Source organism: Pseudochaenichthys georgianus, chromosome 6, assembly GCF_902827115.2.
Source record: "Pseudochaenichthys georgianus chromosome 6, fPseGeo1.2, whole genome shotgun sequence".
In the NCBI taxonomy this organism is placed as follows: domain Eukaryota; kingdom Metazoa; phylum Chordata; class Actinopteri; order Perciformes; family Channichthyidae; genus Pseudochaenichthys; species Pseudochaenichthys georgianus.
The window spans coordinates 2496253-2568341 of record NC_047508.1 but is presented as its reverse complement, the minus strand read 5'-3'; the positions used below and the strand labels follow the sequence as shown (position 1 = coordinate 2568341).

At 42.9% G+C, this 72089-nt stretch overlaps 1 protein-coding gene and 2 long non-coding RNA genes across 3 annotated transcripts; 2 read left to right on the top strand and 1 right to left on the bottom strand.

Annotated features, from left to right (window-relative positions):
* Positions 1–40302: 40302 nt before the first annotated feature.
* Positions 40303–57203, bottom strand: plpbp (pyridoxal phosphate binding protein). The gene is made up of 8 exons (XM_034085939.2): positions 57049–57203; positions 48588–48695; positions 48050–48085; positions 47896–47971; positions 47675–47815; positions 46393–46535; positions 45299–45397; positions 40303–40917 (listed from the first exon to the last, which is right to left on the bottom strand). Exons 1-8 carry the CDS (start codon positions 57157–57159, stop codon positions 40750–40752), a joined length of 882 nt encoding a protein of 293 aa, XP_033941830.1. The 5' UTR covers positions 57160–57203; the 3' UTR covers positions 40303–40749.
* A 694-nt stretch (positions 57204–57897) lies between these two features.
* On the top strand, positions 57898–60038 carry LOC117448663 (uncharacterized). Its single transcript, XR_004552360.2, has 5 exons — positions 57898–58090; positions 58798–58872; positions 58954–59065; positions 59253–59351; positions 59848–60038. It is a non-coding gene; the product is annotated as an uncharacterized lncRNA (long non-coding RNA).
* Positions 60039–60977: 939 nt separating this feature from the next.
* On the top strand, positions 60978–63682 carry LOC117448555 (uncharacterized). The gene is made up of 3 exons (XR_011643338.1): positions 60978–61282; positions 61420–61574; positions 63432–63682. It is a non-coding gene; the product is annotated as an uncharacterized lncRNA (long non-coding RNA).
* The last annotated feature ends 8407 nt before the right edge of the window (positions 63683–72089 follow it).

Genomic DNA, 72089 nt, shown 5'->3' with positions numbered 1-72089 from the left:
CGCCTCCCTACGCCTGCGGGTTATGGGGGGGAAAACTCTGACTGTTGTGTGTGCTTATGCACCCAACAGCAGTTCAGAGTATTCGGCCTTCTTGGAGACCCTGGAAAGAGTCCTGTATGGGGCTCCTGAAGGGGACTCCTTAGTCTTGCTGGGAGACTTCAACGCACATGTGGGCAATGATGGAGACACTTGGAGGGGCGTGATTGGGAGGAACGGCCCCCCTGATCTGAACCGGAGTGGTGGTTTGTTACTGGACTTCTGTGCTAGTCATGGATTGGCCATAACAAACACCATGTTCGAACATAAGGATGCTCATAAGTGTACGTGGTACCAGAGCACCCTAGGCAGAAGGTCCATGATCGATTTCGTTATCGTATCATCGGACCTGAGGCCGTATGTTTTGGACACTCGGGTAAAGAGAGGGGCGGAGTTGTCAACTGATCACCATCTGGTGGTGAGTTGGGTCGAGTGGCGGGGGAAGCCTCTGGATAGACCTGGTAAGCCCAAACGTGTAGTTCGGGTGAACTGGGAACGTCTGGAGGAGGCCCAAGTTCAGGAGGCCTTCAACTCACACCTCCGGCGGAGCTTTTCGGGCATTCCTGTGGAGGTTGGGGACATTGAACCAGAGTGGTCGGTGTTCAAAGCCTCTATTGCCGAAGCCGCGGTGGGGAGCTGTGGTCTCAAGGTCTTAGGTGCCTCAAGGGGCGGTAACCCTCGAACCTCCTGGTGGACACCGGTGGTCAGGGAAGCCGTCCGACTGAAGAAGGAGGCCTTCAGGGATTTGTTATCCCGGGGGACTCCCGAAGCAGTTGCAAGGTACCGACAGGCCCGAAGGGCAGCAGCCTCATCCGTGGCCGAGGCAAAGCAGCGGGTGTGGGAGAAGTTCGGAGAAGACATGGAGAAGGACTTTCGGGCGGCACCAAAGTTGTTCTGGAAAACTGTCCGACACCTCAGGAGGGGGAAGCAGGGAACCATCCAAGCTGTGTACAGTAAGGATGGGACGTTGTTGACCTCAACTGATGGAGTGTTGGGACGTTGGAAGGAACACTTTGAGGAACTCCTGAACCCGACAACTCCGCCCTCTATGTTAGAGGCAGAGCTGGAGTATGACGGGGGATCAACGCCAATCTCCCGGGGGGAGGTCACTGAGGTCGTCAAACAACTCCACAGTGGCAAAGCCCCGGGGGTGGATGAGATCCGCCCGGAAATGCTGAAGGCTCTGGGTGTTGAGGGACTGTCCTGGTTGACACGTCTCATCAACGTTGCGTGGAAGTCGGAAACGGTACCGAAGGAGTGGCAGACCGGGGTGGTGGTCCCCCTTTTCAAAAAGGGGGATCAGAGGGTGTGTGCCAATTACAGAGGCATCACACTACTCAGCCTCCCCGGGAAAGTTTACTCCAAGGTACTCGAAAGGAGGGTCAGGCCGATTGTCGAACCTCAGATTGAGGAGGAACAATGCGGATTCCGTCCTGGTCGTGGAACGACGGATCAGCTTTTTACTCTCGCAAGGATCCTGGAGGGGGCCTGGGAGTACGCTTATCCGGTCTACATGTGTTTTGTAGACTTGGAGAAGGCGTATGACCGGGTTCCCAGGGAGTTACTGTGGGAGGTGCTGCGGGAGTATGGGGTGAGGGGGTCTCTACTCAGGGCCATCCAATCTCTGTACTCCCAAAGCGAGAGCTGTGTCCGGGTCCTCGGCAGTAAGTCGGACCCATTTCCGGTGAGGGTTGGCCTCCGCCAGGGCTGCGCTTTGTCACCAATCCTGTTTGTAATATACATGGATCGGATTTCGAGGCGTAGTCGTGGGGGGGGGGGTCTGCAGTTCGGTGGACTAAGGATTGCACCACTGCTTTTTGCAGATGATGTGGTTCTGATGGCTTCATCGGTCTGCGACCTTCAGCACTCACTGGATCGGTTCGCAACCGAGTGTGAAGCGGCTGGGATGAGGATCAGCACCTCCAAATCTGAGGCCATGGTTCTCAGCAGGAAACCGATGGACTGTCCACTCCAAGTAGGGAATGAGTCCTTACCCCAAGTGAAGGAGTTCAAGTATCTCGGGGTCTTGTTCTCGAGTGAGGGATCAATGGAGCGTGAGATGGGCCGGAGAATCGGAGCAGCGGGAGCGGTATTGCAGTCGCTTTACCGCACCGTTGTGACGAAAAGGGAGCTGAGCCGGAAGGCAAAGCTCTCTGTCTACCGGGCCATTTTCGTTCCTACCCTCACCTATGGTCATGAAGGATGGGTCATGACCGAAAGAACGAGATCGCGGATACAAGCGGCCAAGATGGGTTTCCTCCGCCGGGTGGCTGGTGTCTCCCTTAGAGATAAGGTGAGAAGTTCGGTCATCAGGGAGGGACTCGGAGTTGAGCCGCTCCTCCTTCGCGTCGAAAGAAGCCAGTTGAGGTGGTTCGGGCACCTAGTTAGGATGCCACCTGGGCGCCTCCCTAGGGAGGTGTTCCAGGCACGTCCAGCTGGGAAGAGACCAAGGGGTAGACCTAGGACCAGGTGGAGGGATTATATCTCTTCGCTGGCCTGGGAGCGCCTTGGGATCCCCCAGTCAGAGCTGGTTGATGTCGCCAGGGAAAAGAAAGTTTGGGGCTCTCTGCTGGAACTGCTACCCCCGCGACCCGACCACGGATAAGCGGGAGAAGATGGATGGATGGATGGATGGCAACACTAACCAGGCTTCGTGTGATTCTGTTTATTTGTACCTTACTTTGACCATCCGCATTTTTGTGGACTGTGCATGGTGAATTCATTACATTTATTGCAATTGAACATAGAGACATTCTTCAGGTTGTCCTTGTTTGAAATACATTTGATTTTTAAACAAGGACACATGTTGCTTTTAATGTGATTGGTTAATATAAACGTCATCGAAGAAACCTGCCAATGAGAACTGTCCGTGCCTGTCGTTCAAATTTGAAACACCCACTTCAGTTTGAGCTGGTCGGTTTGCCAACCGCCAAAAAACACCAAAGAAGAAGAAGTTTGAGCGGGTCTCCAATCCATCAGGTCTCCATGCGCAGCTGCTCACTCTGTCTGCTCCAGGAGCTTTTGGATTGATATTTTATTTCTACCCGTTTAATATGATTAGCGGGACGTCAACAGAGAATGGAAGACTTAAGATCAGGTGAGTCCTGTATTTAGATAATCCTTAGTTTGTGAAAGTTTACTTTTTTATTTACGGTTACGTTTCTTCTTCTAGTTCAGTGAGTTTTCAGTGATAAGATATAATTTAAGGGAATCTGTGGAATCTCAGCGTTCATATGATACGTTTGTGCAGATAGCATGAAGTAGAAAAGATCGCTTTTGCCAGTTATGTGCTAAAGCTAAAGTTAGCCCCGTTAGCTGTTTTCACTAAGTGCTGATTTGCTTGGTGTTAGACTTGTGGTTCGTTTAGGTAAAAATGGTTAATATCGTCAGTTAGCTGAGTTTCCATAAGTTTCTTCCCGTGGGTAAGCATCATTGATAGGTTGTTAAATGTTAAGAAGCCCCAAGATGCTGTTTCTTGCAAGATGTTGCGACCGGTGGGACAATCGGGCTTTACAGGTGGCTGCTAACGTTAGCTGACAGCTTATTGCAGTGCTGCCCCCACCCTCTCGTCTCCAACACCGGAGAATTACACATAAACATGCAGCGGTGTGTCACAGTGTTGTCGCCAAGTTTAATGTAAAGTTTCACAGCTTTCTTACAGCGGAATCCAGTTTGTTAATGTTCAGTAGCCAACAGCTAGTACTGTATAAACTGCCAACTTGCTAGTTAGCTCTGCTTTATATATTACAAGCTAACATGACTAGCTAATGTAACAGTGTATGAACTCAAATCGTTGTTGTATTACTACATCATACATGCTTGGTCCAAATCTCTGCTAAAATAATTATTTTTAACACAATTATTATTAAAGTATCTTTATTCTTTTGCATTTGTATCACACTTGGCATAAACTATTTTAGTTCATCAATTAGAATGGGCGGGGAGTCTCCCTCCGCAGCCGGTTGGCGTAGTGTTGGCACAATTCCGTTGTACAGACCGACGTTAACAGCAGCCCTTTTTTTTCTCTCCCGCGGGCGGGGGGGTCGAATAATCGATTATTATTCGCCAGGGCTGTCCGATTTTCGATTTTGATCATGGTCAGTTTCTGGCATCCCTAATTCCACCAGGTCCATCTGCGCCGCGGTGACCCGGTGGAATACAGGGGAAGGGCGGACTGGCCACCTGTGTGTTCTGGAGAATCACAGAACGGCACGGTTCGCTGACGGCCGGTGTTATGCTTGTAATGCTGATGCCTTGCTGTGGATTGAAGCCCTGTTCGCAAAGGTGACGCAATCGCCTGTGTTGAGCGTTCGCCATATTTTCACCCTTTTCAAAGCTTTTTTCTCTCTTTTGAGTGATATATCAGATTAAACAGCAAACGGCTGAATAAATAATGTGCATACAATTGCGAGGAGGCTCGTTTTAAGGACACGTTTTTCAGATCTGTCACAATCTTCATATTGGAATAAACTTCCGTTTTTGAGTGTATAGTCCCACTCTGTTATATTCCTCCTTCCTTCAGAACAGACAATGACAGGATAATATGTGATTTGTCAATAGTCCTATTTCTTAAAACCTTCTCTGTTGTTTAAGTGTCTGATAACCATGAATAGTAAGCAATGATATAACAGTAATGATCACATATATGATCATGTCAGACACTGTTATTTTCAATCAAGCCTAAAAGATAATGTGTTCAAACTGGATTCACTCACTTGAATTGCTCCTTTGAATATCATTTTTATATATCCCTACTCAACACATGTTTGTATTGTAATGCCACTCCTATTTTTTTTCAATTGTATTTTAAGGTGACATTGAATGCTTTGAAAGGTGCCCTAAAATAAAGTGTATTATTGATCTTGTATCTGTGCCTCTATTACATTACATTTAATTTTCTATCACACTATTAATGTTCCTTATTTTAGACTAGGTTAATCCTGGTGTCAATAGGGAAGATCTGCATGTTCTCTACATAACATGTTCAGAGCAGGTATTTCTCCTGCCGGATTTGGAACCCCCCCTATATCTTTGTCCAGGGTAGTCACAGACTCACCAAAATCACACTGGTGCTGGTTGTTCCCCTCCAGTTTGTGCTCACAAAAGCATTTCACTCTGGGCCCTGCAGGTGAAAAACTAAAGAGGGGCTTCCATATCCAGCAGAGCAGACTTTCTATCCTGAGGAAGATTTTCTATTTGCTTGCAGTCCAAGTCATTGCTGCGTTTCTGTGTAATATCATAATAATAAAGTTATCCTTTTTCCTGGCAATGATAAATCCCTGTTTTTACAAGTTCAAGTGTTTTGAATTCTTTCAACAGCGCAATTACACAGAAACGCAGCAATGACTTGGACTGCAAGCAAATAGAAAATCTTCCTCAGGATATAAAGTCTGCTCTGCTGGATTTGGAAGCCCCTCTTTAGTTGTTCACCTGCAGGGCCCAGAGTGAAATGCTTGTGTGAGCATAAACTAGAGGGCAACAGCCAGCACCAGTGTGATTTTGGTGACATTGTGACTATCCTGGCCAAAATGACAGGGGGCGCTTCAAAATCCGGCAGCTCTAACAACTGCACTGCCGGATTTGGAAGCCCCTCTTTAGTTTTTCACCTGCAGGGCCCAGAGTGAAATGCTTTTGTGAGCACAAACTAGAGGGGAACAGCAAGCATCAGTGTGATTTTGGTGAGTCTGTGACTACCCTGGACAAAGATATAGGGGGGTTCCAAATCCGGCAGGAGAAATACCTGCTCTGAACATGTTATGTAGAGAACATGCAGATCTTCCCTATTGACACCAGGATTAACCTAGTCTAAAATAAGGAACATTAATAGTGTGATAGAAAATGTAATGTAATAGAGGCACAGATACAAGATCAATAATACACTTTATTTTAGGGCACCTTTCAAAGCATTCAATGTCACCTTAAAATACAATTGAAAAAAAATAGGAGTGGCATTACAATACAAACATGTGTTGAGTAGGGATATATACAAATGATATTCAAAGGAGCAATTCAAGTGAGTGAAGCCAGTTTGAACACATTATCTTTTAGGCTTGATTGAAAATAACACAGTGTCTGATATGATCATATATGTGATCATTACTGTTATATCATTGCTTACTATTCGTGGTTATCAGACACTTAAACAACAGAGAAGGTTTTAAGAAATAGGACTATTGACAAATCACATATTATCCTGTCATTGTCTGTTCTGAAGGAAGGAGGAATATAACAGAGTGGGACTATACACTCAAAAACGGAAGTTTATTCCAATACGAAGATTGTGACAGATCTGAAAAACGTGTACTTAAAACGAGCCTCCTCGCAATTGTATGCACATTATTTATTCAGCCGTTTGCTGTTTAATCTGATATATCACTCAAAAGAGAGAAAAAAGCTTTGAAAAGGGTGAAAATACGGCGAACGCTCAACACAGGCGATTACGTCACCTCTGCGCGTCCCCGCGAACAGGGCTTCAATCCACGGCAAGGCTTCAACCTTCGGCATAACACCGGCACCGCCCTTAATTTTTTAAAACGGCATCATGTAACTTGCGCTGACAGGCGACAGAGGTCCACAGTTGCCGCACAGCGAGGCTCCCCCCGCCCTCCCGTAGACAGTTCACGAGCTCAGTCACTTCATAACACCAAAGATGGGTCGCGGTAAACGCTCTGAAGTGAGGCTCCACTTCACTAAAAAAGAAAAAGACAAGGCACAGTGTATCAGTGGGGGCAGCACTGCAATAAGCTGTAAGCTAACGTTAGCAGCCACCTGTTAATATGTAAAGCCCGATTGTCAAATAAATTAGCGTTTGCCTGTTAATAGCTGGCCACAGGCATTGCTCAGTTAAAATAAAGCACAGTTATTCTGCAATACATTTGAATTGCAAGTATATTTTTTATTTGTAAAAATGTCAGTTAAAGCTTAAAAGAATAAAGATATTTTTGTTATCTCAACGTTTGACCTCTGTCTTTTACAATTTTGGAATCGATAAGAACCGGAATCGATAAGCAGAACCGGAATCAGAATCGATACATTTCAAACGATACCCATCCATACTTTTGACACATGTTGGTTGTATGTTGTGTAGCAAAGGGTTAACATGACGGCTGTGATGTTCACTCTTTTGACAGAGCACCAGTGGACAGCGAGGACTATGGAAGAGAAGATGTGATGGCTTTGTGTGGAAAGCTGCTGACGCCAGCCGGTGACTCCTCATCAGTCTCTCCAGGCAGCACCCAGCTATTCTTCCATCTTGCAGATGAAAAGACTTTGATATGTGAGTAATAACTAACTTGTGTCTAACATAGTATTGAATGTGTTTTAGTAAAGTATTTAAAAATACCCCACATTGTACATGTACAGGACAATCAGACCTTGTTCAACAAAGATCATAAGACAATTGTTTTGTCTTTGAGGTACAGCCGCAGCAGAGAGTCTGAGTTTGAAGAAAACACTAACATTTTATTTAGTGTTGTTTAATCAATCAATATTTACTGGTCTTGAATTTCCTCACTGGATTACAAAATGCTCAAATCTTATTGTACAGGGACATAATGAAGATTTTATCAACTGAAGATGAAAATATAGATTGAATGATATGTACCATTTTAAGGAAAAGAAGCTAATGTATAAGTTATACAGTTATTTCTGTTTAATCTTCACATCTTGTATTCATGTCCACCCACACTTTACCTCAGCCACAACGCAGACTTTGCATTACATAATGGAGATCACAGGATGGTAAATAATGCAATGTTTAAATATTGCTTACTGCACCTATTTTATATTCTATAATTTATTTCATTCTATTTCGATGTAAATTACTGCTTTATTTTATTGCTATCTTACTATATTTTTATTAGTGTTCTTAATATAGTTCGCTATCTGTGTACTTTTTTTATTTTAGTTTTTTATTTGTATGTATGCACCACGACACCTAGTCAAATTCCTCGTACGTGTGAACCTACCTGGCAATAAACCCGTTACTGATTCTGATCTGTTTGTCCTCTAGGTTGCACTGCCACGTCTACAGCAGCACAGAAAGGACAGAGGAAACATGATTGGGCCTCAAGTTTTTTGCAGCCAATATTCATTCTCCTACAAACTTGGGATAGGAGGGTGAGTGAACAAGCTATCCATTGGTTGGAACCTACCATTGTTAGACATACTAAATCCTGCACACTGCTCCTTCAAATGGACAATGTGAACATATGTCGTCATTTTGCAATTTCTTTTATTTTCAGTTGAGAATGTTTCAAAGTACTAAAAATTAAACTTACTTTTTGTTTATACTGTTTATAAGTATGGTGTTTAAATATTAAATGCTGTATTCATTATTTGTACTATAATTCTACAAATATTTTAAGTTTTCAGAGTTATTGTTTCCTACTGAACATTTTGTGCTGTCATTTTATTGAACGTCTTTGATTGGAAAATGTTAGAAAGCTGTAAAATAACAGTATTCTCCCTGTAGAACTTTAGGTTCTGTATTTATTTTAGAGTTTGATCATACAAATCTAATAAAAAAAAAATGTAAAAAACAGTTTTTCTCATCAGAACTTTATTTAAGGTATTTTAATGTAACATTTTAAGACAATGGATTTTGAAAAAAGAGGAAAGTTTCCACTAAAATCTTTAAGGACAATTTCTGTATATTAATTGCTTTTGCACTTTATTTCAGTTAAAGTATTTTTACTTTCATTTTATGGTTTTTGTTTGGCAGCCGCTGCTGCCAGTCATTTGACCGTTTTTTAACGATTTTTTTACCCGTAGAAGTTTTAGTGCTGTACTTTTATTAAAGGTTATTGACTGTAAAAAGAGGAGATAAATCTGTAAAATTAGAGTATTTGCACCTTAAAGTATTAGTGCTGTACTTTTATTAAAGGTTATTGACTGTAAAAAGAGGAGATAAATCTGTAAAATTAGAGTATTTGCACCTTAAAGTATTAGTGCTGTACTTTTATTAAAGGTTATTGATTGTAAAAAGAGGAGATAAATCTGTAAAATTAGAGTATTTGCACCTTAAAGTATTAGTGCTGTACTTTTATTAAAGGTTATTGACTGTAAAAAGAGGAGATACATCTGTAAAATTTGAGTATTTGCACCTTAAAGTATTAGTGCTGTACTTTTATTAAAGGTTATTGATTGTAAAAAGAGGAGATAAATCTGTAAAATTAGAGTATTTGCACCTTAAAGTATTAGTGCTGTACTTTTATTAAAGGTTATTGACTGTAAAAAGAGGAGATAAATCTGTAAAATTAGAGTATTTGCACCTTAAAGTATTAGTGCTGTACTTTTATTAAAGGTTATTGATTGTAAAAAGAGGAGATAAATCTGTAAAATTAGAGTATTTGCACCTTAAAGTATTAGTGCTGTACTTTTATTAAAGGTTATTGACTGTAAAAAGAGGAGATAAATCTGTAAAATTAGAGTATTTGCATCTTAAAGTATTAGTGCTGTACTTTTATTAAAGGTTATTGATTGTAAAAAGAGGAGATAAATCTGTAAAATTAGAGTATTTGCACCTTAAAGTATTAGTGCTGTACTTTTATTAAAGGTTATTGACTGTAAAAAGAGGAGATAAATCTGTAAAATTAGAGTATTTGCACCTTAAAGTATTAGTGCTGTACTTTTATTAAAGGTTATTGATTGTAAAAAGAGGAGATAAATCTGTAAAATTAGAGTATTTGCACCTTAAAGTATTAGTGCTGTACTTTTATTAAAGGTTATTGACTGTAAAAAGAGGAGATAAATCTGTAAAATTAGAGTATTTGCATCTTAAAGTATTAGTGCTGTACTTTTATTAAAGGTTATTGATTGTAAAAAGAGGAGATAAATCTGTAAAATTAGAGTATTTGCACCTTAAAGTATTAGTGCTGTACTTTTATTAAAGGTTATTGACTGTAAAAAGAGGAGATAAATCTGTAAAATTAGAGTATTTGCACCTTAAAGTATTAGTGCTGTACTTTTATTAAAGGTTATTGACTGTAAAAAGAGGAGATACATCTGTAAAATTAGAGTATTTGCACCTTAAAGTATTAGTGCTGTACTTTTATTAAAGGTTATTGATTGTAAAAAGAGGAGATAAATCTGTAAAATTAGAGTATTTGCACCTTAAAGTATTAGTGCTGTACTTTTATTAAAGGTTATTGACTGTAAAAAGAGGAGATAAATCTGTAAAATTAGAGTATTTGCATCTTAAAGTATTAGTGCTGTACTTTTATTAAAGGTTATTGATTGTAAAAAGAGGAGATAAATCTGTAAAATTTGAGTATTTGCACCTTAAAGTATTAGTGCTGTACTTTTATTAAAGGTTATTGACTGTAAAAAGGAGATACATCTGTAAAATTTGAGTATTTGCACCTTAAAGTATTAGTGCTGTACTTTTATTAAAGGTTATTGATTGTAAAAAGAGGAGATACATCTGTAAAATTAGAGTATTTGCACCTTAAAGTATTAGTGCTGTACTTTTATTAAAGGTTATTGACTGTAAAAAGAGGAGATAAATCTGTAAAATTAGAGTATTTGCACCTTAAAGTATTAGTGCTGTACTTTTATTAAAGGTTATTGACTGTAAAAAGAGAAGATACATCCGTAGGATTAGAGTATTTGCACGTTAAAGTATTAGTGCTGTACTTTTATTAAAGGTTATTGACTGTAAAAAGAGGAGATAAATCTGTAAAAGTACAGTATTTTCCTGTAAAATGTTAAAGGACAATTCCCGTAAATTAATGGCTTTTTCACTTTATTTCAGTTACAGTATTTAACTTTTATTTAAGGGTTTTTGTTTGGCAGCCGCTGCTGCCAGTACTTTGACCGTTTTTTTACGAGTTTTTTTTTTACAGTGCAGGTTTGTGTTAGCTTGCTGCTGGTGATGGCTGTGTCCCCGCACCCTCTCCCAACTAAGTTGTCCTGATTGCCGTCTGATTTTTTGTTTGGCTTAGACTTTCTGATGACGACAGTGTTCCCGCTTCCTCTCCCATAAAGTTTCCCTTATGCTCTTTTGAAAGTTCTGCTTGTGGCGTTGTGCCCAAGCTATTATTAGCATTTGAGTCCCAGCTTTGGCTGCATTCCTCATTCAATTTAGTATGGAAAGCCCAGAGTGTCATATTTTAAACCCGTTTTTTGTTTAGATGCAGAGAGTAAGGTAAGTACTTTCTATTTCATAGAAGCTAATTATCTGGTCTTAACATTTGTGTTCTGACTTGGTCGCTTGATTGTTAGCAGCAGCCGCTTGGCTAACACCTTGCTGTTAAGCTTAATTATTTAACTCAGCCGGTGAGGGCAGTGCTTCCGCTCCTGGTAACATAGGGTTTGATTGCAGTAGCGCTATATCGTTGTATTACTGCTCCTCGTACTAGACTCCTAGCACTAGGATGATATGCAGAGAACATCTTCACTGCGGGTGCTGTGTGCTCTGCATGTGTGGTTACTACTGTAACCATGGCCTACGGTTCTATGCGGGCTGTTCTCTTTCTTAGAAGCTAATTATCTGGTCTTAACATTGTGTTCTGACTTGGTTGCTTGATTGTTAGCAGCAGCCGCTTGGCTAACACCTTGCATGTACTGTTAAGCTTCATTATTTAACTCAGCCGGTGAGGGCAGTGCTCTCGCTCCCGCTCCTGGCAAACGCATGGTATGGTTGCAGTAGCGCTATATCGTTGTAGTTACTGCTCCTAATACTAGACTCCTAGCACTAGGACGATATGCAGAGAACACTCTTCACTGTGTGGGCTGTGTGTTCTGTGTGTGTGGCCATTAAAGAGGATTTCATCCTCCCAATATTATATTATCTAGTGTGCAGCCGTTTGGCTGACACTTTTAAGCACCGGCCACAGTTACTACTGTAACTACGGTTTCAAGCCGCGTAAGCAGAGTTGGGTGTAACGCGCTACAAAGTAACGCGTTACTGTAATAATATTACTTTTGTCGGTAACGGAGTAGTGTAACGCGCTACTTTTACAATTCGGTAATCACACTACAGTTACTAACATTGCCCCGACACGCGCTACTTTGTTACTTACTAAAATCATTCATAATCACACTGACAGACAAGAGGGGTTTCCGCCGCAGGTTTATATGTACATAATCTACGCGACTTGCGCGTCCACATCTCCACGTGCAGTGCTGCATAAACATGGCTGAGTCAGCGATAACTTTCGAGGGGTGGAGGTACGTATGCCCATTATTTTGAGTTTGTCCGAATAATAGACAGGAATGTGACGGCGAGGTGCAAACTGTGTCCAGGCCAGAAGCTGTTATCCACTGCTGTAAACACCATGTCAAACCTCAACAAACACCTGCAAAGAACACATGCTAAGGTGAAGCTAACGCACACACTATTTGTTGTTTGTTTATATCACGTAGTCTGTTCTTGTTCTCTGTCTTCCGGTTGTTTCCTGTTTTGAATGATGAATACACACTACCGCCGCCTGCTGGTAAGGAGAGTTATTGCCACTCACGAATGCGCAGTTCGTACGTGCTCAGCGAGTAAAGTAACGACTAAAGTAACGAGTAAAGTAACGAGTAAAGTAACGAAATAGTGTAATATATTACTTTTTTTAAAAGTAATATGTAATATATTAAAACATTTTAGTAACAACCCCATCTCTGCGCGTAAGTACTGGCCATAGTCAATACCGTAACTATGGTTATATGCCGTGTGAGCACTGGCCATGGTTACTGCTGTAACTACGGCTTTGTGCTGTTCTCTTCTTTAGAAGCTAGTTATCTGGTCTTAAACATGTGTGTTATTTGACTTGATCTCGCTTGATCGTTAGCAGCAGCTGCTCGCTAACGTCTTGCGTGTACTGTTAAGCTTCTTTATTTTACCCAGCGAGGTCAAGGCAGTGCTCTCGCTTCCGCTCCCTCTGCCGGTAATGCGGATGTAGCTACATCCCTTTTTCTGTTCGGCGAGTAGCAGCACCGCTCTACTCTTCCCGTTCAGCAGGTAGCTGGTGAAGGCTGTGTTCCCGCTCCCAGTTACGCTGCATCTGGCGTTCGTCTCTAACTCAACCAGTGAAGGCAGTTCTCGCCCCCGCTCCTGGTAGGGGCTGAACTGCCCTGTCTTTCTGTTAAGCAGGTAGCTGGTGAAGGCTGTGTTCCCGCACCCACTCCCGGTTATGCTGCATCTGGCATTCGTCTCTAACTCAACCACTGGCGGTAGTGTTCTCGCCCCCGCTCCTGGTAGACGCTGAACTGCCGTGTTTATTAATCCAGCCAGATGAAGGCAGTGCTCTTGCTCCCGCTCCCTCTGCCGGTAACGTGGGTGTAATTACATCCCTCTTTCTGTTCGGCGAGTAGCAGCAACGCTCTACTCTTTCCATTAAGCAGGTAGCTGGTGAAGGCTGTGTTCCCGCACCCGCTCCCGGCTACGCTGCATCTGGCTACCTACAGAATGGCTCATTCATGTAGCGCCTGTATGGCTTCTCTTGAGCCCGAGGACGGCCACGACCGCTGCCCCTCCTGCCTCTGGCGGTCAGTGGGGACGAAATTCGAGCATCTGAGGGAGGTTCTCACGGTAAATGCCTGCATGAGCTGTAGTTGCATGCCTCGGGCACTCAGAGTGGCTAGAATGACTGAGGTGGAACGTCTGGCAGCAGCCAACAGACACCTCTCCTTGTCACATCCTCCTCCAGATCAATTTGGCCGTTCCCGGCGACTTGAGGGAGCGATGGCTATAGGTGCTCCCCCCAATAGGACTAGAAACAGGCTGTCCTCTAAAGTGGATCGGCTAGCTGTATGAGGACGCCTTGTCGTTGGTACAGACTCGTCGTCAGGTTTGGCTGGCCCAGTCACCACTAACGGAGGCATGTAGGAGAGTCCTCCGTAGCGTACCAGTCGAGCCAGGGGAGCTGTTTGGGTCAGATGCCCTGGAGGCACTGGAGCGTGCTGCCCAGGCTAGGCAGACCTGTGCCCACTCACCGCAGGCCCAGGGGCCGCTCTAGCAGCCACACTCAGCCGCCGGATTACAGGGGTGGTCTGCAGAGGTCTTAGTGGCCCACTCAACCGCCTCCCAATGACTTTCGTGCCCCAGGTCGCCCGCCTTCCAGGCGGCCTCGTGCCCCAGAGCCTTACCGGCGCCCCCCAAGGGGCTCCAGGGGCCAGGGGGCTGGGCCCTAAAATCCCGGGGGCGGTCGTCGGCTGCTTTCCCAGCAGCAGCTCAGTTACTGGGCGGTCTGTACTTCCGGCCCTTGGGTGGTTTTCACCTTAACCCAGGGGTACGGACCGCAGCTCCGGCCCCTAGCCTTCGGCTGGGTCTAATTGACAGTCGTCAGCGATCCGGCAGGGGCCCTAGCTCTGGCCCAAGAGTTGCAATCGAGCCAGTAAGACCCTCTACTTAGCCCAGGGGGTTCTACTCGGCGTACTTTCGTGAGCAAGAAAGTCGGCGGATTTTGCCCGATCTTGGACCTCAGAGGAATCAACAGATTCCTGAAGGCGCTGCCATTCTATATGCTGACCACTGCACATGCACAGGTGGAGTGGTTCTCAACCGTGGACTTGAGGAATGCCTACTTCCACGTGGGCCGGGCAAGATGGTGCCTTGTATTCAGTTCCTCCGGCCCATGGGCAGACTGGCGGCTGCCTCGGCCGCTGGGTCCTTAGGCCCGCTGTCGTGGCACCCCATGCAGATGTGGCTGAACAGCCTTCACTTGGACGCCAAGTGGCACAGGCACAGGGAAGTCAGGGTGTCGCAGCATTGCCTCCACTAAGGAGGGTGCGCGCCAGGTCAATGTGCTAGAGCTTCGGACTGAGCAGCTTGCACTCACGCACTTTATACCTCAACTGGGGGGCAAGAATGTGCGTGTTCCTTGGGGACAGCATGTACGTTGTTGCTTAGACAACAGTCCCTTCTAGATAGTGGACATTCTCACTCCACTCTGAATTTATGTCCGACATGTTCGGGTCGACGGCGCCACAGTGGGGTGCCACAGGTCGGTGTCCCTCTTTATGAGAGGGGCTTTACGGCAGCGTCCCCTTAGCACCCCGAGGGCTCCGGCTGGAACCTGCCACTGCTGCCGGATGCCCTATCATCTCCTCCCTTCGAGCCCCTGGCCCAGGTGGGGCTTAGGTGGCTGCCCACGAAGGCAGCATTTCTGCTTGCCATAGCCTCAGGGAAGCGAGTCGGGGAGTTGCATGTCCTCTCCATAAACGATACATGCCCGAGGTGGGACTCTCAGGCGTTGCCCTTTGGGCAAATGTGGCATTCCTGCCCGGGGTCCTTCCACAAACCCACTTAAATCAGCCTGCCCAGCTGGCAGACTTTGACATTCAGGAGTACAGCACATCGAAGTTGCTGTGCCCTGGGGGTGCCCAAAGGGCGTATATCAAGGCTACTGCCTGTATACGGCAGTAGGAGCAACTCTTGATTTTGCCCTGGCGGCACTTAAGGAGGTTAAGCCCTCTAACCAGTGGCTGCCCCACTGGGTTGTCGATACCATCTCACAGGCTTACGGGGCCAGTGGCCGCCCCCTGCCATCAGGCTGAGATACCACTCTACAAGGAGCATCTCAACATCTTGGGCTGCCTTGAGGGTGGTGCCCCTGGAGACCATCTGCGCCGCGGCGTCGTGGGCGTCTTCTGGCACATTCTCCAGTTGTCATCGGGTCAATGTCGCCACTCCCCATTCTTGGGCGTGGTCCTTTTGCCGAGCTCCGCTGCTTCCAGTGGTGAGCAAGGGCTTGGATTCTTCATGACATTGTTGGTATAAGTCATCCAGTGCTTTAAGCACCGCCTCTGGCGGTCAGTAGGGATGAAATAGAACGATAGTTACGGCTGTAACTACGGTTCAATGAGTCCCGGATGACCGCCAGAGTTTCCTGTCACTCAGAATTCTTGTGTGCTCGTGAGAAGATTCTGGGAACAGATCCTCTTACGACACCGGCTGATATAGCCGGTGTCACGTGGGTCACAGGTGACTTCGTTGTTACTGGTACTCGAGCTGCGCATGCGTGCAATGGACATATCCAGTGCTTTAAGCACCACCTCTGGCGGTCATCCGGGACTCATAGACTCGGTTTTGAAACGGAATTTACCGACCCAGTTCGAACTGCAGGTAAGTGTTATAAATATATCTGTCAGCTTATTATTCGGGAGTAGCCTGGCCAGCCCGATGCATGAGTCAGTGATTGCTTCTCGGGTTGTGCAGTTACCTACAGGTGAAAATACAACCAATCTCGTCTTTGATTAATAGAATGTAACTTGTTCAAAATCTTTATTCAAGAAAGGGGACTACAAACGTATAGCTGTCATTTTACATTTTGTTTTATTTTACTAAAACTTCTCCGTAAAAAAGAAGGTAATTGTTTACATTGCCAACACAGTAACATTACTTGAAAATAAATAAACACAGGCCGATAGCACATTTGCATGAACACGGCAAATTTAAATGACAGACACGTCTTAAATATGTTACCAGTCGAACAGAACCTCAAAAATAAAGCGGCAAGTCTCCATTTAACAATGTCTTGGCTACACTAGTCTGAATAAAATAGACATACTATGGCTGAATAACTCACAACTGGTGGTTTAATGCGAGAAGTTACATTTCCCCTCTGATACCAACCTCTTAATGTCGGGCTTGACAGCTGTTAGGCTTATACGCAAGCAGTCCTCCAACGACAATCGGTTCCTTTCATTTGTTTTGATACTGTTCATTTTTGAGAACCCATATTCACATGTGTATGTTGACCCAAACATGGTGAGCACATACATAGCCAGCGTCTTCAGTGTCCCATAGTCTTGGGGACAAGACACCCAAAAAGTGCTCAAGCTTTCAGCACCCCGGAGAGCAGCTTGCATCTCCCTGGAGGCCTGCATGTCAATGAGTTGAATCTGAATCTCCGCTTCATCCAACTGCAGCAGCTTCTTCGCATTAGTGAAGAATTCTCCGACTAGGCTGATCGAGAATGGGTCATGCACAAATTCGAGGACATCTCTGGTTATGGCAAAGTCATCAAATCTTGTAGAGAAGTTTTCCCTCAGCTGTGTCAGGGATTGCTTCACATTACGAGTGGCGTTGCTCTCCCCCACTGTCTTCAGTGTGTTGAAGTGCAGCGGTTTCCCTGATATCAAATCTGTGTTGAACAGATCCAGTTTCCTCAAGTTTTTCCACCAAATTCACCACTGATTTTTCTTTACCTTGTAGTTGCAGATTGAGTGCATTCAAATGTGAAAATATGTCTGCTAAAAATGCGGCGTTGCTCATGTATTTTTTGTCTTGCATGATGCACAGGTAGTCAGCTGCTCCTTTGGATTTACTTTGTTTGACAAACTCCACAACTTGATCCCTGAGTTCAATGAAACGCTCCAAGGCTTTACCTTTGCTCAGCCAGCGCACGTCATTGTGGAGTAAGAGGTCATCGTGGGTAGCATCCGATTCCAGCACGAATTTGCGGAAGAGGCGATGTTGGGTGAAGGGCATTGGTCTTTGGAGCAATATTTTTAAATCTGCTCACCATACCCCTGTTTTTGCCGACCATGGCAGGAGCACCATCTGTCACAATTAAGTTGACTTTCTGTAATAACAGGCCATGTTTTTTAAATAGCTCCTCCACTTTCTCAAAGATGATTTCCCCAGTGGTATTACCTTCCAGTGGAATCAAAGCCAACAGCTCTTCTTTAAAATATTTTCCATCAAAGTATCTGACAAAGACGGATAGCTGTGATATATCAGTGGTCTCTGTGGATTCGTCTATAGCCACAGATATATGTTCAGCTTTGTTGACCTCATCAAGTACAAGTCGCTGAACATCCTCCACCAACACATGAACCCGGCGGGCGGTAGTCGAAGCAGAGAGCGGTACTTGCTTCACGGATGCCACAATCCTATCCATGGATTTGTCGGTGGCGAGTTCCTCCAAAACTGCCACCATGCACTCCTTAAAAACTTCTGACGTGGCAAATGCTTTATTATTTTTTGTCAGAACCCACACAGCCTGAAGAGACGCGCTTGTTGCCCTCTCTTGCTCTGTTGAAGTCCGGGTAATAATTCCGGTGGCACGGGCATATCCAGCTTTCAAGGTGGACATTTTAATGCGACGGGCCTCGGACTTCTCAGGATACGACTCAGAGAAAGTTGCATGCTTTGTTAAATGATGACGCCTGAGATTGTACTCTTTTGGAACAGCGACTGCATTTCATTGCAGATAAGGCAAACAGGTTTAGCCTTACTGAACGATGGCATGATGAATGCATATTTATCTGTCCATTCTTCATTAAAACTGCGGTTTTCCACTTCAACTTTACGCTTGAGGCTCTTTGACAGTGACATTTTTGCGTGCCTGCATGGCAAAGTACATCCTTATATCCTGCAACCGTTTCCCACCAATCAGGACACGGTATTAATACAAAAGTTAATTCCTTTCCCTGCCAATCAGGACTGCTTTCAGTTTTATTACCCCAGATACAGGCTTATTAAAAAAAAGATAATTTTTTCATTAAAGTGAACATATTAACCCTATGGAGTCGGTGGACGCGCCGGCGCGTCCAGGTGTGCATAACTTACGTAATTAATCATATATTTTCGATTATAAGGAGTAGAAATATGATTCAGATATCCGCGGTACCTCCTGTGAGACTGTAACCAGGGCACAGCAGCCAATATGGCCGCTCAAAGCAGCTTGACTTTACACTGTGTGGGATTGGTGGATTCGTGTGTCAGTCAAGGAAATCTCGGCCGGCAGCCATGATGGTCTGAAATGACCAATGGACATCAATCACTAAGGACCTACCCACCAAGTAAAAAAAAACATAAACCACGTGTCTCCCATCAGTTTACGTCTGTGAGGAGAGAGAGAGAGCCAGAGAAAATGGCTAAAAAAACGTTACAGTCGCCGATTTTTCCGCTAGCAGCAGTGAAGATAGAGCCTCAGAACGTGAAGTCTTCGACTCTTCTGAAGAAGAAGAATACAAAGACAACAACATGGATCCATTTGGACATGGGTAAGTGTAAATATTACAGTAATAGTGTACTGGCAATGTGTGGGGAATACCGCCAAAATCAACAATAGGTTTATTGATATATTTTTTTTATCGATAGTCATGAACTTTTTATTGGACAAAATATACTAACATATTAGCAAATGTTTACTCTGTGTTATCGTTATTTTGGTGTGTAAAAGTGAGATTACATTTGTAGATGATTAAATTAATCATGTATTCCTCCCACAACGGAGACATTTACAGTAGCTATAGACATGTTTTTGCCAGATGAGACTTTGTCATAGATTTATTTATATGTGTGCCTGTGATTATTTTACCGTCCTGTACAGATGAGACTTTGTAATCAGATGAGACTTTGTAATCGGATGTATGTATATGTATGTCTGTGATTTTATACTGATAGTAAAGTAACTTGAAATACCTGTGTGTGTGTGTGTGTGTGTGTGTGTGTGTGTGTGTGTGTGTGTGTGTGTGTGTGTGTGTGTGTGTGTGTGTGTGTGTGTGTGTGTGTGTGTGTGTGTGTGAGTGAGAGAGAGAGAGAGAGAGAAAAGTTTGAATGCTCAATTTGTATTTGTACACATCACATGAACCTTGGTATGTAATATGAAGTCATTATTCAGATATATATATATATATATATATTAGGCCTGTCAAGTTAACGCGTTAATAACGCAAAAAAAAATTAACGCCACTAATTATTTTAACGCGATTAACGCATGTGTATTTTTTTTCCTCGGCCGCCCCGTAGTTTCAGAGCGCATCGAGTTTAAAATACCATCTACAAGCTGATGCTGACAGCCCCGCTCCTGCCGCACGCTTGTGGCAGACCACACTTCCACGCTCACCGGCAGGCACCGACTGGCCATCCAACCCAGTCTCACGGCATTTCGTGTTCACCAACACGATTTTTAATGTATTGATTCGTGTTCACCAACACGATTTGTCCCTTTTTTTTGTGTTGCACAGCACGATTTTAAAAGCAATGTATTTCTACTGCCTGCAGCACGTCTTTTTCTCCGGTTGGGTCGTGGGAGACCGGAAGCTGTGTGGTTCATAAAAACATGTTCTTACTCAATATCAATTATTGCTTTTATTTTAAATCGTATAATTTCTGACTTTTGTTGCTGTGAGGAAAATAAATGGGGCTCAGAGCTGAAAATCTGTATTTTTAAATATTTTTTCCTTCTAATTTGTTATTCTTTTCAAAATAACACACTGTTATTTACTCACCAATAACACACAATTATCCTTGCTTTTATTTATTGGTTTAATTCCATAATCTCGGGCATTTTTGGTGTCCGTCAGGAACTGAATTTCAAAATAAAAATAACCGGAAACAGACGTAGGCCTATAAGGGACATTTCGAGCATCATTGCGATTGTCAACATTTCTGAGTTTAGGATGGCCGAAGACACTACACTACCCATAATCCCCAGCTATCGTTTAGGACTACAGTCCCCGTAAGGTTATGCAGAGCGTCAAACAGCTGTGTGAAATGGAACGAAACCACGCCAGACTATCCAAAACTGGAATCGAACACCCCCCCAGAACTACACATGCTGTCTATTGTGTTTCGCAAAATGTTCTATGGGACGTCTCTACTGAACGTTTTCGTTTTTCCCACAATTAGAAGTTTTATTGTCAAGTGCCAACAATCAGGATAGATATTTGATGGTTGGTGCTTGAGAAGACTAAACATGTATCTGCAATTGACATGAATGGAAACGAGTAATAAAGTATATTCATTACTCGTTATTCTCTACTAATAGTTAATTAAAGACTGTATATTTTGGCTATTTTGCACATCCCTTTCAAGATTTTCAAAGCTTTATTGACATATCATACACAACTACGGTGTAGTTATCCAATGAATGAAAAACTTGGGTCACAGGTTCCTCAACAGTGCATTACAAGACATCTATCAATATGTGTGTACCTCCACCATTAAACTGTCATATTCTGCACATTTCTTATTCTATCTACAGATACATATTAAGCCTGACAAACTATTATTTTAACTGATATTATACACATTAATTATACTCTTATGAGTATAATTAATGTGTATAATATCAGTTAAAATAAGTGCTTCAACATAGTTAACATTGCAGGAAAGCAATATATTAGACGTTAAGTACTTTGTCAGGCTTAATATGTATCTGTAGATAGATACCCCCAAATACCTTAATCTGTTATTTAATGTTTAAATAAAGGTTAATCCGTTTTTCTGTTTTGCACCTCCTCCTATTAATATATTTGTACCTCCTGCACTAAACTGTTTTATTGTAGAGATCACTTATAGTATCTTCTGTGAGAGAGACTTCTTTTTCAGCAATGTTGATGGAAGAAATGGAGGCTGGAGTCCGCTTTATATCAAAACACTGACTTTAATTGAGAGCCAACGGCCGTGAGCGAGCTCAAGGCATTTACAACATGCATTGAGAAATCCCCTGATCTCACTGACGATCCAGGAGGAGCCTCTGTTTGCGCCTCTTCTAATCATAATTAATAACACATGGTCTCAGAGACAAAGAAAGTCTGTTAACGTCATCTGCGCAGTCGGCCACACTTCCCCCAACAGGAAGGCAGGACCTTTGACCTATGCCCTGCTCTAAGTTATAGCAGACCCATGTGAAAGACTAAAATGCTCCCTTGCACAGACAATACGCAGAATATTCTCTGACATCTTCTTTATTTTTATATTCTATATTTCTATATTTATACTTTCCCCCTATGAAAGTATGTACTCTTAATATTTTTTTAATCAAATATAACACATAAAAACAATAATTCAATAACCTGTTTTAACCACTAGGAGGTGTACACAAGGTACACACAGCCATAATAACGTTGTATTATTAGTGTGTATGTACAACATCTGAAGATGTATAGTTTTATGCATGCTATCACGTCATTTTACAGCATATTGCTATACTATTTCAGACTCAGTATTAACATTCTTACATTCAAAGAAAATCAGTAATATCTTTAAAAACTACAGTCCTTTTCTATCAGCTGTGCACCGTTATGGTGTAAATATAACCTATCTATGAATTAGATCAAATGTAAAAGTCAGCCGAATTAGTGTTGATACTGCAAGGAGACGTATTGTGTGAAGAGAAATTGAAGATGTTGTTTAATTGTTGATATATTTATGATCCACGTCAAGTATTCAGTTTCGGCTGCATTTCTTCCAGTTTTTCCAAAGGTCTTCTCATCAGGGCTCTCTAAATAAATAGAGTGTAGTGTACTTGTTAATAAAAACAATGAAAATATAGAAATGTTTTGTACCTAGCTGAATTCTTGAACCGGTAATGCTTGCGGTTTCCATCCACTGAAACTGCAAGCATATCCGGGCTGCAGGCAGGACAGATGAAGCGCTCCTCCTTAACGATGTTGTCCACCTCAAACCGCACAGCTTCCCACTCAAAAAAACTTTTATGAAAGCTGTCTGATGAGATCTTTCCAGCCTATTTCAAAACAAATAAGTCAGCAGTGAATGATCATTACCAGTAACACACAGCTTTTAAATCCACAAAACAAACGGATGAACAATACTGTGGGATAAATCATTTTAATACTCACACGGCCAAAGCGCAAAGTTCTCTGATCAAGCATTCTTAAAAATGCTTGGCAGGACAGTCAAGCATTTTGCAGATGCTGCCATCTTCATTTCAATCAGGAGAGACGTAATGTATGGAATACATGTTTATTATCAGTCACATTATATAAATGAAACATAATGATGACAGTTTATAACAAGAGAACGAAATGGTGTTTGGCGATTAGGCCCAGGTTTTGTAGGATATCATTCGGGAAGGGAAAGAACTGTTTCCGATGAACCCCCCCCGGGTCTAGAGACTGGTGATAGTGATAAGTGGTTAGGTACGGTTGGAAGGGAGGAGGTTAAGCTTGGCCCTGAGTTGGAAGCAGGAGGTGAAGGGGTGGAGGAGGGTTGCGCGTTGACACCTGAAATACAGCTGATAGAAAAGGGGAGAGCATATATAGAGGGATTAACAGGTGCGATAATTAGGCTTGTGAATGGAGGGAAGTGATAGGTTGGCTAAGGAGTGGCGCTCCCTGTCATCTAGTGAAGGGAGCGAGTATTGCCATGACGTGCAATACGGAGTGATAGGTCTTCCTGTCTAAACTTGCGCTAAGCTTAATTTCAATCAGGAGAGACGTAATGTATGGAATACATGTTTATTATCGGTCACATTATATAAATGAAACATAATGATGACAGTTTATAACAAGAGAACGAAATGGTGTTTGGCGATTAGGCCAAGGTTTTGTAGGATATCATTCGGGAAGGGAAAGAACCGTTTCCGATGAACCCCCAAAAGAAGTGAAGTATGAAGTACTGAATGTGAATAAATCTTACCTTGTGGGATGCAGTGGAAATCTATGGATGAAATTAGAGGTTAATACATGTGGGGATTTAGACGTACAGATGCCTCCCAGGCATCCTTCCTGGACGTACAGGTCCAGGATGCCCCGTACGTCCTCCTGGACCTACGGGGCGTCCCGGACATACAGGGTTTCCCGTTGTGCAGGAATATCATTCGGGAAAGGAGAACCGATCCTATGAATCCCCCAAAGAATGAAATATATAGAAATGAGATGTACTGGGTTTCTTACCTAACGAGCTAGCTGCGGTGGTTTATGGATATAATTAGAGAATTATACGGGGACAGAGAAAACATGTTATTGACTAGCGTAGGACTAAGAGTGGGAAAATGCATGGATGGATTCGTCCTGGCTCACGCGAGCCTCAGACCCTTCCGGTCAAACATGAAATAAAATGCGTGGATGTCACATCCTGGCTCACAAGCCTGAGACCCTTCCGGTCAAACATAAAAAGTAAAAGCCCTTCCGGCCAAACGTGAAATAAAAATGCGTGGATGTCACATCCTGGCTCACAAGCCTGAGACCCTTCCGGTCAAACATGAAAAGTAAAAGCCCTTCCAGCCAAACGTGAAATAAAAATGCGTGGATGTCACATCCTGGCTCACAAGCCTGAGACCCTTCCGGTCAAACATGAAAAGTAAAAACCCTTCCGGTCAAACATGAAATAAAAAAGCGTGGATGTCACATCCTGGCTCACAAGCCTGGGACCCTTCCGGTCAAACATGGAAATAAAATGTGTGGATGTCACATCCTGGCTCACGAGCCTGGGACCCTTCCCGTCAACATGAAAATACAAATGCGTGGATGTCACGTCCTGGCTCACTCGAGCCGGAGACCCTTCGGTCAGAACACGTGGAACGTGACTTGAAATAACCATGTAACACGACAGGACCTGTAGTGTAAACGTGCCCGTGATCTTAGATTGATGATGCAATAGAATCCAGATAGAAACATGACGATATGTGAGCTGATATGCTAATGACACCACCACCAGTTATATGCGTCTCTTTTTTTCTTACCTCCGCGGCCGCGCCCCGGTCTGTCGGAGGGGCCGGCTGGAGCTGCTGGCGTGAGCTGGGGAACGGCGCCTGCTACTTGGTCTGAGAGCTCGCGAAGCTGGGAGAGAGTAGGGGCTGGGGAAATGCCCTTCTGCTGCAGTTGAAGAGTGAGGAGATCTGCCTCTGCTGAATGAGAGCTGCTGCGGGAACCCACACGGGTGTTCGAGCGCCGGTAGCTTGAGGAGGGGGAAGCTGCCTCGGACGGAGCGTCAGGGCTGGGATTGAGATCCTCCTGGAAGAGTTCGTCCTCGGAATCGTCCGAATTGGACATCTTTGAGGTTAGATTTATCGTATGCGGAGGTTTGTTTGCACTACCGTTGCGCGTTGACACCTGAAAGACAGCTGATAGAAAAGGGGAGAGCATATATAGAGGGATTCACAGGTGCGATAATTAGGCTTGTGAATGGAGGGAAGTGATAGGTTGGCTAAGGAGTGGCGCTCCCTGTCATCTAGTGAAGGGAGCGAGTATTTCCATGACGTGCAATACGGAGTGATAGGTCTTCCTGTCTGAACTTGCGCTAAGCTTAATTTCTTCAAATGAATGAAAGATTTCCGTGTCATAAATTGTGGCAAATTGCAGTGTAGCAGGCCAGTATCCACTCCGGATGACATTGTCCACTCCAGCAGCCCAAGTGGCATGACATGTGTCACAACCTAACTCAGGCATGCTAAGATCATGTCTTCCTAGAAAAAACAAAACACATCCCCTCTAATTTAAAATGTAGACAAAAGTCATGTCACATACACATCTATTGAAACGAGACATCGAAACGAGACATCGTTTTAAAAAAATAAAAAATAAAATTCTTTCCATTCTTACCATTAACTGTCACCACAGCAACAGCCTTTCATGGTTAACCCTCAATAAAACTGGCGAACAACTACAGATTTCTGCAGGCTTTTCCACAGGCACAAGTCGAACTAAAAAAGATTGTTCAAGTGAAATGAGATCATTTGTGTCGACTTAGAAAATGTGACACAGATGTATCAAACCACTTAAAGAGCATGAGCCTACATTTCAGTAAATTCAATAAAGGCTCAATAGCCATGAAGTACATTGCTGCAAAAGTACTAATAATAATAATAAATTGTAATTGTATAGCGCTGAAGAGATGCTCAGGAAGCTTACTGACATTGAGCTCAATGTAAAACATAAATGCATAATAAAGAAATAAGAAACAAAAATGCATTGATTACATTTTCAAATAAACGAGCTGAGTCCAAAAATATGATATATATTGTACATTCACTAACTAGGACTTACCACAACGGGAAAGGGCTTTATCCATAACAACAGTTGATGGAGGCAGTGGCTGGAAGAATCCCGCTATCATGGCATCTCTGTTGTGTAGGACATGTCTGGTGTGCATGCCTACATCACATTCAGCGCAGAAGAAGGGGCTTGGTCGACAGTCACGGCAACGAACAGCAGCTGGGTTGCTCCCACACTGTTGGCAGATGTGGTTTGTCACATTTTCTTGTCCCAATGTGTTGTTCACCAGACGGGGCTTCTCTGTCTTCCACCTTTCTGAAAAGAGACTTGTTCTAGTTGCCCAATCCAAGGAAGCCATGAGAGGAGCAGTTCGGGCTGATGCTTCCTGGACATCCTCTGAGGTATCGCTCAATGAGTGCTGGAGATCTCGTAGAAAACACTCTGTTAAAAAAGATAGAATGATAAATCAATATTATTTTATAAAATATCAAAGTGAACTGAGTGGCTATGGCTTTGAGAGGTGTAACAGCTTTGCTCGTTGTTATTATTATTATTATTACAAAATGAATATATTATGATTACAAACATTACATTTCCGATTCAGTATCAGATACAAATATATAAATATTCTGTTTAGGGCTTACGTAGACACAAAATACATACCAACAGTCTCTGGAGCAAAGGCCAACTCATGGCTAGTGTCAGGCACATCAAAGGGATGATCAATTCTCCGACAAGGACCAGCTGTACCAAAAACAAATCAACAAGATTACAATTAAATTGTCCCTGTTACCCATAACTGCACAATGAACAAGCAGTCATATATTTTCAGTTCAGGCCCAATAATCATAATGAATTGACGTTGATTGTCAAATATGGTTATTGTTGGTTTTAGTTTGATGTTGATACCTAAACATCAAGGTATACATATATTCCTTTATCTGATAAACTCACCGGTGACTAAATAATCTAGATTTCCTAAATATCTTCAATAATAAACAATACTGACCCTCATTTGACTGGTTTCTGCTTGATCTTGGCCTTGAATATATTATGTTTCCATCAATGTCTCTCTTTGTCCACCTTATGGTTGGTTCAGGTGTCTGGACTGGTGCTGCTACTTCCTCATCCTGAAGCTCACCAATCAAATCATCAAGACTTTCCATCTACTTTTTTAGTTCTTCATTATCAAGAAAATCATCAAGGCTCTTAAATGGATCTTGGTGCTCTGAATCACTCATGGTGATAAAAACAAAAACACAGAAAGGGACTAACAACAGAAAGATGGACAGATAAGAAACATACAGAGGTACACAGACAGCAACAGAGATAGGACAATTTCACAACAGCAAGGACAGGGAAACGAAGGGGACGTGGCTCTTAAAAGTGCCTTTGTTTTGATGCTATTATAGCTTGTAATGGAGTTTGGCTTTCAGAATAATATGTTGAAAGAAGAAAAAACTATTAGGAATTGAACACCTTACATTTTAAAGTGGCGTTATATTTGTCAAAGAATGAACAATATCAACATAGCATGATTACAAAAAGACAGTTTTGAGCTATGGTAACATAGGTAACTGGAAATACATTATTAATGGAAACCATACAATTCCCTATGACTGTAACCTGTAAGATCTTATCTAACAAATACAGGTCACCTAATATTTAAGGGGCTTGGCATTAGTGAACTTTTATAATTATTTAATTTGTTGTATTGTTGTGTCATTCATTTAATAAATAACCCCATTAAAAACACATAACTGACACGTAATAACTACATTCATAAACAATCAAAAATATTATTTCATCCAATAACAGGTGTCAGTCGTTTGCCACCTCTTGAATAAAGTTAGACTTCAAAGGCAATATATTCTGTGCACAGCTAGGGTTAATAGCTAGGGTTCTATTTCATCCCTACTGACCGCCAGATGCGGTGCTTTAAGCACTGGATATGTCCATCGCGCACATGCGCAGCTCGAGTACCAATAACAACAAAGTCACCTGTGACCCACGTGACACCGGCTATATCAGCCGGTGTCACGTGGGTCTGTTCCCTTTCATCTTCTCGCTGCGCGAGGGTACCGTGGCGACATTTTTGTAGCCTACAGCGTTCAGGTTTGAACGTTTGATCTGAGGGATTTCTCTGCAAGCAGCTGGCCGCGTGCAGCTTCGCGACTGACAGTCGGAGCTACGGGTCGTTAACGCGTCCTCCAGGAGCTGTGGCCGGCTGTGCGCTGTGCAGAGCCTCGACAGACAGGTTTGTGTCAGTTGCTGGTGATGGCTGTGTTTCCGCACCCTCTCCCAGCCAAGTTGTCCTGATTACCGTCTTATTGTTTGTGGCTTAGACTTTCTGGTGACGACAGTGTTCCCGCTTCCTCTCCCATAAAGTTGCCCTTATGCTCTTTTGAAAGTTCTGCTTGTGGCGTTGTGCCCGAGCTATCATTAGCATTTGAGTCCCAGCTTTGGCTGCGTCCCTCATTCAATTTAGTATGGAAAGCCCAGAGTGTCATACTTTAAACCCGTTTTTCGTTTAGATGCAGAGAGTAAGGTAAGCACTTTCTATTTCTTAGAAGCTAATTATCTGGTCTTAACATTGTGTTCTGACTTGGTTGCTTGATTGTTAGCAGCAGCCGCTTGACTAACACCTTGCATGTACTGTTAAGCTTCATTACTTAACTAAGAGGTGAGGGCAGTGCTCTCGCTCCCGCTCCCGGTAAACGCATGGTATGGTTGCAGTAGCGCTATATCTTTGTATTTACTGCTCCTAGTACTAGACTCCTAGCACTAGGACGATATGCAGAGAACAATCTTCACTGTGTGTGCTGTGTGCTTTGCATGTATGGCCATTAAGGAGGATTTCATCCTCCCAATATTATATTGTCTAGTGGGCAGCCGTTGGCTGACACTTTTAGGCACCGGCCACAGTTACTACTGTAACTAAGGTTCTAAGCCGTAAGTACTGGCCATAATTACTACTGTAACTACGGTTCCAAGCCGTGTAAGTACTGGCCATAGTCAATACCGTAACTACAGCTCTAGGCTGTGTAAGTACTGGCCATAGTTAATACTGTAACTACGGGTTTAAGCCGTAAGTACTGGTCATAGATACTACTGTAACTACGGTTCCAAGCCGTGCAAGTACTGGCCATAGTCAATACCCTAACTACGGCTATGCTGTGTAAGTACTGGCCATAGTTACTACTGTAACTACGGTTCTAAGCCATGTAAGTACTGGCCATAGTTACTACTGTAACTACGGTCCCAAGCCGTGCAAGTACTGGCCAGAGTTACTACTGTAACTACGGCTCTATGCTGTGTAAGTTCTGGCCATAGTTACGACTGTAACTAAGGTTCTAAGCCGTGTAAGCCGTGTAAGTACTGGCCATAGTTACTACTGTAACTACGGTCATATGCCGTGTGAGCCCTGGCCATGGTTACTGCTGTAACTACGGCTCTGTGCTGTTCTCTTCTTTAGAAGCTAGTTATCATGTGTTATTTGACTTGATCTCGCTTGATCGTTAGCAGCAGCCGCTCGGCTAACGTCTTACGTATACTGTTAAGCTTCTTTATTTTACCCAGCTAGGTGAAGGCAGTGCTCTCACTCCCGCTCCCTCTACCGGTAATGTGGATGTAGCTACATCCCTTTTTCTGTTCGGCGAGTAGTAGCACCGCTCTACTCTTCCAGTTCAGCATGTAGCTGGTGAAGGCTGTGTTCCCGCTCCCGGTTACGCTGCATCTGGCATTCGTCTCTAACTCAACCAGTGAAGGCAGTTCTCGCCCCCACTCCTGGTAGAAGCCAAACGGCCTCGTTTTTCCGTTAAGCAGGTAGCCGGTGAAGGCTGTGTTCCCGCACCCGCTCCCGGTTACACTGCATCTAGCATTCGTCTCTAACTCAACCAGTGAAGGCAGTGTTTTCGCCCCCGCTCCTGGTAGACGCCAAACTGCCTTGTTTTTCTGTTAAGCAGGTAGCTGGTGAAGGCTGTGTTCCCGAACCCGCTCCCGGTTACGCTGCATCTGGCATTCGTCTCTAACTCAACCAGTGAAGGCAGTGTTCTCGCCCCCGCTCCTGGTAGACGCGGAACTGCCTTGTTTCTCCGTTAAGCAGGTAGCTGGTGAAGGCGGTGTTCCCGCACCCGCTCCCGGTTACGCTGCATCTGGCATTCGTCTCTAACTCAACCAGTGAAGGCAGTGTTCTCGCCCCCGCTCCTGGTAGACGCGGAACTGCCTTGTTTCTCCGTTAAGCAGGTAGCTGGTGAAGACGGTGTTCCCGCACCCGCTCCCGGTTACGCTGCATCTGGCATTCGTCTCTAACTCAACCAGTGAAGGCAGTGTTTTCGCCCCCGCTCCTGGTAGACGCTGAACTGCCTTGTTTTTCTGTTCAGCAGGTAGCTGGTGAAGGCTGTGTTCCCGCACCCGCTCCCGGTTACGCTGCATCTGGCATTCGTTTCTAACTCAACCAGTGAAGGCAGTGTTCTCGCCCCCGCTCCTGGTAGACGCAGAACTGCCTTGTTTCTCCGTTAAGCAGGTAGTTGGTGAAGGCTGTGTTCCCGCACCCGCTCCCGGTTACACTGCATCTGGCATTCGTCTCTAACTCAACCAGTGAAGGCAGTGTTTTCGCCCCCGCTCCTGGTAGACGCTGAACTGCCTTGTTTTTCTGTTCAGCAGGTAGCTGGTGAAGGCTGTGTTCCCGCACCCGCTCCCGGTTACGCTGCATCTGGCATTCGTTTCTAACTCAACCAGTGAAGGCAGTGTTCTCGCCCCCGCTCCTGGTAGACGCGGAACTGCCTTGTTTCTCCGTTAAGCAGGTAGTTGGTGAAGGCTGTGTTCCCGCACCCGCTCCCGGTTACGCTGCATCTGGCATTCGTTTCTAACTCAACCAGTGAAGGCAGTGTTCTCGCCCACGCTCCTGGTAGACGCGGAACTGCCTTGTTTCTCCGTTAAGCAGGTAGCTGGCGAAGGCTGTGTTCCCGCAACCATTCCCGGTTATGCTGCATTTGGCATTCGTCTCTAACTCAGCCGGCAGTGTTCTCGCCCCCGCTCCTGGTAGACGCTGAACTGCCGTGTTTATTAATCCAGCCAGGTGAAGGCAGTGCTCTCGCTCCCGCTCCCGGTAACGTGGGTGTAATTACATCCCTCTTTCTGTTCGGCGAGTAGCAGCAACGCTCTACTCTTTCCATTAAGCAGGTAGCTGGTGAAGGCTGTGTTCCCGCACCCGCTCCCGGCTACGCTGCATCTGGCTACCTACAGAATGGTTCATTCATGTAGCGCCTGTATGGCTTCTCTTGAGCCCGAGGACGGCCATGACCGCTGCCCCTCCGGCCTCGGTCTCTGGCGGTCAGTGGGGACGAAATTTCGAGCATCTGAGGGAGGTTCTCACGGTAAACGCCTGCATGCAGCTGTAGCTGCATGCCTCGGGTGCTCAGAGTGGCTAGAATCACTGAGGTGGAACGGACAACAGACACCTCTCCTTGTCACATCCTCCTCCAGATCAATTCGGCCGTTCCCGGCGACTTGAGGGAGCGATGGATATGTATGCTCCCCCCAATAGAAGGACTAGAAACAGGCTGTCCTCTAAAGTGGATCGGCTAGCTGCCGATAGGGGCATGATGAAGTCGCCTCTTGGCCCTTCAGCCTGGGCCTCCCTCCCCCCCAGCCTGGGCCTCCTCCCCCAGCCTGGGCCTCCTCCCCCAGCCTGGGCCTCCTCCCCCAGCCTGGGCCTCCTCCCCCCCTCCTTCGGTTGGCGCCCCTCCTTCAGCTGACGCACCTCCTTCAGTTGACGGAGAGTCGTCCGTAGCGTACCAGTCGAGCCAGGGGAGCTGTTTAGGTCAGCTTCCCTGGAGGCACTGGAGCGTGCCGCCCAAGCTAGGCAGACCAGGCAGCAGCACTCGGGTCCTCACAGACCTGTGCCCACTCCCAGTAGGCCCAGGGGCTGCTCTAGCAGCCGCACTCAGCTGCCGGATTACAGGGGTGGTCTGCAGAGGTCTTAGCGGCCCACTCAACCGCCTCCCAATGACTTTCGTGCCCCAGGTCGCCCACCTTCCAGGCGGCCTCGTGCCCCAGAGCCTTACTGGAGCCCCCCAAGAGGCTCCAGGGTCCGGGGGGCAGGGCCCTGAAATCCCGGGGGTGGTCGGCGGCTGCTTTCCCTGCAGCAGCTCAGTTTCTGGGCGGTCTATACTTCCGTCCCTTGGGTGGTTTTCACCTTAACCCAGGGGTACGGACCGCAGCTCCGGCCCCTAGCCTTCGGCTGGGTCTAATTGACAGTCGTCAGCGATCCGGCAGGGGCCCTAGCTCTGGGCCAAGAGTTGTCCGTCCTTCTGCCAAGGACACAATCAAGCCAGTAAGACCCTCTGCTTAGCCAGGGGGTTCTACTCGGCATACTTTCTCGTGAGCAAGAAAGTCGGCGGATTTCGCCCGATCTTGGACCTCAGAGGAATCAACAGATTCCTGAAGGTGCTGCCATTCTATATACTGCATACGCACAGGTGGAGTGGTTCTCAACCGAGAGATGCCTACTTCCACGTGGGCCGGGCAAGAGGGTGCCTTATATTCAGTTCCTCCGGCCCTTGGGCAGACTGGCAGCTGTCTCGGCCGCTGGGCCCTTAGGCCCGCTGTCGTTGCGCCCCATGCAGATGTGGCTGAACAGCCTTCACTTGGACGCCAAGTGGCACAGGCACAGGGAAGTCAGGGTGTCGCAGCATTGCTCCACTCTCTGTCACGCTGGAGGGGCAGGGCCTATCTCCTGGTAGGCGTGCCCATGGGCGCCATCCCATCCCGCCAGGAGACCATCACCATAGGTGCATGTCTCTCAGGGTGGGGTGCAGTGCGGCAGGGCAGGACCGTTCAGGGTCAGCGGTCTGCCCAGCAGAGTGCGCGCCAGGTCAACGTGCTAGAGCTTCGGGCCGTGCAGCTTGCACTCACGCACTTTCTACCCCAACTGGGGGACAAGAATGTGCGTGTTCCTTGGGGACAGCATGTACATTGTTGCTTAGACAACAGTTCCTTCTAGATAGTGGACGTTCTCACTCCACTCTGAATTTATGTGGCTGCGATTTCTGCCCGACATGTTCGGGTCGACGGCGCCACGGCGGGGTGCCACAGGTCGGTGTCCCTCTTTATGAGAGGGGCTTTACGGCAGCGTCCCCCTTGCACCCCGAGGGCTCCGGCTTGGGACCTGCCCATGCTGCCGGATGCCCTATCATCTCCTCCCTTCGAGCCCCTGGCCCAGGTGGGGCTTAGGTGGCTGCCCACGAAGGCAGAATTTCTGCTTGCCATAGCCTCAGGGAAGCGAGTCGGGGAGTTGCATGTCCTCTCCATAAACAATACATGCCCGAGGTGAGACTCTCAGGCGTTGCCCTTTGGGCAAATGTGGCATTCCCGCCTGGGGTCCTTCCACAAACCCACTTCAATCAGCCTGCCCAGCTGGCACGCTTTGACATTCAGGAGTACGGCACGTCGAAGTTGCTGTGCCCTGGGGGTGCCCAAAGGGCATATATCAAGGCTACTGCCTGTATACGGCAGGAGGAGCAACTCTTGATTTTGTCCTGGCGGCACTAAAGGAGGTTATGCCCTCTAACCAGTGGCTGCCCCACTGGGTTGTCGATACCATCTCACAGGCTTACGGGGCCAGTGGCCGGCCCCTGCCATTAGGCTGAGATGCCACTCTACAAGGAGCATCTCAACATATTGGGCTGCCCTGAGAGGGGTGCCCCTGAAGACCATCTGCACCGCGGCGTCGTGGGCGTCTTCTGGCACATTCTCCAGTTGTCATCAGGTCAATGTCGCCACTCCCCATTCTTTGGGCGTGGTCCTTTTGCCGAGCTTCGCTGCTTCCAGTGGTGAGCAAGGGCTTGGATTCTTCATGACATTTTCATTTCATTTCAAACCTTTATGTATACAGATAAAATCCCATTGAGATCATTGATCTCTTTTCCAAGGGAGACTTGCTCAAGTAGTTCCACATGAAACATAAAAACATAAATAGAACAACAAAAGGACATCATACAGCATCATTTACAAAATTATCCACATAAACAGGTACCAATAGCTTCCGATTGAGTAGCATCCAACCGAGCTTTAAAAACATTTAGTGTCACCAGATTGTTCAGCTTCCATTTAATTTGCAGACTATTCCAAGACAGAGGAGCTGCGCATCTAAAAGCTGTCTTCCCTAAGACAGTCCTAGCAGTTGGCACATTTAATAAAACCACAGCATTCGATCTCAGGCAGTAGCCACTTACAATTCTCCGTGAGATCAGGGAGCAGATATAAGATGGAAGTTTCCCTAACATGGCTTTGTATATAAAAATGTACCAGTGACTGAGCCTCCGTACAGTTAGTGAAAGCAAACCAGCCCTTGCATACAGGGTACAGTGATGGGTTAATGCTTTACAGTTTGTCACAAATCTCAGAGCACTGTGATACGCAGCATCTAACTTGTTCAGGCAATGGGCAGGTGCATTCATATAGACCAGATCCCAATAGTCCAGCACAGGTAACAAGGTCACAGTGACTAGCCTTTTCCTGGCCTCAAGCGAGAAACAGGACTTGTTTCTGACAAAGAACCCTAGCCTAACCCTCAGTTTTTTTAGCAGGTTATTGACATGAAGTTTAAAAGAGAGACAATCATCAAGCCAGATACCAAGGTATTTGTAACAGGCAACAACTTCAAGTTTTGTTCCTTGCGTAGTTACAATATCTAAAACAGGCTCTGGTGTCTTTTTTGATTTTGAAAAGAGCATTACCTTGGTTTTATCCACATTTAAAAGAAGCTTTAATTCAAAGAACTGAGTCTGAATAGTGTTAAAAACAGCCTGTAATTTAACAACAGCCTCCTTAATGGTGGGACCTGCACAATACATCACAGTATCATCCGCATACATTGTTGGTATAAGTCATCCAGTGCTTAAAGCACCGCCTCTGGCGGTCAGTAGGGACGAAATAGAACGATAGTTACGACTGTAACTACGGTCCTATGAGTCCCGCATGACCGCCAGAGTTCCCTGTCACTCAGAATTCTTGTGTGCTCGCGAGAAGATTCGGGGAACAGATCCTCTGACGACACCGGCTGATATAGCCGGTGTCACGTGGGTCACAGGTGACTTTGTTGTTATTGGTACTCGAGCTGCGCATGCGCGCGATGGACATATCCAGTGCTTAAAGCACCGCCTCTGGAGGTCATCCGGGACTCATAGAAACGTAGTTACAGCCGTAACTATCGTTAGCTAGCTCGCATTCTGTCTTAAAATGATTTACAGGCAAAAAAGACAACTACCCTGCACTTGCAAATGTTCCAACAATGACTTATTGGGCCGACATAAGGCTGTTTGTGCTGAATATTGAATGATTTTCTTGATTTCGGTCACATGTTTGTGGTGCTTTTTACCTGCTGGAAATCGCTGTGCTTTAAAATCGTCGCATAGATGACGTCACACATGCGCGCCGAAAACAGACCCGATCCGTCCCCCTGCCCGATCTGTGCCATACATTTTTGCATACATTCACAGTAAATATTTATTCAGTATGATAGCTGTCTAAAAGAAGTTAAATTAATTTCTCACTTATTCTGACAATGTAGTTAACCCCAAATAAAAGAACCCAATAAAGAGAGTTGTTAAATAATAGTGAAGTCACGTTGTAATAACAATAACTCATCTCTTTCGAGTTTTATTTTTCAGCTTTGCCAAAAGCCACTGTGTCAAGTGTCCTTCTTGGGTTGCCGTCCGGAGACCATCTCGCACATGCGCAGTACAGATCGGGCAGTGACAGCTACGAATACATTCATTTCTATAAAAGCCGGCCAAAAAAAGTTTCAGGAAGACTGATCATCTGTACAAAAGTTATACTACGCTACCATGTTAAATGTGATGGATTGAAAAATCAGACACAATTGTAGAACAATTTCTGGCTATATTACGTACATCCATGTAAATAATTCATTACCCAGCATGCATCATCTCAACTTCACATAAGAGAAAAAGTACTTCAATTTCTACTTTTCAGCTTTTATACACAAAAATGTATCTTTCAGTAACTTTTTGAGAGAATTAAGCATAAATCTGTCAAATGTTCAAAACGGCATTGTTTCACTGAAATAGCATCACAATCACAAACTGCCATTAAGAGTCAGATTCTTGACGAAATCTACTAACACAAAGTACTTCATTTTCTAGTTTTCAGCTTTTATCCACAAAAGTGTATCTTTCAGTAACTTTGTGAGAGAATTAATCATAAATCTGTCAAATGTTCAAAACAGCATTGTTTCTCCGAAATAGAGCGTCAAAATCACAGTGCCATTAGGAGTCACATTCTTAATGCAAATCTACTAACACAAAGTACTTCATTTTGTAGTTTTAAGCTTTTATCCACAAAAGTGTATCTTTCAGTAACTTTCAGAGAATTATGCAAAAATGTGTCAGATTTTCAAAACTGCGTTGTCTCCCTGTAACAGTCTTCAACACACAAACTGCCATGAAAGAAAACCAAGTCCTTACATAGTGCTGAGGAACACAATGTAACATACAAAGTGCCTCATATATGGAAGCAAACAAGAGACAGAAGGAGTTTAATTTTATCAGACACCGAATTTATAGCATTGAAAATACTTACTTTGAAAATCATGTATCTCAAATGTTTTTGCTCCGAATTTACCTATGTGAAATAAAAATGTAACAATTAAAGTTAAAAAAATTCGAATAGTAAAATTCAGATCCCAAAAATTGAAGTTAAAAAAATTCTAATGCACAATTTCGGTGTTTAAAATTCGACGTCAAACATTTCGATGCAGCATCATCCGGGCTACCCAGACGGGATAATCAATCGAGCCTGAATGCAATCGAACCAACTTCTGGCCTATCAGAGCCAAGCGGCGAACTCCGGGGGAAGTGCGGTGAAGCCCATATAGAACCGCAGTGACGCGTCCTAAAACCCGGATGTAAACTCCTTCCGGTTCCTTCGTCAAAAACGCAATGCAATTTCTCCATAGGTTTTTGGAAAATAGCTCAAAATAAGGTCTGTGGTTGAGACACATTGAAGAGACGGATCACGGTTTGTTCAGCCGGAAAATATTCACGTCTATCCTACTTTTATAATTTTCGAAGCATAAATCTAGTCGCAAGAAGTAAAATGCTAACGTTATGCTATAAAGGAACTATAGCAGGGTCGCTGCTTCAACGTCACGCCAACTTAAGATCCATATTCAAACATACAGATTGTAAATGGTACAAGTTGAAGTGTTTGTTTGAACAGTTTGCAGGAGGCAGGTACTTGCTTTCAAGCAGAACAAGGAAAACAAACTTAGCGGAAGTGTTTTACGTGTTCGGTGTAATGACGTAAAACGGCCTGGACAACTTCTGTAGTCCTATTCAGCCACTTGGTAACAACCATCGTTTTTCAGACACGTAAACTCTTCAAATATCGCCAGCGGGGTCACTGCTGATGTATTTAATGTCGTAGAACAAAACGTGATCTGTCTCTTCAATTTGTGTCAAACACAGACCTTATTTGGAGCTATTTTCCAAAATCCTATGGAGAAATTGCATTGCTTTTTATCGAAGGATAAAAATGGTAACGTACTTCCGGGTTTTAGGACGCGTCACTGCGGTTCTCTATTGCTGCAAACTGTAGGCAATGGATGGATGGAAGGGAGCAATTCCAGTAGACCCCATGTTAAAATGTCCAACTTAACATCAGAAAATGAACATGTTTCTAGCCTGGATCCAAAAAAACTTATTCTGTTTATAGTTAGATTCCCCCTTCATGACAACGGGACTGCTGCTCCTAGCTCCTCTGTCTCACTGCTAGCTCCATTAGCTCCGTGATGCTACAGGGGCTCAGTTCATGCAAAGAACACTACTTGAACTCGGCCGTGTTTGTTGTGTTGGTTCCTGGTGGACTATTCGTCATGCAAATATAGGATTTATCTGCGGTTAAAACAGACCGTCCATGAATGTAGTTTCTTCGGTAAGTCAACCCTGCGTACTTTATGTTATGTGTGTTATGGGTGTTTTTATTAAGCTAACGTTAATGAATGTTTAGAATCTGTGCTAACGATGCTATGCGTAGCGTCCAAGTTAAACGTAATAGAGAAGTATAAAACATTAAGTGGGATGCTACTGTATACCAAAAGGCTTCTGTGTGAGGTTGGTAAAATAAGGTCATCCTTGTACGTTAGATAGTTAGTTTGCTCGTTAGTTTACTGTTTGCATTGTTCAGGTTCATTTAAATTCGCTTTGCTCTACTATAGCATAAAATAGACTAGCTAACGTCAACGTATTGTTGAAGAGAGGCTTAAGTGTATATTAAATCAACCTCACAATAAAATGTGTGTATCTTTAAAATATGAACGTCACATTTCAAGATGGTCCAGAAATAATGCTCCCTTAGATATTGTAATATGGTTTGTTGAACTGGAGTTATTTATTTCAGCTAACCGCCTATCCAACGAACGACCCAAACATCGTTGTTTTTAATATTAATACCAATGCCTCTTTTCATTTTATTATCATCACACTTGAGAAACAGCTTTATTGTGGCTGTAGAACGGAACATGGAACTTAATGCCTGCATTTAAGGACGATGAATAGCGATCAATGCTTTAGTGACAAGGAAATGATTTGTTTAAATATTATATATTACGTTATCTGTGATTTAAGCCTATCCATTGCATTGCATTTGTTAAATAGGTTTGTGTCTTACCCTTACGTGTGTGATACATATGAATATGTCATATGAAAACGAATACATTTGACTGACTCATGAGAAACACATCCAAAGTAACAGTAAAATAAAAAGGACCTACACAATAATACTCAATCAAACTGATAAGATACAGTATAAGGACTGTGATATCCAGCAATTTCTTAAGTATAACAATAAGATTATGACCTGTTTTTAAAAGAAGATACAAAGTTGTTTGCATGTAAAGAAGTGTGTAAGCCACACATGTAACTTTACATCTGTTTGTTTAAAGTTTCTTTAAAGTGGACCTATTATGCTATATTTGAACAATATATTGTAGGGCCATACCTATATAAAGTATATAAATATAGTTTTTTTTTCAAAATACCAAACAGATCCTGCATTTTAGCCAAGCTTATATTTTTGCAGGGGCTGATTCTGTGACATAGCTTTAATGCAAATGAGCTGCAGCTGACCACGCCCCCCTGCAGGAGAGGGAAGCATGCTTTGAGATCAGCTGCTGGCCTGTCAGAAGAAGGGGAGAAAAAGAGATCTCCGTCCTCCGTGTTTTATTCTTATATGATTTATATTGAGTCATTATTCATTTGTTTTAAAGCTCAAAAAATAACAAATAAGACCTTTGACCGGCACTTTTCTAATTTTGTCCGGAAGATTTAAACTTTAACGGACATGTTGACCAACGGAAAAAAATATAACTTAAACTCTGCCGCATGGTCCCCTCGTTCCTTGGAAGAGGCGGAGGTGGGTGTTTGTCATCTGCTGGTGGACTACCGGAGAGAATTACAGCGAGGGAGGGATTGCATTAAACAGCAGCAGGAGCAAACGCTTGCCTCGGGGAGGGAGAAAAAGAGCCACAGCGGAGAATAAACAGAAGTGCAAACATGGCAACCATGCGCGGTAAGTCTTCTTCGCTACTTTTGTGGCAGACTACAGTGCCATTTACTGGCCTGACATATGTACTACAGCGTCGGTTGTGAACACTTTATAAATCATTAATAAGCTTTTATAAGACATGAGATAAACAGGGCAACTGTGACCGGTTGCTTGCCAAATAGTGAGCCCACATGTATCTGTACTGCTAAGCCTTATATTGGCTACCTAGCTTACTTTGTCTCCTTCATGAGCCAGCATCCTTGGTATCTTGTTCACTGAGTTGATTCTCGCTAAGTAGCCAATATAAGGCTTAGACATCTTGCCAACTAGTGTGCCTGTGTTGATGTAACTATGTTAGAACTGGTTTATAAATAGTTCTTAATTGAAAATGGTTGCATGTACTATAGTGTATTTATGAGTGTCGTGTACAAGAAAGAAGCAAAAATCCCATAAGTGGACAAAACGGCTTTGTTTCACTGAAATAGCGTCAAAATCACAAAGTGGAAATAAGAATATTTCAAGAGTGATAAATAAGAGTCAGTCTTTAATTATTTTGTTTATTTATCACTCTTGAAATATTCTTATTTCCCCTGTAGTCACCTCCATGACTTAATAAAGACAATTTGGCCAAACAACTTTCTGTGTTTGATTTTATTAGAGCCACTTTGCCAAATACAAGAAAATACACGGCGAATGGCAGAAATGTTCAGCAAAAACATTTGTTGCTCATCTTTGACCTCCCAAACAACGCCTCATTAAGACAGCAACCACACGTTAATCATCTTTTAGTTTGATCACGGACAGTAAAAGCACTTTTCATGGAGTCATGACAACACACTGACCTTGTGACAGAATCCACTGCGAAACCGTGATATAGCTGCAGTGTAAAATCCACTGAAAACAGAAACACCACTTTGCATAGATTCACTCGTTCATCTGCAATAACGCAACAACACAAGACCTACACAAACAAAACTCTTTCTCCAGGTTCGCTCTCCTTCATATCAAGATTAGAGATCTGTCACAGCTGGAACACCATAAGAAACAATGTGAAACACACAATACTATGTGTCATTATAAAGGGATAAATGATTTATTAAATCAAGTCTTTGTTTCATCTGTACAACAAAAACGGTACATTGTACTGTGTGGGATTCCTGTCTGGGACACACTCTTTCAGAAGTCACATGTTGGACTGGAAAGGTAGAAAATATCACGACACATCCAAACAAATCTTCACTCATCTTTTCCAGATGTCATCGTGTTTTCTACATTTCTGTCTTTGCCAGTTATCTTGAAGGAAGGAAGTCAGAGCACTACAGGTTAGTAACACAACTTTAAAAAAAGGTACAACTAGTTCTGTACTGAATGCCGCTTTTTAATGCTTAAAAGAGCAACAAGGGCAATTACACTTTAAAATTATGCAACCATTTTTGCAATCCTAGCTCCACGTGGCTGAAATGATGTGCTCCACTGCTCTCATCAGTGTGGTTCTCTCCTCCAGGACATCAGAGCGGATCCTCACGGTTTGGACACGGTCAGGTGCTGCATCTTCTTGGCCGCCTCCTCTGTCATGCTCTTGGCGGTTTTCTCCGGGCTGGGGGCCGGAGTGTTGGTCGCACTGTTGGGATACTCCCTGTTGCCGAATATAACGCTTCCCACCCGCACGTTGGTGGAGCCCACCTCGATCTTTAATGTAAAGGAGTACATGTTAGAGCGGGAAAGACCCCTAATGAGTGAGATAAGATAACTTAATGGCATTAATCACATTAACAATTAATCCAATAACAGCCATAACTATGGACCTCTCAAAGGCATCTGAACCAACAGACAAGACAACTAAAATCACAACACACAAATGAGAGATTATACATTTGAACATAACCACTGGCCATGAACAAATTACATTTGCCCTGCAATCAAATAAATCTGAACATACCGTTGTACGTTGTAAATCATCTATAGCCTGTACAGTTTCCATCTCAGAAATATTGCAAAGCTCAGGTCTGTTGTGTCATTAGCGGAGCTTGAAATGATCATTCATGCTTTTCTTTCATCCCGGCTGGATTACTGTGATCATGTGTCTCAGCAAGTCATCTCTCAACCGTCTACAAATGGTCCAGAATGCTGCTTCAATACTGTTAACCAGGTTAAGCAGGATGACACACATTACACCCATTTTAAAATCCTTACATTGGCTCCCCACCCGTTTTAGAATTGATTTTAAGGTCCTGGTTATTACATATAGAGCATACTATTGATTCTATATATATATTAGTGCTGTCAAAATTATCGCGTTAACAGCGGTAATTAATTTTTTGAATTAATTGCGTTAAAATATTTAACGCATTTAACTCATGTGCAGAATGGCCCGCCCCATACGTGCCACCAGTGGCAGCGCCAGGGTACGGCTGGGGTAGGCTACACCCATACCAAGAAATGGCTTAGCCCCACCATGAAAAATGATGTTAAAGTAAGCAAAATAAAGTCTGCCATCTCGTCAATTGCACAGACAGCAGTTAGTAAGATTGATTTCAGTAGCCATGGTTTTGAAAACTTTTGTCACGTAGTGATCGACTTCTCAATAGAACATCTTTGATAATGTCTTCTGGCCAATCAGAATCAAGATAACGGTGTCGTGTTGTTGCAGGAAGTCCCGACGGAGAATAATTTTGCTGTAGTACAGGGGTGCACATAACTAACTGGTACGCAGGTTATGTGCGTAATCTGAAATGCGTACCGTCACTTGTGTCACAAAGCGCATTTGCGTACCGACGTACTTGTGAAGCTTTTCCAGAAGGCGGTTCGATCACCGGACGACAGAGTCGGTCTCCGTGTGCACAGACAGGGCTGCTGTTAACGTCGGTCTGTACAATGGACTTGTGCCAAAACTACGCCAACCGGCTGCGGAGGGAGACTCCCCCCTTCACTGGAGAACTGCGCTAAAACAGCTGATCACAACGTTCACACTCTGTGGTCACGAAGTACTCCACTTGATATAAATCAACACGTAATGAATGAAGACCCCACGGTTTGATGATTGATGTGGGTTGTCTTTCATTTTGACACGCAGAAAAATGTTATAATAAACATAGATTCTGTATGTTAAATTAATATATCCGCCTTCTTTCATTTATCTTTCCATTCCCACAACAATATACATAAATAAATGGCATATTTTGGACATAGTTCGAATGGTGATTAATCATGATTAATTAATTTTTAAGCTGTGATTAATCTGATTAAAAATTGTAATCGTTTGACAGCCCTAATATATATATATTATTATTATTATATTATTATTATTATTATTATTATTATTATTATATTACATACAGAGCCCTGCGTGGAAATGCACTGGAATATATAAGTGACCTCCTCCATCCTTATACCGCCAGTAGGTCACTTAGGTCTTCAGACCAGGGCCTACTGGCTGTACCACGGATTCGTCTGAAAACTAAAGGTGACCGTGCCTTTCAGGTGGAGCTCCAACACTGTGGAACTCTCTCCCTATTAGGGTTGGGAACCGAAACTCGGTTCCAGGTGAGAACCGATAAGAAAATGCCGAGTACCGGGTACCCATACAATATACACAATTTCGGTTCTGCTTAACGGTTCCTAAACGCGGTAGACCCTGTATTCCACCGGGTCCGTCTGCGCCGCGGTGACCCGGTGGAATACAGGGTAAGGGCGGACTGGCCATCTGTGTGTTTTGGAGAATCACAGAACGGCCGGTCGTCAGCGGGTCGTTGACGGCCGGCTCGATACGCTAACGGCCGCCACCGCCCTTAATTTGTTTAAACGGCATCATGTAAGTTGCGCTGACAGGCGACAGAGGTCCACAGTTGCCCCGCAGCGAGGCTCCCCCCGCCCTCCCGTAGACAGAAAGATGGATCGCAGTAAACGCTCTAAAGTGAAGCTCCACTACACTAAAAAAGAAAAAGACAAGGCACAGTGTAATGCCTGTTAATAGCTTGCCACAGGCATAGCTCAGTTAAAATAAAGCACACCTATTGTGCAATACATTTGCATTGCATGTATTTTTGTATTTGTAAAAATGTCAGTTAAAGCTTAAAAGAATAAAGATATTTTTGTTATCTAAACGTTTGACCTCTTTCTTTTACAATTTTGGAATCGAAACGGGGAATCGATAAGAACCGGAATCGATAAGCAGAACCGAAATCGGAATCGATAAATTTCAAACAATACCCATCCCTACTCCCTATAGTCATCCGCTCTGCACTCTCTATAGAAGCTTTTAACAAACTACTGGGGACCCTGAAGCAGAGGTCGCGTTAACCGAATATTTTCCAATGACGGATTTTTTCTAACAATGACGGGAAAATCTGAAAGCAGTCCGTCATTTTGACGGATTAGAACACAACTCGGAACAGCGCCAACATGTTCACCAGCGGCCCACATTATATTACATCCTTAGTGGCCAGGTAGACTGAGGGCGATCTACTGTACTCTACTGTAGTCTGTAACTAGTATTTAGTAATTCACACCCCTGTCCAGTTGGTGGCGAGTGTGTGTATATTAAGTAGCTATCGTCTAGTCTTGTTTTTGACCTCGTTGATTACCTCGTTGTTTAACCGGTTTTAGCAATCGCAAAATGTCACGGCAGCTGATCGTCTGAAGCTTTTTTAATAAGCCCAGTAGTTGTGATGGTGTGGATAAACGAGGTGAAAAGAGGGATTGATGCGGTGGAGGATGAAGGACAAGCCAGTAAGACTAAAACTGACAACGTTCAGCCAGCGGCAGAGGGGCAAGCAAGTGGCAAGGAGTTCAAGCGGGAGTACCGGGTTCAGTGGGAGCAAGAGTTTAAGTGGCTGAGGAGGGAAGATGGCAAAATGTTCTGCGACATCTGTAGAAAAGCTAAGATGAGTAACGGATCTGTCCGAGGGTGCACGACGATGCAGAAATCAGCGTTCAGGCTACAGCAGGTCAATTGAGTTGTTCTTGTACATTTTTTGTTCATATTTTGATTGTAATTGTCTCATTTAAAACGATGGCATGGTTCATATTTGCCTGTTTAGGCACAATGGTCTTGGTGTTTTTAGCAGTCTCTGCCCCCCTCTGCTGTGTTGTCAGTGCAGGAACAAATAAATCATTCATGTTCGTGTTGACATGAAAAGTGACCACACGGTCGGTGTCTCTGTTCATCTTTTATTTTTCTCCATGCCCTTAAAAGTTCTGTATGAATCATTAAAACATGGATGAATGAACATTTGCTGCTCAGTACCCAAACATAAATATGAAATAGGTCTCATCTCATCATTAAAACATGAAAAATAAAATGACAGATAATAATGGATTATGACGGAAATGTTACGATCCTGTCCGTCAAAATGACGGACAACGAAAAAGTCTAACGCAACCACTGCCCTGAAGATGCTTTGAACATAAATGATCTATAACAATACATTATTATAATTAAAAATAATTTGCATAATTTAAATGATTAAATGTGACAGAAATTGAAATTTCTGTTTTAATTTGCTTCTCTACTTTTATAATATGTTTGCCATTTATTCACTTTACCGTTTTTTCTTCACAAGGTTTTTTTTTTTTTTTTTTTAAATGTAAGCATTTTTTGCATTAGTCTTTTTTGTTTTTAACTGTACAAAGAGGATTAACACACACACATACATGAAAAAGCAAATCGATTCAAATGTTCCCATATTTTTGTTAAATTTGATGGCCAATTTATTTATTTTTCATAAATTATAAATCCATAGTACTCCCACTTTGATAACAGCATGGATATTTGACTTAGAAAATGATAGGACCACCCTCCTCACTCGCCACCATTTCTTCCATAAGGACAACATATCAACATTTGTTAGGGTTTACAAATTCATAAAGAAATATGTAATGTACTTCTATAAATGAATCAAATTCACCTGGTCTGACTGAATAAATGTTTAAATACTGAGCACTAAAATACATAATTTGTGTTCGTCAATTTGTGACCCTGAAAATTAAAAACGTACCTAAAGAAGGATTTCATCTGGCCACATTTGCTTTGATATTTGTGTTCCAAGTGCTGATGAGGAGCGATACTCACGGCGTGGTCGAAGTCTGTGGACATCCCCATGCTGAGTTCCACCCGCTCCAGAGGCATCTGCAGGCCGTCACACAGCTGCTGCCTGCGCCCCAGCAGCGTCTGCACCACACACACTCCTTAGTCTACTGCACAGTACCAGAGTCTGCATTCTTATTCCACTATTAACTTAATGCTGCATTGTATCACTTTCACTTGTGTTTTTTGCACTATTTTACTTATCTATTTCTTTGTCTAAAGTATTTAGTGTTTTGCATTGTTGGAGGGAATTAAGATTTTCATTACAAACAACTACAACTACTAATACTCTAGCTATTGTGTACATGACAGTAAAACTATAGAATCATGAAATCAATATTTACGAGTTTTAAAAATATATCTGATGCTGACATATCTGCTGATGGGATTTACAGCACATGAATGCATAAAAAATACACAGTGTGATCAGCCATACAATCGACAGTTCAAACCTGTGTGTGTGTCAGTGCTCTTTGATGGAAAAACACTGTTCCTAATATGTCAGACCTTAATGTGGCATTTTTGTAACACTTTAATGTCTGCAAAAGATAATACCAGCCTTGCAGATGTATCTAGACTCCCTCTAGTTGAGATACAGTCTTTAAAAAAATAATGTTGGAGATCAATTTCTGTTTAATATTTATTCTTTCAAAGTGGAGTTATTGGTTGTTTATTTTTTTGGTTTTAATTATTTTGCATAAGAACAATCTGCCTTGAGAAGGACACACGTTTGTATCAGTGTAGAGTTTTAGTTTACTGTAGACATCATTTTCACATCAGCCTCATAACCAAGTGTTATTCATGAGAGCCTTTTAGAGGGCTGCAGCGTATCAATATTTTCATTCAATCATCAGCTCATCTGATGATCAGTATTTTAGTTTCGTTTTAACTATAATAACCCATCACAGTCCATCAAACCCCAAGTTGATTTTTATGTAAGTCCAAACCCCAAAGACATGTTACTGAAAATGACTTAAACAGAGGATAGCGGGTGTTATGGATATTTGAGAGGTTGAAAACAGCTTAATCAATAGTCATATTATTATTATTGGACATAAAATAGCTCTAGTGTTTTGTACCTGAAAGTCTGGGTTGGGGCCGAGGTTGAGGTCGTATCCGTAGCGACCGATGGTCATGAGTCCTAAGAAGTCCAGAGCGGCGCAGTGGGACAGGATGTGCTGCACCGTGCTCACCGTGTCCTCGGGGGGGAGCCCGTGTTTATCTGCAGGGACATGGGACATACCGTTAGCAAACATGGATCACTCCCCATAGGGACGCTGCTCAGGTACCGGGCGGTCGACGGTTCGAGTCCCGGTATGGACAATAAATATTCAAAATGTGGTGTGCACCTGGAGAGGTGAGTTTGACTCCTGAGCACTGCCAAGGTGTCCTTAAGCAAGGCACTGAACCCCAACCACGACATCCTCTTTGCAGGGGCGCCGTAAGGGGGTGAAAAGTTAGGATGATTCTAAGGGCCCGTGACTGACAGGGGCCCAAACAATTTTAGAACATTAAGGAAAAACTGTTTAAGTAACCAATGTGATTATCTTTTCATGGGGCCCAAAATCCCTGGCGGCGCCACTGCCTCAAAATAACTTTTAGGTGTGACAGAACTAAATTAATACAACACAGAATCTAATGTGGTTATAAGATAGAAACCACTACAGTAGATATTATTTCTTTTAGAAAAACAAATGATCCCTATGATCTCTTGGATGTTTAGTTTAAATGTAAACACAATCCTAAGAGCGATAAGCAATTGGTGAGGATTACAACTAAAAAGTATCCGGAGTGGGACTTTGCAAGGTCCCATCATAGTTTTTTCAGTAATTATATCATATGCTGGGGGGACTTGATATTTCAATAAGAAAGGCTTGAAGACATTAACATTGTGCAGGGGTGTAACGGTATCCGTATTCGTCCCGAACAGTCACGGTTCGGCACATACAGTCACACGACGAATACGCCTTTTTTATGAAGGGAAAAAAGTCTGTCACTCAGGGCAGTATCCATTTCACTATATATAATCCAGGAGGCGGTATTGCGCCTAAAAGCTGTTTGCCTGCCGCCCTTAAACAACAAATGAAGAACAAGAAGAAAACACAACAAAACGAACAAAATACAAGAAGAAGAAAAGTTAGTATGGCGATTTCAGATAACACACAGGAGCTAGAAGACCCATCTGCTTCTTTTAAATCAGCTGTGTGGGAATATTTCGGGTTCTATATAAAAAAACTATAGTTTGTTGCATCTATTTCTACATGTTATAACATAATTTCACTTTGTGGGACTACTAAAGTATGTCTTATTTTTATTTTTCAGTATATTTGAGCAGAACAAAGTGCTGACTTTGACACGTACTCTGTTCTCCGCTGGTGTTGAGCTGCACCATGACCTTTAACCTCTGGGTGCTGGCTCCTCTGAGGCGCTGCCAGGAGCTGTTCACCCGGTCCGCCAGCTTGGCAGAGTCCACCGTCTCCACCACGAACAGGTTGGGCACGCCTGGATAACAAACACACACTCAGTGAACGCTGTCAACACACGGAGGGGGGGGGGGGGGGGTAGAGTTTGTAAAAACTCACCCAGGAGTTTGTTCACATTGTTCTTCTGCAGATGGCCGATGAAGTGCCACCTGATTTCTGGACATGAGGCCAAAATCTGGAAAAGAAAAAGAAACACTGTTTGAATATGTGGAAAAAGTAGATACTACCTTTTAATTTAAATATATCAATTTACCAGAGGATCAGAAGCTTTGTCAACAAGTTCATTAACCTGGAGAGGAGATAAAGGAAGAAGATGATGAAAAACAGCCTCAAATGGTATCATACAGAGATATAAATACTGCCAGTGAAAGGAAAACATAAAATTGTGAAGGAGTGATATAACAATTGTTATTTTAACATAAAAAAAGGGTAATTTAAATAATCTTCTACAGTCAAAATATCTTTACCAGTAGGTTTCCTGGCTCTTAATTTTGTATAGAAGACCAAATAACTTATATGATGTGTGAGGACTATGTTAAAGCTACACAGAATCAAAGTGTACATAAGATATAAAAAACATATCAGACACATTTCAACACAATCCAATGAAAAATAAGCGAGATAAATAGTCTGCAATGGGGCTTTGCAAGGTCCCATCAATTTAATGGACATTTCCCCATAATTTTCCCATTTAATCTATGATATGCTGGGGGTCTTAATGAAAGGAAGGCCCCTTCATGATTATGCAGGCATACTTTGGACTGATGCAGACCTGCAGCATTTATACTCACATAGTTTTCTCCAAAGTTCCGATGCCCTTGTCTGTAGGCCTCCACAACCATCTCTGGAGGTTTGGTCTTGCTGACGGCGACGAGGCGGGGTGGCACGGCTGGGAGAGTCTGAGGGAGGACAGAACACCATCAGAATCATCAGATCTCAGTGATGTGGTCCTGCTAGACCACCATGAAGCTCGCTGTTTCTGGCTACTTTGTTCCCCTTAAGGAAAATATTCTTAGTTCCCCTTTAATCAAAGAACTGTTCAACTGAGTTACTTCACAAAGAATCATGCAAAATATATAAATGTTGTTCAAATCAACTGCAAGTCTTGTGTTTATCAAAATTGTGCTCAAACGTAGCTTTAAGGAGACTTCTGGTGGGGCAAGATGGAGTAGGCAGTGTCGAATCTAGCTCCCGTAACTTTTATTCATTGACTATTTTAAATCCCCATAGTTTTGCCTTTGGCCATCTCCAGGTGGATAATTATTCCTCTCTGAACACTCTGGTGCTGGATTATGGCTTCCAAGCAGCAGAGATCGGGCAAGAAGGAGCAGTCTACCGTGCCGGCGGCAAATGGCGGTGACTTCAACATGGCGGCCTTGGCTAACCAACTGGAACAACACCGGAATGCTATCTCTGCGGATTTCAAGGCTACTATATCTGCGCTCGAAGCCAAGCTAGACTGCATTCAAACCACAGTCTCCGATCATACCCACTCAATTAATTTGCTTGAATCCAACGCTAACGAACAAGATGGACGCATACAAAGTTTGGAATCTATGTGTGCTAAGCTAGCTGAGAATAATACCCAGCTACAAGCTAAATTGACGGACCTCGAGTCTCGCAGCCGCCGTAACAATATCAGGATCATTGGTCTACCTGAGTCCATCGAAGGGCCTCACCCCTCCACCTTCTTTTCTGAACTTCTGGCTGAGGCCCTTGGTGACAGCGTATTTGAGTCTCCACCGGAGTGCGACAGAGCGCACCGTACACTCTCCAACAAGCCAGGACCGGGTCAGAGACCGAGACCCGTGGTCATCAGGCTCCACAGATTCCAGCAGAAAGATAAGATCATCCGTGAGGCCAGAGCTAAGAGAGGCAAGCTGCAATACCGTGGGACTCCCATTGCAATCTACGAGGATTATCCTTCTGAGATAGTGGAGCAGCGCAGGGAATACCAAGAGGTGATGTCTGAACTTTACCAACGGGGCTTCAAGCCCGCACTACTTTTCCCTGCGAGGCTTAAGGCCAGGACAGGAAGAGACTTTCCTCCATTTCTGAGGCCAAGGACTTTATTACAGCTAACCGATCTGGTATCGGCTCTCATGCCTCCTCCTCCGCCTGACTGCTGCGGTTTGGTAACGTTAGCCCAGTTTACTAGCCTTACTGGCTAACTTGTCTGACCTATTAGTTCACATGGGTTCTAATTATGCCGTTAACACGCAGACAGACATGTGTGTTTTTCCACGGCTAGACTTCTTATATTTTCCTTTTTTTTTTGTGTTCCTTGCCGTTATTAATGCCTGTTGATAGGTCACACGACATGTTATCCGCAGAGTATCGTTTTTGCCTCTAGAGGGAGCCACAGCTCCATTGATGTGGAGCTGTTGCACTACCTTATTTTCTTGTCCACCTGTGCCTTTACCATTCATTCTTTATTTTATTTCCTATTATGTCTAATTTAGGGTGTCTGTATGGATAAAATACATTGTATTTACTTGTTGGTCCGGCTGTTCATGCTGATTTTTACTGCACTAAATTGTATGTGTGTTCTCTTCTCTGTTCTCTGTGGTTTGGTATTGGCATAGATTTATTTGCATAATATTTGACAATTTCCTATTCACTTACTCATCCACTTGTTCTGTGTGGGATAATATGGGGATGGTTTACTGTTTAGATAGGGACTAGGTCCCCGGAAGACTAGTGTTAGTGTAATTACAAGCGTTAGTGTAATTACATAGATCTAAGCCAGAGTGCTTGATTATGCTGTGCATTTTGGGTTTAGCTATAGGTATGGTCACATGTTTTTTTTTGGGGGTTTTTTGTTTTGTTTTTGTTATTATCATTACTATTATTATTTTTCGCCGTCCTCTCTTCTCTTTCTCCTGTGTATGCAAGACAGTGTTTGTCCAGGTAAACTTGTCTTTGAGGAACTTCCTAGATGGTGTCTGCCATGACAACGACAGGTAGAGGAGTGCGCCTGATTTCCTGGAATACTAAGGGAATGAACAACGCTACTAAGATTGGTAAGGTAATGACACGGCTGCAACATCTGAATGAGGAATCTTTCATCTTAAATCTGCCGATACCCTTCGTATTAAAAGGGCATGGATGAGTCACTTGTTACACTCAAAATTCTCCCACAAAGCCAGAGGGGCAGCAATTATTATTCACAAGAATGTCAGATTTGAATTGACAAATTCGATATCAGATCCTAATGGTCGTTATGTCATAGTTTCGGGCATGCTACAGAACATACCAGTGATACTAGCTTCTATCTACGCTCCCAATTGGGATGATGGTAATTTTTTTGTGAACCTCTTTGCTCAAATTCCCAACGCCGACAACCATCGTATTATTATGGCTGGTGACTGGAATTTGGTCCAGGACGTGAGTGTCGACAGGTCATCGCTCACACAAGCCACTCTCTCCAATTCGGCCAAGGTAGTACTGCACAATGCATCACGATTAGGACTCTCAGACCCCTGGAGATGTATTAACCCGCAAAGTAGAGCATTTTTCTTCTTCTCGCACAGGCACCACACTTTTTCACGAATTGATTTCTTTTTACTCGATAACAATTTGATTCATCTAGTCAATTCATGCGAATACCATCCGATAGCCATCTCAGATCATTCTCCCACCTCGGTTGACATTAATTTCCCTCTTGGTATGTCCCCCCCTCCATTATGGAAATGCATTCTCCCCTGCGGTCAGACAGTGAATTTAGAGACCATCTTTCCACTCAGATTTCTTCCTACATTGAAATTAATGACACTTCCGACATTAGTAGCGGTATTCTTTGGGAGGCTCTTAAGGCCACTGTGCGGGGACAGGTCATTTCGTACACTTCACGTAAGAGAAAAGATGAAAAGGCTTTCAGAAATCTGTGTTGAGATTCGCGTACTCAATGAAACATACTCCTCCTCTCCCTCTCCTTCTCTCTATAAAAAACGCCTCCTGCTACATTCAGAACACGACCTTCTGATGACAGGCATTGTTGAGAGACAACTGAAACAGTGTAGGCAGTGTTACTTTGAGCAGGGCGACAAAGCTGGTAGACTCCTAGCTCAACAAGCTTGTGTGGCCAGTTGTTTACACCAATCTCTACACTTCGGATTGTCCCCCGATCCCTGCCACGACCCCCAATCCTCTTGACTCCTTAATTTACCCCAAAATTAACGAGAACATCGCTAGTGAACTGGGCGGCCCCATCTCCACCCTTGAGATACATGAATCATGATGCAATAAAATCTATGCAAAGTGGGAAGTCTCCTGGGCCTGACGGCTATACAGTTGAATTCTATAAGGCATATTTTTCCAAGTTATCGCCGATTTTGGCTAGGATGTACAATGACTCTCTCCAGACAGGCCGATTGCCAGAAACGTTGTCCATTGCATCTATCTCCTTGCTTCTTAAGAAAGACAAAGATCCTACTTCGTGTGGCAGTTACATACCAATCTCACTGTTAAATGTGGACTGTAAGATACTGGCCAAAATACTGGCCAAAATACTGGCTATCCGCCTCCAACGTGTATTGCCAGATATCATTTCGCTGGACCAAACAGGCTTTATGGTGGGGAGACACTCTTTTTTTAACACAAGGAGGTTGCTCAATATAATTGTATCTCCTTCGTCTAACACCCCCGAAGTCATAGTGACACTTGACGCAGAGAAGGCCTTCGATAGGGTTGAGTAGGGTTTCCTATTTTCTAGTCTTGATACATTTGGTTTCGATTCCCAATTTATTTCCTGGATTAAACTCCTATATGCCTCTCCGTCTGCCTCTGTACACACTAATGGCATTCGATCTCCCCCTTTCTCTCTCCAACGTGGTACTCGCCAGGGGTGTCCTCTTTCGCCGCTGTTGTTCAATATAGCCATTGAACCTCTCGCTATCTGGCTCAGAAGCCATGATAGGTTTGATGGCATTACGCGTCATGGCATGGTTCATAAACTGTCTCTATATGCTGATGACCTTCTTCTTATGATCTCGAACCCCTTATCCTCTCTCCCCCCATACTGTTGATTTTAGATCAATTTGGCCGTCTATCAGGTTACAAACTAAACATTCAAAAGAGCGAAGTATTTTTTGTAAATAAAATGGCAGAGGCACTTCCCCAATCCCCTTTAAAATGGCAGTGGAGGGGTTCAAATACTTGGGGGTGTTTGTTGCAAACTCTTTTAAAGACCTGGGGCCTCATTTATAAAGGGATATACGCTCAAAAGATGGCGTACGCCAGTTTCTACGCAATGTTTGCAATTTATAAAATACTAACTTGACGGGAAAATGTGCGGTCCTCCACGCAAACTCTAACCCATACGTACGCACTAAGCACAACAACGGGAGAGACAAGAAACTGCGACACCGTTGGCAGAAGGAAGAATGGAGAGAAATGTGTGGAAATAATACCATAAATAGAAAGTTACCTCTCATTTATCATATATGAAGAATTCATTTTCAAACATTGATTAAAGCCAATCTTAAAATGATTTAACAAACGCCTGTTTGAGAATCCTCAGTGCACACAAAAACATAACTTGGAGAAATAAATAAATACGGATATGTTATTGAAAACCACCTCGAATATGTTGTGTTAATGTTATGAAATGTTTTCTCATAAATGATGCGGTAAGCAGGAGGACAGAATTACGTCTAAACTGACGCCGTTTTGCATTTCTATAGGTTGTAGATACGAGCATGGTTTTATATACTATCATGTTTTATGCCGTTTGCCAAGACTTGATAAGTCGCTCGTAAAACACAGGATGTATGGAAGCTAAGACACCATATGTGGTAAATTGTACAGCTAATATAACACAACACATTAGTTGTATTTCCTTTAACTGGTGGATATAGAGTTGCTACGGGGGGGTTGAGATGCACAGGCTGCAGTGGAGACGCTGCGCACAGCTGAGCGACAGCTGAGCGACAGCTGGAATACAAACCACCAAATACAAAAACATAATTCAGATCCAGTCGTCATGACTCCACACCGGGGGGATTCCCCGTTCACTTCTTACAGTTTCTCATCAAGGGGGTGTCTCCTGTCCCCGGTACAAACACACTGCCTGAGGAAGGCTATGTGTATTGTTTTTGTCATTAACCTTTTTCGGGCCATTTATTTATTTATTTTGGTGACGATCCGACCTCCATGCTGCTACTCTGGTTCAAACTGCATCCAACTGTTAAACAATTGCAACAAGATTCTTAACACGAGGTTGCAAAAATAAAAATAATCTGTATTCAGCGGTTTTCATTGTTATTGTCTGTGCTTGATCCCTCAGAGTCGCAGTGTAAGAGCTGCACAGTTATGAATAAAGGCAGCTGCACCCTCTTTCATTCAGGATTCACATTATTGCTTTATAAATGTCTTGCCCCCTTGTGTGTCCACTGAGGTTCGTCAGGCCCAACACATCTTCAACAAACTCCACCTGGGGTGGCAAGGCCTATTTTTAGGGTGGCAGTTGCGACCCCATGCCACCCCGGTAGGTGAAACTAGGCTACTAGCTACAGTACAGATGCAACTAGATGAGCTGTTAACTCTCGCTCTGACTTTTTTTTTTTTTTTAAACACACATTTTTTCCCACCCGCATTCCGCGAAGACCCGCCCTACTGTGCCCCTGATTCGCAGACTGTTGGTGGTGGGAAAAACGCTGACGGGATACTGAATGTGATTGGACCAAAGCGTTGACAGACACACACAGACAGTGGAACAGTCGTACATGCAGAGCGCTGTTTGCAGTGGACATAGCGGAGAATTTTGACTCATTGCGTTGTGGCGATGTCTTGCAGATAACACAGATAATACAGATAATACATATGAAAAGTATAATTAGCCGAGAGTCCAGAGACAGTTGTGGTTCGGTCCGGATCCGGACCGGAGTCCGGACTTTGAGGATGCCTGAGCGAGACGCTCTATTCTCTTAAAATGGATACATGCTTCCCCACCAACACATACGGAGCCCCTAAAGGGACATGAAGAAAAAAGAAAAAAAAACAGAGGGAGAAAAAAAAAAGTCAGGATAACGGGTTAGTATCTCGTGCGCACGAGAAACTAATCCGTTATCCTGACTTTATTTTTTTTTGAGAAAGTTACCGATGCACCAAGGAGTTAGTGGAACACGAGACAACCATGTCATTGCAGACTGTAATGTTTACGTGGGGAAATGACAGTGCATACATTATTTGAGATATATATCGTACTTAGACTTCACTTTAAGGACATTTCGGCCAGGGGTGTGTGGTCACTCCAGCAGAACCAGCGCTCAAAGAGCTTTTACGCACCGCCTACACTGTGTTTACCTTCATTGAACAGCTATAAATCATGGGCGGACTGGGACTAAAAATCAGCCCGGGACTCGCACCCAGCCCAGCCCATGTAAACTGTCAACGGGCGGCCCACTTCGGTACCGGCCCAATGGGAATCGTCCCGAACGTCCCGATGGCCAGTCCGCCACTGGCTGTGTGTGTGTGTGTGTGTGTGTGTGTGTGTGTGTGTGTGTGTGTGTGTGTGTGTGTGTGTGTGTGTGTGTGTGTGTGTGTGTGTGTGTGTGTGTGTGTGTGTGTGTGTGTGTGTGTGTGTGTGTGTGTGTGTGTGTCAGCTGCGGGCAGCAGGTACTCTGAGAGTCACGGGCATTCATTCATAGATCAAAGCAGACTGGTTTACAGACTCTCCTGTTTTTTGCCAATCCGGTGCTTAAACCAATAGCTCTACACCCCTGGCCGAAATGTCCATAAAATTAAGTCTGACTTCAAAATATATTTCAAATAATGTATGCACTGTCATTTCCCCAAGTAAACATAACAGTCTGCAATGACATGGTTGTCTCGTGTTCAACTTCCTCCTTGGTGCATCGGTAACTTTCTCAAAAAAAAATAAAGTCAGGATAACGGATTCGTTTCTCGTGCGCACGAGATACTAATCCGGTATCCGTTTTTTTTTTTTTCATGTCCCTTTAGGGGCTCCGTAAACACATGATCAGTGGATATGTGATGTCTTACAATGCCTTCAGATGGAGAAGTTAAGATTCTCATTAAAAGGATCTCTGAAATCCTTCCATACTACCTGGGACCCACTATTAGGCCTTATCAAATAACTCCCTATCACTTCTGACGCTGAGTCGCAGGTCTCTGAAAGGAAATAAATCAAATATAAGTGACCATTCATATTACTGCTCTTCCGCCATGACCCTTTGTCTTTTGCCCTAGACTACTCTTCTGTATTTCCTTTTCCCTCTTAATGAAACCCTTTTTCCTCACCAAGACGACAATGTTTACTATTATTTTCTTCCCCTATAACGGATTCTTAGACTGTTTTTGCTCTCGACTTTCTTTTTATTTATTTGTATCAGTATGATATTATTATTATTATTATTTATGTTTTAATTGTATCTGACTTATTCAGTTATTTTACTATTTGGGGCCAACCATACCAGTGGGTGGGGGGGGTTAAATGAATGAAAAAAACAAACTGTAAACAAGGACTCTCTACGAACCTTGAAGTGAATATGGAGCAATACATTACTTTATTTTCAAGGAGGTCATTTGTAATGATCCCCATTGTCTACATAATTTGCTATCTGTACTCTGTTGTATTGATTACTACTGTTCTTACTTCTTATTAGCTGGATTATGACTTGTTTGCAATAAAAAGATTTGTAAAAAACAAAACAAAAGTAGCTTTAAAACAAAAACATTCAGCATTAACAAAGCTTAAAAGATCGACTAATTGACTAAGGGAATCTAAATAAAGTAAGACCAAAATGAGCAATTAGTCCACTAATCGACTAAGAAGTGCATGTCATGCATTCAGCCCTTCTTATAATTAAGATGATTAGTACCTAAAAACAAACAGACCGCAGGATGTTTGATTGTATGATACTTAAATGCTTTAATGTAATCACCAACATACCCCCCACCCCCCACTGTCACAGAGCTGTGGAGTGAGGATGATACGCAGCGTGCTCGTGTTTACTAAATAGCTCAAAGACATGACAAATGGCATCCAGAACCCGGACTGCAGGCCTCCACTGTGCAGCCCCGTGCAGAGCGAATCCTGTCCCCCCGCCTGTAATACCCATGCATTGGGGTTATGGAAGTGCTGCCACCAGCCCCACCAAATCCCGGCCAAAGGTTGAGGTGTTAGGCAGCCTTACATAACGGGTCGTGCCGCCGCAGCACGACGTTCTCGGTACTCTCTGAAACCCCGCTGCCGGAACTCCAGAGAGGAGCCTCCCGGGTAGCAGTTACCTTGGGCCGCCGTGCCGCCGCCTGGTTCACCCGCTCCACTACCGACTGTAGCGCATTCCCAACCTCCTCCGACATTGCTACTTTCCACATACGGGCGAGCGACGACGACATACAACGTGGAGAGACGTGTCTGCGATGACGACATTCGCCTTTCAAAATAAAAGTCCACCTGAGTAGAGAGCGCCCCCTGCTGCCAGGCCGACAGTCTAACTAAAGGAGAGGGGCTCCAGGTGAGAGATGAACAGCACGAGGCATTTGCTTATGTAATGCATTATGAATAGGATTCATAATGGAATTCCATTTACATTTCTTATATTCAAATGAACGGGGCGTGGTTAGCTCACAGATCCAGACCAAAGCGTCTCAAGGCTTGTTGTATGGAATGCCATTTAAGCCAATATTAAATAAATAAATATATACATAAATAATTAAATAAATACATATATATATATATATATATAAATATGCCTATGAAATAAATTATTAAATAAATAAATTAGGCAATAAATATTCTTTACATGTACATTTAAATACACATTTCATATGACACATTTATTTATTTCAAGGGACTTGTATTTCATAATGACACATTTATTTATTTCAAGAGACTCGTATTTCATAATGACATGTTTATTTATTTCAGATGACTTGTATTTCATAATGACGCGTTTCTTTATTTCAAGAGACTCGTATTTCATAATGGCTTATTTCATGTGACTTGTATTTCATGATCAGACATTTCCATTCGTTATATGCAAATGAACGGGGCGTGGTTAGCTCACAGGTCCAGAGACCCAGACCAAAGCAACAGCACCACACTGACTACTCGAGAAGAGGAAGAGAATGGAGGAGAAGGACTATAAGGCAAACTACTAAATGAAAATAACAACATGGAAGACGTCGGTGGGCTCCAAGACTTAACTGGTTCTTATCTGGTCTTCTCTGGTCTTATCTGGTCCGCCCAATGCTGCTCTTCTGAGAGCAACCGCTCTGACAGCTCTCTCTAGTCTCTACTGGGAAACAGCTAAAAGTCCTTCTGGAGGTAAGCAACGCTACACAATTACACCCAGTCTGAGAGTAAAATATGTCTCGAAGGTTCGCTTTGCTTTCTTACAACGTTAATTTAATATTAACGTAACCTTACGTTTGCTAGGAGGCTATCGTTACGAGCTAGCTGTCTTAGCTAACAACAGTTAGCAGCTAACATTTTCTGCAGTTTGTGTTGCCCCTGAAAAACGTGATGTAGTTATTTAAGGGTATGTTCAATTAACGTTATTTTACAAGTTGAGAGAGTTAAGTTGTGTTTAAAATCGTCAATGTAATGCACGTTAGAGGTTTTGTGTTGGACATGAAGTTAGCTAACGTTAGCTAACGTTAGCTAACTCCACCAGGTTATCATGTTAAGCTGTACTTTCTGTGGCAGCTCGCTTAATACAAAGAGGGGTTTTGTGCTTCATTGCAAACTTTTCTTTGTTAATCTACCTGAAACTGTAGGGACAGTTTGTTTCTACTCAACTATACAGACCATTGTTGAGGAGATTCAAAACATACTGTACATGAGTTGGGTCCAACATATACCTTGAGTAATGTTACTTTGCTGCTAAAAATGAAACATCATTATCAGATGAGGACATCACCAAAGTGTGTGAGCTTGTCAGGGGATTTGATCTGTTCTCTGCATGTCCTAAACATTGCTCTGGTATTACTTATCTTGTAACATGTAAGTCTCCCGCTGTTGTCATCTTTCAGGCTTTGCATTTGAACTCCTATGACTGGTTGCGGACTTGAAGGGAACGCCTTCAAGGTGAGATTAAAGGGAAAAAGGTGAGATTATAATACATTTGAATACCAAAAGCAAGTTATTGTTTTTAACTTTTTAAATATGATTGTTTTGGGGCATTTCAGTTTTATTGGACAGGCAGTAGAGGTCTACTGGAAACGGTGGAGAGGGAGGAGATGATATGCAGCATACGGCCAGCCGGATGGTTGCTGCTCCGTGTGGAACGTGTCCTATCAGGTAAAGCACTTTGGTACCCAGTTATTTATGGTGTTGAGTTTGAATTTAGCTTTTGGAATGTAATTTCCAACTGTGCATTGTAAAGACTGAAAAAACAGCCTCAGGTTAAAGCTTGACATGATTTGGTCTTTTACTTAAGAAGATGTTTGTCCTCCTGTGTTGTCTTATTTCCTTATCTTTCTTTCAGGTGTAACATCTACCAATGGTTGTACATGACAGAGACCTCCTCCGCCTCTTTGCTGTCTTTCTAGTCAATCCTTCTGATCAGGTCCTTTCCTAAATAATGGTAAGTTTTACAGTTCAGTGTACGTTAATTTAGTAACTTAATGCTTTACCGCTGTTGAATAAATCCTATATTGCTAGTCATTTTATTAAAACTACGATTTGTAAACTTTTTGATTCCAATTACAATAATCTTTTTGTTATAATTGTAAAACATATCTTAACATCCATCAGCAATCAATACAACAAATCATCCAACACTAAATAGAAGAAATCTGGACCTATTTCTTTTTATACAGCAGCATGTTTTGGGACTGCTCATTGATGTCATCAAGAGCCATTGAGTCTACCTTTTGTAGTCGGCCTCTCAGAATGTTTATCATTTATTTGTATTTTAACATTCCTATAATAATTCGTTTTTTTATTGTTTTGTTCTTTATTTTTGTTGTGAGAATCACTTTGCAATTATTGTGTAAGTGCTATATAAACAGTTATACTAATATTATTGTTGTTACTATTATTAATAATGTGTTCTTTGTTTTCTTTATTCATCGCTGCAGAAAGGATCATGCCAGCCCACATCAAACACCTGATCAAGAGCTTGTGAACCTCACTGCTGCAGACACCTGTGTGATATTCCACTCTGACTGGAACCCTCAAAATGACCTGCAGGCAGGGCCGCCTTAATGCACGGGCTGACCTGGGCTGAAGCCAGGGGCCTACGGAGATCAGGGGCCTAAAAAAAGTTTAAATATTTTTTTTTTTTCCGGATGTTTTTAAAAAACATTTAAATAAACAAAGTCTTGGCTTTCAGAATATGAAACTTTTATTTCCAAAATCACACGATAAATACATTTTTGAAGCTTGTAAAGGGAAGATGACAGCTCTCACTCGCCACTCACTCCCCCTCCCTCTGGCTGACATTATGAATGTAAGGTGTATGGTAATCATAGATAACACGGCAGGGTCCGTGACAGTTTGTTTTCATCTGGTTTCAAATAAACAAAGTCTTGGCTTTCAGAATATTAAAATTGTTTCGGCAAATTCAGATGATAAATACAACGTTGAAGCTTCGGCATAATTACAAGCGGAGAACGGAGTAACTTGACATCACAGCAGGCAAAACAACAGCCGGTGTTTCTCCTGAGGGTTTTCCCCGGGAAACAAACACAATACACACACACGCAAAAATATACAAACACACACACTCTCACACACTCGCGGGCTTCCCCCAGACCACTAATCCAAACGAAAATATCTTCCCTCCGTAGTATTTTGATCATTTGCTCCGCTAATCAATCAGATCGATGGATTCCAGAGAAGACTCCGAAACAGTCAGTGGGCACCACTTCACAGCCAATCAGAATGAGAATATGTTTCACAAGTGACTTATTCAAATTGCGAGTGATTGAGTGACAGATGAAGGTTGTTTAGGAGAAAAAGTTTGAGAAGAAAAAGTTTGAGAGTGGCGCTCGGGAAAGGAAATTGTTGAGGGAAAAGAAGTTTCGAGACAAGCAGCTATTACAAAACATGTTGAAGCTTACAGGTTCTTTTAAACCTGTAGGCCAGGATGAGGAGGAAGGACAGGTGAGTTCTGTACCGAGCCCCAGGGCCTGATGGCAGGTTAAGGCGGGCCTGCCTGCAGGTACAATATATATATATATATATATCTGCTCTGTCCGTCCTAAAGATAGTTCAATAGGGCTACAACAACAACAGTCTTTCCGTTTATTCCCTCGGTTCTTTAAGTGTATATTTTCCCATTTAATGCTTAAAAACGTTGAACAGCAGCTGCACATGATGCTCTTTTGACCCCTCTTTTAATTTTTTATTTCAGGCTCAAGCTCGGTTCGTCATCGTTTTGGCCAGTCTAAGGCGGTGAAGGTGTACCGTCTGATCACTAGAAACTATGAGAGGGAAATGCTGGATAAAGCTAGTCTGAAGCTCGGGCTGGACCGTCCCGTCCTGCAGAGCATGAGTGGCAACAACAACGGGGTGAGAAAAATAAAATCTGTCATATTTCTAGATGCCAAGTCATGTTTGGGTCAGTCGCTGTTGCAGTACGCTTAGTTTATTTTCAAAAAGAGTTTTCTAAATCCACTTGTGTAAATGTCTCTCTGCGTCGCCTTTAGCCGGTCCAGCAGTTCTCCAAGAAGGAGATCAAGGACCTGCTGAGGAAAGGAGCCTACGCCGCCATCATGGACGAGAACGACGAAGGCAATCGCTTCTGCTAGGAGGACATCGACCAGATCCTGCAGCGAAGAGCCACCATCATCACCATCACCAGGTATGTTCTTAGCAGCACTAGCCACTTGCGCTTTGTGAGACACCAAGTACTTGGTTATTTGAAATGTAATATTGATGATGTAATAATTAAAACTAGGGATGGGTACCGAGCCCTGGTATTAAATGGGCCCCGGGGCTGAATTATGAAAGACCGTGGTACCGTTAACGTCCAACGTTATCGATCTTTTTATCGGTGCTGGAGACATTTAAAAAATATATGTCATATGTATTATATCTACATAAACATTTTCTTACTGTTGCCAACTCCGTTTCTAATATGCAATAAGACTACAAAGTGCGTCTATGATTTATTTTCGATCTTTCCAATCCAGACGAGAGATCTCTCTCCCCTGTCGGTGTGCGAGGGGGTGGGGCAGTTTACACTGAGGGTTAGGCTAGGTTTCTTTTTCAGAAACAAGTCCTGTTTCTCGCTTGAGGCCAGGAAAAGGCTAGTCACTGTGACCTTTTTACCTGTGCTGGACTATGGGGAATTGTTGTATATGAATGCACCTGCCAATTACCTGAGCAAATTGGATGCTGCGTATCACAGTGCTCTGAGATTTGTCACAAATTGTAAAGCGCTTACACATCACTGTACACTGTATACCAAGGCAGGTTTACCATCTCTCTCTGTACGGAGGCTCAGTCACTGGTACACTTTTATCTATAAAGCTTTGTTGGGTAAACTCCCGTATTATATTTGCTCGCTGATAACACAGAGAGTTGCAAGCAGCTATTGTCTGAGGTCACATGATGTGGTCTTGTTAGATGTGCCAAGAGCAAGGACTGTCTCAGGTAAGACAGCTTTTATGTGCGCAGCTCCACTTGCTTGGAACAATCTTCAGCAAGAATTGAAACTGAGCAATCTCATTCCTCTGCATGTTTTTAAAGCTAGGGTAAATGAAATGCTTGCCGATACAATGGGCACTTGTAAATGTCTATAACTATGTATCCTGTAAATATAATGTATAATGTCCTTTATTGTTTTATGTTTCATGTGGAACCTATATGCTGCAGGTCTCCCTTGAAAAAGAGATCTATGATCTCAATGGGACCAATCTGAATAAATAAAGGTTTGAAATGAAATGAAACACACAGAACCTGCTACATGCATGCAACACACACACACACGCACGCGCGCGCGTGCGCACACAAACACATGGCGGAGAGAACTAAGCACCCCTTAAGCCCCGCCCCCCCGAGCACACACTCTCGGCTCACTAGAATGAATGGAGAGAGAGAATAAATCTAGATTCGGCTTTTAGTGCATTTTACAACTTTAAGGACTTAATGATTCTAGGGCTATACAATAGTTCATACTGGGTAGTTTATTTAGTTTCAAAAAAATTATCCACCGATTTACAGACGTCTCTTTCCCCATGTTAGTCAATGGGAAAAAGTATTTCTGGGCCGGTCGATGTCACAGACTTTGACAATTGTAGTACCGCCGTTTGGACACAACGAATATTTTCCTCAGAGTCCGGCACACTTCCTGGGGGCTTTGTCTTGAGGTGGAAAATGCTTGTTGCCAATAGTGCAAAAAGAGTTTAGCATGTAAGGGCGGTAACACGAGCTATTTGTCTAAACATTTAGCAAAAGTGCTCCACATCCAGACGGAAGAATGCACCGGACTGTCTTTCTAGTAGCTCTGTAGCTCCATGCACGAGTAACGTTTCCACGTCAGGTGTTATGTATGCTAGCAGCAACACACAAAGTTAACTCAATGATACAAACATGGGTTAATGATTAGAGGTAACTGAGTTATTTCTTTTGTTAAAGTTTCAGCTATTCTGTTTGCAGTTCTATCATCACATTATTGAATACGATTTGTTAAAACATTGTTGTTTCTTATTTTCAGTTTGCTTCAAGCTGTGGCTGTACGAGAAAGACGTGGAGGACCAAGAGATGCTGGCCAGATTGGCAAAGACCGGAAGATACATAATAGAGAAGATAATGGGAATTAACAAGAAAAAGAAAAACATTTTTTATAATTTCTTTGTTGCTGTTTACATTTTGAATTATATTTGTTATTTTTAAATCAAATGCATCTATTTTAAATCTGTGTATCTACCGTCCAATTGTTTTTCTTTATTAAACACGTAAACGGAAGAGCGTTTGAGAGGCCTTTTTGCTTTTTACCTTACTAAATGGTCTAATGGTCAGTGCAACGGGGGGCGGGGCGAAACTCACGGAAGTGATTTCAAAACAAAAGCGGTGATAATATTATAAACAAAGGGAAACAAGGTGAATTTATTTATTTAAATTTATTTTTTTTATTTTATTCTGGGCCATTGATTGTGTCATTTCTCCAAACAAACACATAGAGTAAAAATGCCTGTTTTGAAGCCTTAAAATGGTGCAGGAAAAGGACTTTACATTGTATTATACTTAAAGACAGGACTATTCAGTTAAGAGAAGAGAAAAAGGAAAGCAAATTGTCAATAGTGGGCTTCTCCTGCCGGTGTCTCGCCGGCCGGCGTCTGACGCCATGGTAAATGGAGAGTTTGCCAAACTCACATGGAAGCACGGCATTAAATCTCAGCCGGCTTCCCATGCACTGTGGAGGAGATCGGGCTGGCTGTGGGAGAGAAGGTCGGGCACAGCAGCATTAAAGAGCCTGTGACACGGTTTTCCCCCATCATCCAAACCCATCAATTTGAGTACATATTGTCCCCTTGAAAACCGTTACTTTTGGATATTTGTACTTTGATAACCATTAATCTGCCTTCAATGTTGACAATTTTCTGGATCTTCTCGCGGATTCTTCAAGTCCCGCCAAATGATGGGTGACGTCTGTTAGAAATTAAAATCAATGTTTTGAGAGCATAGTGCACCTTAAACACACAGTCAGTTTAATTGCTGTTTTATACTGAAAAACCAGAAGTTCTTGTGCACAAGAACTTGTTAAGATTTTATTCTGAAATTCCTTCATCTCCGGTTAGCATGAGGCTAATATACCATTTACTATAGAGGTGAATTTAGCACCAATATGATATGATGTTGCACATCGAAACCTACTGATTTCAACACTACAACTATAGACGTCGAGATATTATTATTGTTGGATAAGGTACAGTTTATTTGATTACGTTATTGTTTACAGATGTGGTTAGCATGTGACAACATTCAGACTGACCGGAAACCAAACTGCCGTGAAGTATTTCCTGTATTTTTAGGAGTATTGATTACAGCGTTTAGAATGTGTTAAATGAAAAGTCATGAAAGAGTTAAGGAAGAGAAAAGGCGTGTTTAGATATATATTGAATGTACAATGTCTTTATCCTCTGATATGCGTAACAACGGATATTGAAATGTGGAGAGCCGGTCTGCAGGGAGGAGCCAGCAGAGGATATATATTCAGCACGACCTGAGGGGACGGCCTCTTTTCTTCACGACCGAGAGCCAGAAATCACAGCTGTATTTCTGTTCGGACAATATTCTGTTTGTGACATTACCACGCTTTTTATTAATTAAAGTACCAATTTGAACCTTCTCAGAGACTCCATTTAGTCTCCTTTTTAAACTTCTGTCCTGGACGCTAGAATAATCACACACAGATAACAATTGGTGACCCTGACGTGATTCTAGTGGACCGGGAGAGACTATACAGCCGGCTGTGGCCTGGACCCGAAACGCAATCGTCTGACACACAAGAGATCTCAAACAATAGGTAAGAAGAAACCCGTTAAATCAAATTCTTCAATAGTTTATGCAGGAAAATCTTAGGACTGTGTGTTGGACTGCTGCTTCCGGTTCCTGAAAATAGCTGGGAAATTAATGTTAGAACAACCAAATGTAATGACAACAATCATATAACACGAGGCGTTACTTTGTCACAAGCAGGGTGAGTTACATTTACTTATTTTTCTTATATCTAACCCTGCATGCTATTCGTTTGTCTGTTATTACATGTCGGCAAGAGGCTAATCGCTCCAATATAGTGTTCTTTGTTACGTTTTAAGTTAACGTGAATAGCGTGTGGCTATTTAAACAAAAGAACAAAATCACAGTGGAAGCTGAGATTATTGGAGAGAGTGTTTGTTTTATTTTTAAAAAGTCCTTTGTGTGATTTGGAAATCATTTCAAATTGCGTTTCTTGTTACGTTTTAAGTTAACGTGAATGGTTGGAGACTATTTAAACAAGAACACAGTTGAGTGAGTGTTTTGATTACAGAGTGAGGCTTTCTTATACCAAACCCTGCATGCTATTCGTTTGTCTGTTATTACATGTCGGCAAGAGGCTAATCGCTCCAATATAGTGTTCTTTGTTACGTTTTAAGTTAACGTGAATAGCGTGTGGCTATTTAAACAAAAGAACAAAATCACAGTGGAAGCTGAGATTATTGGAGAGAGTGTTTGTGTTATCTTTAAAAGTCCTTTGTGTGATTTGGCAATCATTTCAAATTGCGTTTCTTGTTACGTTTTAAGTTAACGTGAATGGTTGGAGACTATTTAAACAAGAACACAGTTGAGTGAGTGTTCTGATTACAGAGTGAGGCTTTCTTATAAAAAAGTCCTTTTCGAGGAAAAGGCCTGAAAGTTTTGAAACTTTCAGTGGTTGTTTTCCTGTTTTCAAACAGACATTGCGTGTGGATTACGATGAGAAGTGCGACATTCGTGCGTTAGTTAGACGATATTCTGCTGATTTTGTTTGATTTGCGTCTTAAATTTGTCCCAACATAGCGTGTTTAAACAGAGGAGATAACCATACTGGCTCTTAAAGTCAAAGAATTACGTGCATGGGTAGAGAACTGTGACGTAAGGGTATGAGGCCCATTTATAAATTGTACATTAAATAGAAATTTTACTTTAAACTGCATTGTTGTTTTGTGTTGAATTTATTAAAAAAAAAAAAAAAACCTCTCCGCTGTGGGAGCCACGAGGTGTTGTAAAATCCCTTTGTTCTTCAGGTCAAAGGTTGGAAAAGTTGCCATCTTGTTTTGCCAGCATGTTTACAATGAACCACACGGCAGTCGCCATTTCGTGAAATATTAATTGAAGAAGTGAGACTCTGTTTGTGTTTACCCAGTCCTACTCCTTCTTGAGAAGGACAACTCATATTTCTTTGCAATGTTGGAATTATAAAATAGATAGGTTATTTTACCGTGGGAAGTTTGGCATTCATAGGGGTCTGATATTGGAAGTTTTTTTTCTGCTTGAATTGACGTTTTTGAAATATTCCAGTTTGCAAAAGTATTTTGGCGATTATGTGCTGTGTCGTTTTAACCAAGTGTAATATTCTTCCCTAGTGTAATTCTCTTTCTATTTTTAAAAAAGAAAATAAGTTTTTCTTAAATACAGGTTAGTTTTGCAATAGTAATCCCTAGTGGATTAAGCTGAAAATTACAATAGCGCACTCTGCTGGTAGTACAGAATTATTACATAGAGGAAACACTCAATAGCATTTTGAAGTCTAATTCTAAGTGTTATAAATACACACATGCCTCATTGGCGAGATAGAATTGCAAGTGGTTTCTAATTATAAGATAAGACACTTTATATAATACTTTTTCAAATAAGCAAACAAATGTATTGAAGCTAACACAAGTTATGACATTTACATAATTCCAAACATTTTGAAAAGTGAAACACAGTAGATTTTCACCAGATTTCTAATATTCATATTTTAAAGTCAAAACTACACACTGTACAATTTGTATTTCCTAACAATTCTGATTTCAAAATTTCCAAAAAATAAATAAATAAATAAATCATTTCTATTTTTTAGATCGATTAAAAAATATATATATATCTTTTATATTTGAAAAAAAAAGAAGAGGGGATTTAAAGTTCGGACGAACAGCAACGCAGGTGCTAGTCAGAGGATTAGTGCTTCATCTTTGATAACTTCATAAATAGGTAGAGAACATGTCACATAAAAAAACTAAGATGGGACTAGATGCAGAGCCAGGCTCAACTGCAGATATCAAGGGAAGGATACAAATCTGATCAGATGCTATAACGGCTCCAAATCTTAGAAAAAAGACATGGAGCCAAATGGAGAAAATGTTGGAACAATGGCAAACAAGAGGACTGTATCCAGCTGATGATCAACCAGCACCAACGAAAGCTCATAGAAAAGCTGTAATTGACCATGAAAATGGAGAATATCTGCGTGAGCAACAAGCATGGATCAAAGCCGGACAACCCTCTTGGTATGGACCTAAAAAAATTGCTATGCAAAAAGCGGAGACAAGGAAAGCACAAGTTACAAGTCTGATGCTCCATTTAAAGTATTCTGTTAGTGGGATGGCAAACATGTGCATCGTCCAAGAAGCAAGTTCACGGGCAACAGAAGACACAACGGAAAAATTGGAAGACACTCCAGTGATCCAAACTCCAAAGCTCTATCCAGACTTGATTGGAAAACCTCCCCCCTACGTGTCAGAAAACAAACCTCTCCTTCAACCCTCAATACAAGCCCCAACGTTCGGTATTTTGGGAGGAGTATTGGAATTGGATGGAGTCCCCTCAACAAGACGTCTTCAAGAATTGGAATACGGAGTAAGAATGCTCACGACTCAATCCAACCAGCTGCTGGAGGAACACAAACGTCTAGCCGAAAAGCACGCAATAACAACTATGCCTACAGACAGCCAACTTCAGCGGGACATATTACAAACACCCATGTAATTTCAGTCAACCAACAGATCAACGGGTGCAGATCCAGGAAAAATGGCTGCTTATGTGAGAGAAGCTGGGCCTATCTTCTCTTTTCAACCACAAACAGCAGAGGAAGATGCAAAGAAACACAGACAAGAAATGGAAGACAGGCATGCTGAAGAAAGACGAGAAGCAGAAGAGACCAATAATGACATTATTACAGAAAGACAAAGGGAAGAAGATAAACACCAACAACGTCTGGCGGAAAGACGACAACAAGAACAAACAACTCGGGGATGGGAAGACTCTCAATCCACACGCCGAACAAATTACTCTCCTGATGAACAAAATTACAGAGGACATGGAGATGACAATGACAGTGCACATTCAGGATACCCAGAACAAACACGGCAACAACAGGGTTTTACAACACCCTCAAGGAAAAGCAGAGGCGATGAAATCAACCAACAAACGTGGACAGCGCCCATAGCTGAAAGACTCAGGAGTACAGCACATCGCGTCATGCCATTGATAGCAGCCGGAAAAGGAGGATTTCAATACCAACCATGGAATCACAGGGACATGGAAGCATTAGTGGGAAAACTACCTCCACTCATCAAAGGAGGTCAGAAGTGGGTGAATGATCTGGAGAAATTCACAGCCCAAGACCACCTGTGCTTGGGAGACATAAGGGCCCTGCTCGGACGGATTGAAGGACGACTTGAAGCAAGAGCAATAGATTCCGAGGCCAATTGCACAAATGACCCAGATGACACTCCATTCAACTACATCAGGTCAAATTATTGGGCTGCTATTCGTCACATCTACCCGACAACACGCAGTTTACATGCTCTCAGCAGCTTGAAGAAGGAGACAGGGGAAGACATGCATGTATTCTTGAAGAAATGTGAAGAAGTGTGGGAGGCTTGCACGGGTGAAAGACATGATCTTTCTCCAGCTATTGAAATGGTGTGGAAGAACTCTGTCATTAAAGCCCTTCCCTTGGCAGTGCAGGCACGTCTGGAAGAAGTGGTGGGATTGGACAATAAACCCGCTGAACAATGGAGACAACATCTCATACACCACGATATCAGACACCAGGCAGCAAAAACGGGACTAGATGAAGACGATAAAATCCAAGCAAGGAGACTCGTGAAGATACAAATAGCTGAAAAAGATACCGAAGCTAATACAAACAAGAAAGCGGCAAGGCAAATGGCAACTACAGCAGAGAAGACCATAGAAACGGAGACAGTAATGCAGACACCGCTAACAGTTCAAGGTCAGGCGGTGCCAGAAAATCAAAAGCAATACCAGCAAAGAGGTGGAGGAAGTTTCAGAGGAAAAGGCAGAGGAAGAGGTTTCCAGAAAGTGGGATGTTACGCATGTGGTCAGATGGACCATTGGGCAAAAGACTGTCCGCATCAACAAATACAAAACCCACCACAAGTATTACCATATCACAACAGTATTATCCCCAAGTTCAGCAACCGCTATCGCCTGTGTATACTCCTGTCCAACTACAGCCACAAGCACCCATGTACGTGCCAACACAGTATCAACAGAGGGGAGGACACAGTGGAGGCAGAGGATCCCAGGGACAACCAGGAGGAGGGGTGCCAAACATGAACCAAATGCCTCTGACAGCTTGGAGTGGTCCATATGTATGAGGAGGCCCAGAGGATTCAATCACAGGTGAAACAATTCCAGCCCAAGACGAACCAATGGTCACCTGTGAGATTGAGGGAGAGAAGGTGGAAATGATGGTGGATACAGGAGCCACAGCTTCCTGTTTGACAAAATTGAAGGGAAAACCACCACCACTCTCAAAACACACCCTCAAAACAGTTGGATACTCGGGAAAAATTGATGTACAGAGATATACATTACCATTGGTCACAAAAATTGGGAAGCAACTCCTGCAACATCCTTTCCTCTATGCCCCAAACTGTCCCATAAATCTGATGGGAAGAGACCTGCTCGTAAAATCAGGAGCAAGAATTCTATGCACACCAGATGGGCTGATTATCCAATTTCCAGGCCAGATACCACTCTACCAGACATACGACGGACAACAGAGAATCATGATGATGGCAGCAAATCCAGAAAACAACGAAGAAAATGACACAACCACGGTGTACTGGAGCCGCTTAATCACCACTGAAATCGATACTCCTCATGTCCAAAGAACGTACATGGCCTGGAAGCCATGGATAAATACACTGGGACCCTATGGGCCCCCGCAAGATCCCCTACATTGTACGTACAATTATCTAAGGAGGCCAGATGAAGAATATCAAGATGCATGGATGGAAGATAAAGAGGGAAAGATGGAAGATTTGACTGTAGCAGACATCTACGTAGGACCGCAGGGTGTAGCAGCAGCGGTAAAACTCACACCAGAACAAAAACAATGGTACAATTTATCTGACGAAGCTGTTCCTCATGTCACACTCGCCATGACCATAGGAGCCGAGTCCAGATCATTGGGTCCAATGATAAAGGCTGCATTGAACACAGAATGGTTGGCAACAGAATCACCTTTTCTGTGGAGATCAACAGACCAGACGATGTGGAGGATTGGAAACAATAGCCAGGAACAAGGACTATTGGAGAAGCAAGAATTGGACAGAGATCATGGACGAGAACACACAAACCATCCGGACACAGAAGAAATGCTGATGCAGGTGCCTACACATCTTTGGACCACTGGAGACTATGATGTTGGATTAGTGAAACATGAAGTCTCAGTGGAGCTGGTGGAAAATTACAGATGGGATAGGAAGGATTGTTACAAGCTGGAGTAATCAGACACACTGGTTCAAATTGGAATACTCCCATCTTGCCGGTACCAAAAGCTGGAAACAAGGGGTGGAGAATGGTCCATGATCTAAGAGAAGTCAACAATCTTACTAAAACTGCTAATATTCCTGTTCCCGATCCACATGTGGCATTACAAAATCTTAATCCAGGTCACAAATATTTCACAGTGATAGATCTAGCCAATGCATTATTTTGCTTACCATTGGATCCAAAAGTCCAGGATATATTTGCTTTCACCTACCAAAGACAACGATACACTTACAATCGGATGCCACAGGGTTACAAAGATAGTCCAGGATTATTTAACCGTGCTTTAAAACAAGACCTCAGTGCATTGAATATTGAGGTAACAAAGGGTCAACAGCTCATGGTGGTGGGCTGCTACAGGGCCCCTTCGGCTGTCAAGGACTCTTTATCGTCATTGGCAAAACTGTTATCGCAACTTTCCTACAAGGAAATAGTGCTGCTTGGTGATTTTAATTGGGACTGGTTAACTTCTGTGTCAGAGGATTTTAAAAACCTGTGTACCTCATTGAATTTTACCCAGATTATAGACAGTCCTACTCGCCCAAATATTAAGTCCCCAAATAAATCCTCCTTAATTGATCTAATTTTAACAAATGTTCCACATAAATACTCATCTGTGGGAGTATTTGCTAATGATGTGAGTGACCACTGTGTTGTAGCCACAATTAGGGACACTAAGGTCCAAAAGGTTAAACCACGTGTCATCACAAAGAGAGACAAAAAACACTTTGTGGAGCAGGGTTTTTTACATGATCTGTTTGATTTTGATTGGGGTAGAATCAATTTGTGTGCTGATGTAGAAACTGCATGGTCTTATTTTTATCTTGGTTTTATGAAAATTATAGATAGACATGCACCTCTGCGTAAATTTAGAGTGAAGGGACGAAACAATCCCTGGTTTTCTGCTGAGCTGTCCAGTCTCCTTCATGAGAGAAATAATGCTTGGGCTAAGGCTAGGAAATCAGGCTCAGAGGTAGAATGGCTACGTTTTAGGCAGCTAAGAAATAGCTTCACATCCCAAATAAAAAGTGCTAAATCAAAGTACTATTTGTCGGTTACCACA

Excerpts from the sequence above, each read along its gene's own strand:
- plpbp (XM_034085939.2), bottom strand. The coding sequence starts at position 57,159 with ATGTCGTCGTCGCTCGCCCGTATGTGGAAAGTAGCAATGTCGGAGGAG. Across the intron at positions 48,696-57,048 it reads CGGCGGCACGGCGGCCCAAG|ACTCTCCCAGCCGTGCCACC; the intron begins GTAACTGCTACC and ends GTCCTCCCTCAG. Across the intron at positions 45,398-46,392 it reads GCCCCAACCCAGACTTTCAG|ACGCTGCTGGGGCGCAGGCA; the intron begins GTACAAAACACT and ends TGTGTGGTGCAG.